This window comes from Neoarius graeffei, chromosome 15 (assembly GCF_027579695.1).
Source record: "Neoarius graeffei isolate fNeoGra1 chromosome 15, fNeoGra1.pri, whole genome shotgun sequence".
Classification (NCBI taxonomy): Eukaryota; Metazoa; Chordata; class Actinopteri; order Siluriformes; family Ariidae; genus Neoarius; species Neoarius graeffei.
This window is the reverse complement of record NC_083583.1, coordinates 44,042,428-44,114,516: the sequence shown is the minus strand read 5'-3', so window position 1 is coordinate 44,114,516 and position 72,089 is coordinate 44,042,428. Positions and strand designations below refer to the sequence as shown.

The window sequence follows — 72,089 nt, the reverse complement described above, 5'->3', positions numbered from 1 at the left end:
CGCGGATAAAGTGTGGGTGGAGCATAGAGGACGGCAGGACAACGTTTAGAGGCAGAGAAAGCTTATTTATTTTCCCAACTTTTCAGTCTACGCAGTGTAAGCCCAAATACACACACACACACACACACACACACACACACACACACACACACACACACTCTCTGCATCTGCTCCCGGGTTGCGCTCCCTCTGCTCTCTCTCTGCCTCCTTAAATAGGGAGCGGTTACTGGGAAAACACACACAAAACACAGGTTAACTACCGTCAGGTGTAGCGATTCTGCCACTCACCTTCCTTGGCTCCGCCCTCCTGTCACAGACCGGCGCTTGACCACGCCCCTGCTGCCACATACCCCCACCACCCGACTCAGGCCGGGCGCCCGTCCGGCCTGCAGCTGACTCCCCCCCCCCCTTGATGGGAGAGGAAGTCCGCCACGACCATCTGCGCCCCCGGCCTGTGGACCACCTTGAAGTTGAAGGGTTGGAGTGCCAGATACCAACGGGTGATCCGCGCATTGGCATCCTTCATGCGGTGGAGCCACTGGAGGGGCGCGTAGTCCGAACAGAGGGTGAAAGGGTGCCCCAGCAGGTAGTAACGGAGGGCGAGGACCGCCCACTTGATCGCCAGGCACTCTCTCAATCGTGCTGTAGCGTCCCTCACGCACTGACAGCTTCCGGCTGATGTATAGGACCGGGCGGTCCTCCCCCTCCACTTGCTGGGACAAAACGGCCCCCAGCCCTCTGTCCGATGCATCCGTCTGTAACATAAAAGGGAGAGTGAAGTCAGGGGAGTGTAAAAGTGGCCCCCCACACAGTGCAGCCTTTACCTCAGAGAAAGCCCGCTGGCACTGCTCCGTCCACTGGACCGGATCTGGCGCCCCCTTTTTAGTGAGGTCAGTCAGCGGGCTGGTGACGTCCGAATAATTAGGTATAAACCTACGATAGTAGCCAGCCAGCCCCAGGAACTGTCTCACCCCCTTTTTGGTCTTGGGCCTTGGGCAGGCCGCAATCGCTGCTGTCTTATTAATTTGGGGACGCACCTGCCCATTGCCCAAGTGGAAGCCCAGATACCGTACTTCCACCTGCCCAGTTGCACACTTCTTTGGGATGGCAGTGAGTCCCGCCCGCCTCAGCGACCTAAGGACGGCCCTCAGGTGTTGCAGGTGCTGCTGCCAGTCATTACTATAAATGATAATGTCGTCTAGGTAAGCGGCCGCATAGGTGGCATGGGGCCCGGAGGACCCTATCCATCAGCCGCTGAAACGTAGCGGGCACCCCAAACAGCCCAAACGGAAGTGTGACGAACTGGTGTAAGCCGAACGGTGTGGAAAAGGCCGTTTTCTCCCGGGATAATGGAGTCAAGGGGATCTGCCAATATCCCTTCGTCAAATCCAGTGTCGAGTAAAAGTGAGCTGTGCCTAGTCGATCGAGCAGCTCATCAATACGAGGCATTGGGTACGTGTCGAATTTAGACACCGCGTTGACTTTTCTATAGTCCACACAGAACCGGACCGAGCCGTCAGCCTTGGGAACCAAGACCACCGGGCTGCTCCAGTCACTGTGGGACTCCTCGACGATGCCCATTTCGAGCATGGCCTGAAGTTCTTCCCGAACCACCTTTTTTTTGTGTTCGGGTAATCTATAAGGATGGCTACGCACTACCACCCCGGGGGCGTCTCTATGTGGTGTTCTATGAGGTTAGTGCGACCGGGCAGGGGCGAGAACACATCCGAAAACTCGGCCTGCAACTGGGCGACCTCCGTGAGTTGGGTCAGGGAGAGGTGGTCTCCACAGGGGACCGGAGAGGTACGTGATGCCAATGTCCCTTTTTGAACCTCCGGCCCCAGCTCCGCCTTCTCCGGAACTACCGACACCAACGCCACGGGGACCTCCTCGTTCCAGAGTTTCAGCAGATTGAGGTGGTAGATCTGTAGTGCCCCCTCCCTGTCCATTCGCCTAACCTCATAGTCGATGTCCCCGACTCGCCATGTGACCTCAAAGGGTCCTTGCCACTTGGCGATTAATTTGGAGCTCGACGTAGGCAACAGGACGAGTACCTTATCTCCCGGAGTGAACTCTCTAAGGCGCATGCCCTTGTTGTACAGGCGGGCTTGCCGTTCCTGGGCCTGCCGCAAATTCTCCTGAGTTAGGTTTTGCGCGCAGATCCATAATGTACTGAATTTCGTTTTTGCTCTGTGAAGGTCCCTCCTCCCAATTTTCCCGCAGTACATCTAAGATGCCGCGTGGCTTACGCCCATATAATAATTAAAACGGGGAGAACCCCGTGGAGGCTTGGGGGACCTCTCGCACTGCAAACAACAAGGGTTCGAGCCACTTATCCCAGTTACGTGCGTCCTCACTTACGAATTTTTTGATAATATTCTTGAGGGTGCGATTGAACCGTTCAACTAAACCGTCTGTCTGTGGGTGATAAACGCTGGTTCGGATCGGCTTAATACCCAGTAGCCCATACAGTTCGCTCAGTGTTCGTGACATAAACGAGGTGCCTTGGTCAGTCAGAATCTCTTTCGGGATTCCAACCCGGGAGATGACATGGAAGAGGGCCTCTGCAATACTGCATGCTGAGATATTGTGAAGAGGCACCGCTTCCGGGTATCGCGTTGCATAGTCCACCAGAACCAATATAAAGCGGTACCCTCGTGTTGACCGATCTAATGGCCCAACGAGATCCATCCCAATTCTTTCGAACGGGGTCTCGATTAATGGTAGGGGGCGCAAGGGCGCTTTTGGAATGGCCGCTGGATTTACTAACTGGCATTCGCGGCACGCCGTACACCACTTACGGACGTCGCCACGAATCCCCGGCCAATAGAAACGGGCCATTATCTGGGCTAGTGTCTTATCCTGCCCGAGGTGTCCAGCCACGGGATTAAAGTGAGCCGCCTGGAATACCAATTCCCGGCGGCTCTTTGGAATTAACAACTGGGTGACTCGCTCTTTCGTCTGAGTGTCCTGCGTCACTCGGTATAACCTATCCTTCAAAATGGAAAAATAGGGGAAGGACGGGGTGGCGTTCGGCTGGAGTGTTTGACCATCAATTACTCTCACTTGGTCAAACGCGTGTCGCAGAGTCTCGTCTCGCGATTGTTCCAGTGGGAAATCCGCGAGGGATTCCCCAATAGAAAGAGGAGGGGCCGGCGGCTCCTCACTCTGTCGCGGAGATGACGTAGACGGCTCTGCTACCGCAGCTCCAGCCAAAGCGACACCGAGACCCTCCCCTGTCAACCGGCAGGACCCACTCTTTACTAGGCGTGCCATTAAACCCCGAAATCCCGGCCAATCAGTTCCCAAGATCAAAGAGTGGGTAAGGCGAGGATTAACCGCCACCTTCACTATAGATTTTTCCCCTCTGAAATATACAGTATGTGGACCGACACCAACGGGTAGCTGTGAACATCCCCGTGCACACACAACACCTTCACCCCCTGTGTTCCCCCCAATGCCTCGTCTTGCACCAGGCTTTGGCGGATCGAGGTCTGATTGCAACCCGAATCCACCAACGCCTGATATGTAGCCCCTTGTACACTTACCGGTATGTGATACGCTCCGGCCTGATCGAGGGCAGCTTCTGGCGTGTCGGGGATCCGCACCACCACCCCCACCTCCATCGCTGCGCACTGTTGCTGCAGGTGGCCCGGTTCCCCGCAGCGCCAGCAAACCGGCCCGGGCCTTCCCTCTGCAGCTGTGTTCTGGGGCTCACTCACCTGAGGGGGGGAGAGACAGACACAGAAGGGAGAAACGGGAGGGCACCACGGGTGCAGCGGGCCAGCTGGGGTGGAGCCGGCCCCCGCCTCCGTGGTGGGGGAATGGGGCGAGGACGGGACACGGAAGGGGGGGAGAAAGAGAGAGAGAAGAGGAGAGAGAAGACGACGTCGTCAGCCGTCCTGCCGCTGGAACAGCCGCCAAATGATCCTCCGCCAGTCCTACGGCCTGATCCAGCGACGCCGGGCGGTGGCACTGGACCCACCCTGCGGTTCCGGCTGGTAAGCGGGCGATGAATTGCTCCAGCGCCACCTGATCGATGATTCCCTCCGTGTCGCGATCGTCGGCCCTCAGCCACCACCAGCAGGCGTCCCGGAGCTGCTGGCCGAACGCGAACGGGCTGCCAACTTCCTCCATCCGCAGCGCGCGGAAGCGCTGGCGCTGCTGCTCGGGCGTGCGCCCCACGCGCTGGAGGACGGCCTGGCGAAGGTCGGCGTAGGCCAGCCGGCAGTCGGCGGGGAGCTGTAGTGCGGCCAGCTACGCCTCTCCCGTCAGGAGGGGGAGGAGGCGCGCCGCGCGCTGCTCCATCGGCCACCCCGAGGTTTCGGCGACCTGCTTGAACAAGGTGATAAAGGCCTCGGGGTCGTCCTGCGGGCCCATCTTGGTCAAGGTGAGGGGAGACGGGCCCGCGGCCGGGGCGCTGGTGGACCCCGCCGACGCGAGGAGACGCCGGAACGCCTCTCGATCTTCCTGCTGGGTCAGCACCAGGGCTTCGAAGCATCGCTCCTGCTCCTTTCGGAGCGTGACGAGTGCCTGGTGCTGGCTCTGCTGAGCCATGGCGAGGGCGTGGACCAAGTCCGCGAACGGGGAGGATTCCATGGGGCTGCAAAGCTGGTGCTCCACCTATCCCGGGTTTCGGCACCACTGTAGCGCGGATAAAGTGTGGGTGGAGCACAGAGGATGGCAGGACAACGTTTAGAGGCAGAGAAGGCTTATTTATTTTCCCAACTTTTCAGTCTACGCAGCGTAAGCCCAAATACACACACACACACACACACTTTCTGCATCTGCACCCGGGTTGCGCTCCCTCTGCTCTCTCTATGCCTCCTTAAATAGGGAGCGGTTACTGGGAAAACACACACAAAACACAGGTTAACTACCGTCAGGTGTAGCGATTCTGCCACTCACCTTCCCTGGCTTCGCCCTCCTGTCACAGACCGGCGCTTGACCACGCCCCCGCTGCCACACATGTCTTTCATGACTTTCCATGCAAAACACCATTATGTATGAAGTAGGAATACATGCTGTCACTACATCACATGCACACACATTTGGGGTAGCCATCACCTGAAAGTTAGAGAAGCAGCCTTGGGCCCAATGGGTTGCTGGTTTGATTCCTGGGACTGGCAGGAAAAATGTGAGGGGAGTTGAGTGAATGAGCATCACTTTCTCCTCCCTGTGTATCATGGCTGAAGTGCCATTGAGCAAGGCACCAAACCCCCAACTGCTCCCCGGGTGCTGTAGCATAGCTACCCACTGCTCTAGGTATGTGTGTGTGCTCATTGCTCACTTGTGTGTGTTCACTGCTTCAGATGGGTTAAATGCAGAGAGGAATTTCACTGTGCTTGTGTACATGTGACAAAATAAAGGCTTCTTCTTCTTCTGTTTCACACCAGGGTTGTAGTCGAGTCACTAAACCTCAAGTCCAAGTTCAGTCTCGAGTCTCCAGTGTTCAAGTCCGAGTCAAGTCCAAGTCATTAAAAAAAAAAATTCAAGTCGAGTCTGAGTCAAGTCCACTATTGATCCGAATTGAGTCTAACACTCCAACCGCACCGTTTGACGGTGGCTGTTTTAGCGCCATTAACATTAGTTTGTTCCTGAACATGACATATGAACAGGTGAATGTGTCTCTCTTTGTCAGGGAGTATGAAGTATTCTGTCAGAGATGGTTGGGAGATGGATGTAAGTGCAGAAGGTGTGTTAATTAATACAAGTGAAGGCGGGTGAACAATCCAGAATGGCAGGCAAACTCATAAAACAGTGAAACAGGCAATAGGTCGAGCGAGGCACAAACAGGTTATCGTAGACTCGGCAGAATCAAAGACAAGAAACAGGAAATTAGGGATCAGGAAACCAAACAAAGAAATCTCATCTTATTATCTCTAGCTGCTTTATCCTGTTCTACAGGGTCACAGGCAAGCTGGAGCCTATTCCAGCTGACTACAGGCGAAAGGCGAGGTACACCCTGGACAAGTCATCAGGTCATCACAGGGCTGACACATAGACACAGACAACCATTCACACTCACACCTACGGTCAATTTAGAGTCACCAGTTAACCTAACCTGCATGTCTTTGGACTGTGGAGGAAACCAGAGCACCCGGAGGAAACCCACGCGGACACGGGGAGAACATGCAAACTCCGCACAGAAAGGCCCTCGCCAGCCACGGGGCTCAAACCCGGACCTTCTTGCTGTGAGGCGATAGCACTAACCACTACACCACCGTGCCGCCCCTAAACAAAGAAATAAGGTTTGGTAAAGTATCAGCAACACAACTCAATACTTTGCAAAGTAAGTGTGTTTTCACAGTTTTTATATAAGCACGCTGATTGTGCCTTAATCCTGTGCAGGTGTGAGTCGTTTATGGCGCACGCGAGAGTCTGCTAGGTGCGCACGCTGTCCGGAGTGCACCCGAGAGTCTATCTGATGCACGAGCCAAGGTGCGCAGGTGTGACACTCTTACACGAAATTAGTACAAAAATTAATGTAGATATAAATAACTTATGGCAAATTATTATGGCATGTTCCAAAAGTAAAGAAAAAATAAGAGTCCTCGTCTCTATTTTCCGAGTCCGAATGCAGTTAATGCACGAGTCCGAGTCGAGTCATGAGTCCTTAAAATTAGGGCACGAGTCGGACTCGAGTCCGAGTCCTGGACTCGAGTACTACAATCCTGTTTCACACCCTCCTTCATTCATAGGGGCAATTTCGAGTAGCTAAATAATAATAATAATAATAATAAATAGACATGTGCCCTTTAATTATTTTGAGCATACAATTCATGCACATTTATTCATGAAATTTTTGTATGCCAGTCCTTCCTGTTGTTATTTTTAACTCTGTCAATGAATCTTCTCCTTAAATGCAGGCCACGTCATTACACAACAGGATGCAAGTAATGAGCCAAAGGTTGAAAGAAGAAAAAAATACACTTTATGAATATTTAAAGAAAGTAAAGGGCAGATGGGTCTTTAAAATTAACAGCACAGCTTGATGCAGATATTAACATTAAAGTGATCTGCAGGGGGAAAAAGGCACCATGCTGCAATACATGCAATTTTAACGATTCATTATAGAAGCTTCCTTCATGTTAAGGAATGATGAAAATTACAAATGATGGCAAAACATAAACTGAAGCTTGCACTGAAAATGTGGCAATGGAACAAGATTTAAAGGGGCTTCCTTTCTGGATACCTTATAGAAAGGTATGGGACACAAATGTTTTGAATTTCACTCTCTCTGGTTGAATAATATTACAAGCTACATGTGGATTAATCTCATGATTGTCTGCTAAGTCAATATACATTGAGAGAATTCAACACAAATGTATAGTGATCCTAAATAGTCCTGACAGCAATGATGTACTGACAAACTAATTAGTACATCTAGTGTGCAGTTTAGAACACAGCCCAAGTATTTGTACAGAGAGTATAATCTTTTTTTTTATTGTGATCATCAGTATAACTGTTATACAGTTGTTTTTAACTGTTAAGTGTCAACTAAAAGAGCACAATCTCTCAGTGGTGTAACATGGTGGCGCACTGCTATGAAAGCTATCATCTATCTGATCTAGAGAGGCACAAACTAGCCCACTAACTCTAGCTAGCTATCCAAAATACAGCATAGACAAAAAATAAAGACAAAACTTCCCATTTACCCCTTTTTGACCAACAAGGAATGAGTTCCATTCTCATTCGCCCACCGAGTTTTGAACCGTTCAGAGCATTCTGGCCAAAAAGAAATTGGTTCTGAACCTGAAAAGTTGGTCTCCCAGCTGGAACCAAAATATAGCTTTCCCCCCAAGCATAAACTGTGATGACATCAGTGGGCGTGGCATTAGTTTGGAGAGGAAGCAGAATGCAGCAATGGAGAATGCAACAGAAAAGGATAAATTTTCAGAAAAAATGGACCAAAAACAAATATCTGCAATAATACAATGAAAGCTTGCAGGTAATCAATGCACACCGCCATCTTCCTACTGTTTACTCCCATTGTGCATTGTGCAACGCCCTCCATTCATGACGTATCCTTGATTACAACAGTTACATTCAAAACTGGTGAAAACTTTGGCCAGTTTGCTAGCTGGCACCAAGTTTCAAAGAATCCTGAACAGAACCGGTTCAAGAACCCATTCCCTGTGGCTTGAAAAGGGGTATTTGTAAAGCTGTGAAACATCCTTGCTTTTGTCAAGAAAATGTCACAGCGTACATGCACAGGAAGTTTTTTGATGACCTTGGTTGCCTCCTGCTGTCTTCACACGTTCTCCAGTTTTATTGTGTTTTACTACAAAATTACATTATTTAACAGTACAATAGAGCAGATGGAAAAGTAAATGTAGTTGGCTTTGGACAGAAACACATTTGGTTCGCAAATTACTTCCCGTCATTCACTTCTCAGTCGGAGGTCATCATGCATGAAAGCAAAGAAAAAAAAGAAAAGGGGAAAAAAGAGCAGTTTTTCATCAAGCTGGGTCTTGACTTTAACGTGTGACTCATCTCCTTTAATGGGGAAGAAAGAAATAACCTTGTATCTGTTAGTGGTGATTTGGTACGCTCTACCTGTTCTCCTGTGATGCAGTATCTAAGTTAAATGATGCAAGAAAGTGGTAATGGGTCACCTTAAGTACTGGTGCTGTTTCACTGTGCATAATGAGATCTTTTTATTGTCTAAAAAAAAGAAAACGGCCACATATAAAGGGGGAGGCTTATCAAAATTCTTATATATTAGGCCTTTTTATTTAAAAAAAGACAATCTAAGAGAATGTTGTTCTCCTTAAAAGCAGAAATGCATCATGAATCCTAACGTTGATGCTTTATTTTACTCGATAAATCTAGAAAGAGCTGTGAGAGACATGCAACGTCAACTCTAACCGTGCTGGCTGGCTATTAGCCTTCTAAGCTTTGTAATCATCAGATGCTGATGTTGTGTAACAGTCTCGGGGTTTTTTTTTTTCTTTTTTTGAGTAACAGTCTAGACTTCACTTGTCACAAATCTTTTTATTTTGAAGGGATGAAGTTGGTGGAATATTCAGATTTACACCCACTCTGAGTACACAGCACACACAAGACATAAAACCCAGAACATACACTCGGAGAGAGTGGGAGAGAATAAAATTTCCATGATCATCCTAATCTTTTATTAGCAAAATTCAGCCTAAGAAATAATATCAAAGCTGTAGATGGATTTGTTGAACTCATTGGCTCTGGTTATGAAACCTGCAAGTGCTTTTATCCTGACCATTGAGAGGTTTCGACATCCAGAGGCAATGGATGAGGTTACATCAGTGTGTAGGCAGGTGCAGTTACTGTGCACCACTGAGTCACTCTGTGCAGGCAGGAATGATGAAATGAAAAGCACTTTCACTGCTTTGTAGTCCAAACTTTAATGCACTTCAGAAGTCTCCGGTCATAAGAATGACAAGTTTATATTAACCCTTTACCTCAATTAAACTTTCAAGCACAGCAGCATAGTACGAATCAGGAAGTCGTGGTCTTGCTTGATGATTCACTGGAAATTCATAAAAAGCAGCCACATAAAATAATTTGTAAAGTCAGCCTTGGCCTCATGCATGGATTGATATTATTCTTTAGTAAATCGAATCACAGTTATGCACAGCAAATTATTGCCAGTTCAATGATTAGTGTTAACAGAATGACAATTAGGCAAAAATTAATTTGGTGTTTGACAGCTCTCCACTCTCCATTTCCTCCTTTTAATGTTTTAATCAGCAGAACACAGCAGATGCCTGTTTTCTTTTTAATCATAATAGCTAGAGGTTCTGAAATGGTTTTTTTTACAGCCAGCAATTTATAGTGTAAATTAATATACTAGATAATTAGAAATATGTATGGTAGAATCCAAATATTCAAACATTAGGCACAACGTTTTATTCCTGCACTTCCTGAAGCAAAATCAGTTACACCAGTTTCATGCGTTAACAGAAATGATACATTTTGTGTCATATTAACAGCACTGTCCCTAGCTGCACTAAAATTAATGCATTATTTATGCAGTAAAACATAATGCATATTGTCTTTAAGCCACTGAGCTTGAGGTTAAAAATTGAACAGCTTGATATAAGACATACAAGCCCAATTCCAAAAAAGTTGGGACACTGTAGAACGTAAATAAAAACAAAATTTGATAATTTGCAAATCACAGAGACCCTATATTTCATTGAAAATAGTACAAAGACAACATATCAAATGTTGAAACTGTCCTTGTATTTTGAAAAATAAACGCTCATTTTGAATTTGATTTCAGCAACACATTTCAAAAAAGTTGGGACAGGTGCATGTTTACCACTGTGTTGCATCACCTCTACTTTTAACAACAGTCTGTAAACCTTTGGGAACTGAGGAGACCAATTGCTGTAGTTTTGAAAGTGAAATGTTGTCCCATTCTTGCCTGATATACAGTTTCAGTTGTTCAACAGTTCGGAGTCTCCTTTGTCATATTTTGCGCTTCATAATGCGCCAAATGTTTTCAGTGGGAAACAGGTCTAGACTGTAGGTAGGCCAGTTTAGCACCCAGACTCTTTTACTAGAGAGCCATGTAGTTGTAATACATGCAGAATTCTTTTTGCATTGTATTGCTGAAAGAAGGAAGGCCTTCCCTTAAAGAGATTTTGTCTGGATGGCAGCATATTGCTCTGAAATGTGTGTCTCATTCAGCGTTAATGATGCCTTCCCAGATGTACAAGCTGCCCATGTCTTGTGCACTAATGCACCCTTATACCATCACAGATACTGGCTTTTGAACTGTGCACTGATAACAAGCCGGATGGTTCCTCTCCTCTTTAGCCTGGAGGATGTAGTGTCCATGATTTCTAAAAAGAATTTCTACTTTTGATTTTCTCAGACCTCAGGACAAATTTCCACTTCGCCTCAGTCCATCGTAAAAGAGCTCAAGCCCAGAGAAGGCAGTGGTGTTTCTGGATATTGTTTATATCTGGTTTTAACTTGCATTTGTGGATGCAGTAATGAACTGTTTTCACAGACGATGGTTTTCTGAAGTGTTTCTGAGCCCATACAGTGAGTTCCACTACAGACACATGTCTGCTTTTAATGCAGTGTCACCTGAGGGCCTGAAGGTTGGTTTTTGGCCTTGTCCCTTGCATAAAAAGATTTCTCCAGAGTCTCTGAATCTTTTAATGATATTATGTACCATAGATGATGTGATCCCCAAATTATTAATTTTACATTGAGGAATGTTATTCTTAAATTGTTGCACTGTTTGCCCACGCAGTCTTTCATAGAGCAGTGAACCCCTCCCCATCTTTACTCCTGAGAGACTCCACCTGTCTGGGATGCTCTTTTTATACTCAGTCATGTTACTGACCTGTTGCCAATTAACCAAATTAGGTTTAATTTAAAAAAGATTTCTCAGTTTCAACATTATTTTCAATTAAATATAGGGTTTCCCATATTTGCAAATCATAGCATTCTGTTTTTATTTACAATTTACATAGAGTCTCAACTTTTTTTGAAAATGGGGTTGTATGAGTATATAAAATATCTTTATAAATGATACCTATAACAATTATAACAATATTAGCTTTTAGTATAAATACACAGGTGAGTATAGAAAATCGTGCGTGCTGATTGGTTGAGAAATTTGGATGATTTCTCAATAATCACCTTGAATGACTTGGCAAAATGGCGGCCAATCGCGTCACTGTAAGTGAGGAGGAATTACAAATTATGAAAGATGAAAGAAAATGCTGTTCCTAAAAGCACTAAAGATGCTATGAAGTTTGGTCTAAAACTATTCAAAGGTAAGGTGGAATTGCAATTTATTTTATCTGTTTCAAAACAAAGTATTTTATGTGAGTCCGCATAGATAAGTGACACAAGCCTGCATTATTACATTTGCATGCCACTTCTGAAGTTTGAAATAAATTATTTTTTAATGATTTTTTTTAAATAATCACCTGTGTATTTATACCAAAACAGTTATTTGCCGAAGGAGAAGTGAATATCAGTGTATAATCACCAAGACTTCTGAAAGCGAAGGGAATATTGGTGAATAATAACCAAGACTTCATCGTCTCGGTTATTAAGATAAGATAAGATAAGATAAGATAAGATAAGATAAGATAAGATAAGATAAGATAAGAAGACCTTTATTATCCTACAATGGGGAAATTTCCTGTTTGCAGCAGCATAGTGGATAGCAGCAGAAAAGGACATATCAAGCCACACAATACATTTTATTTATAAGCGCCTTTCATGACACTCAAGGACACTTTACAAGAATAAAACAGAAAATAAACAACAGATAAAAACTACACAATATAAAATGGAAAGAAGAGGAATATGTGTGTGTGTGTGTGTGTGTGTGTGTGTGTGTGTGTGTGTGTGTGTGTATATACACACACTTCCAAGGACAACACACTGTAAAAAAAAAATCTTGTCAAATTTACAGTGAAAAACTGGCAGCTGTGGTTGCCATTTTTTCACCGTAAAAAATACAGTGACAGTGTATATGGCTTTACGGTAAGGTATATCAACACTTGTAAAAACAACAGTTTGAAAATGTTCAATTTTACAGGTATTCAATGTACAATAATCAATACATAACTGTTAATTTTACGGATATTCATTGTACAATAAACAATGATTCAAAATGATGGTTACAAGCAATGATCTACTAGACAGATATATTTTTTTTTTAGAATTTTTTTACCTTTATTGGATAGGACAGTGCAGAGACAGGAAATGAGCTGGAGAGAGAGACGGGGAGGGATCTGGAAATGACCTCAGGTCAGAATCGAACCCGGGTCCCCGGATTCATGGTATGACGCCTTAGTCGACTGAGCCATGATGGTGGGCATGTTTTTATTTTTTTAACAGGGCAATGATGTAATTTTAACTATCACATTCTGTTTTAGTATTACAGTTTGTCTGTGTTTAAACTACAACAATTTGTAAATTCTACAAAAAAATGATCAATTCAACATATTCTTACTGTTAAATTAACAGTGGTATTTGGTGAGGAGTTTTACAGTATATTGATGTAAATTACACACTGCTTCATTGTTTTTGTATTTACAGTTTTTTTATGTCATGATTTTACATAAATTCACTGTTAATTCCACGGACATTTTTTACAGTGATTTTATTTATTTGTTGTGTGCACTAAGTAGCATAAGCTCATAATAAGCCGATAAAGAGCCATCTGCAGTGTATTGTTGCACTTCTCTGTTCACACACACTCTTTTCATGGAATCCACACTGAGCTATGTGGTGAATTTTTGCTTGCTTTTCTAAGCCAGCTCTGGTCTTTTAGGCTACATTATGCCCACGCAATCCACTAATGATATCCAGCATGTAGTGTGCTCTCTCTCTCTCTCTCTCCTCTAGCCTGTTCACATTGCTGATTATGGGCAACTGAGTGGTGCCGTTGCCACAGCAACTGTGAGTCATTCTGCGGCAGTTGGTTTAGTCACACTTCCACTGGAGAATTTGCTCCTCCACACATCTTTCACTCCATTCTCTCTTTCACTATTCTCTGCATTCCTGTCCATTTCCATGCAGTAAAGAATGAGACTTCTCGGGTTTAGTTGTGAATGCATGAATGAGCAGTATGAGCAACTGCACCTCACTGTTCACTCTGACCGTGCACTGCTTTTTGAGATGTTCAGAAGATTTAGATTTTAGCCAACACACATTTACAGTGATATGGTTTCACCACTAAGCTGCAGATTACTGTTGCTTTTCCCCTGTTAAGTGATGGATTTTGTAACCTACTGGTGATGTGATACAGACTGATAAAAAAATGTAGCTGCATCCACCAATATCAGTGCCTTATTGCTTATTGCCAGGAGGTTGCAGACCTGGACAAATGCAAACCAGATTGTCAGTTAGCCAGACTCTGAAGAGTGTACATAACATATAGCATAAAGAGACATGCAGACAGATATGTAGAATGTAATGCTATAATGCTATAATTTTTATATTTTCCTTTCAATTTACTGTTATAAATTTCTGTTTCAGTGCAATTACAACCCCTAATTAGCAAAAGTTGGGATGGAAAACTAAATGAAAAAGAAATCAGTGATTTCGAAATGTGCTTTGACTTGTATTTCATTGCAGACAGTATGAACCCAATATATTTTATGTTTTATCTGGTCAACTTCATTTAATTTGTTAAAATACATCCATTCCTGCATTTCAGGCCTGCAACATATTCCAAAAAAGTTGAGACAGGACAATTTAGGGCTAGTAATGAGGTAAAACAATTAAATAATGATGTGATTTGAAACAGGTGATATCAACAGGCGATTGTAATCATGATTTGGTACAAAATCAGTATACAGGAAAGGCCTAGTCTTTGAGAAACAAAAATGGGCAGACGATGTCCAGTTTATCAACAAATGCATGTTGAAATGTTTAAAATCAATGGGCCTCAACGAAAGCTAGGAAGGGATCTGGATATTTCACCCTCTAGAGTGCATAATATCATTAAACTAAGCAAAGAATCTGAAGGAATTTCAGTGAGTAAAGGGCAAGGGCACAAGCATAAGCTGAACACCCGTGATCTCTGATCCCTCAAACGGCATCAATAACCATCATTCATCTATAGCTGATAGAACCACATGGGCTCAGGATTACTTTGGCAACCACTACAATACAGAGTTACAGCTACAAATGTAAGTTAAAACTTTACTGTGCAAAAAGAAAGCCTTATGTTAACTGTGCCCAGAAGTGCTGTCAACTTATCTGGGCTTGGAGATATCTGGAATGGACCATCACACAGTAGAAATGTGTATTGTGGTCAGATGAATCAGTATTTCAGATCTTTTCTGGAAGCAAAGGACGCCATGTGCTCCAGACCAAAAATGAAAAGGACCATCCAGACTTTTACCAGCAACAAGTCTGAAAGTCAGGGTCTGTAATAGTATGGGGTTGTGTCAGTGCCCTTAGTAAAGGTAACTTATAATTCTGTGATGGAAGCATTAATGCAGAAAAGCACACTGAGATTTTGGAGCAACACATGCTGCTTTCAAGACGACATCTTTTCCAGAGATATTTCAACAAGACAATGCAAAACCACATTCTTCACATATTACAAAGGCATGACTGCAGAAGAAGAGGGTGCCTGTCCCCTCTGTCCCCAATAGAGTGCTTCGAGGTCAGCGCGCACCCGGCGGCGGCCATATTGGAAGTCAAAGCGCGCTGTGTCAGTGCATTGTTGTTGTCCAGCGAAGTAAAAAGGGGTAACAATGCTGAATACGTGTGTCATTGTTGGCTGTAGTAGCCGGGGGAAAAGGGTGGCAAAAGCTTCTACAGACTCCCTAAAGTCGTGACTAACCAGGGAATTGCAGCACAGGAGAAAAGCGAGCGGAGGAGACGACAGTGGCTGGCTGCCATTAACCGATCAAATTTAGGACAACTTGACTGTATCCGGATTTGTTCTGATCACTTTGTGACAGGTAGGTTAATATTGTCTTGAATTTCATAGTTACTAAAATAGTTACTAAAATAGTTATTTTAATTTCATAGTTACCGGTAGCATCCAGTATGCCGGCTGTTGTGTGACCGTCGTTCTTTCCCTCAGTCTCGTGGCCGCTTCAACATAAAACAACAGGGAAGCAACATGGGAGCAACATTCCCCAAGTCCAGCAATGCAGTTGCAATGTGCACACAAAATAGCATGTCTCTTGTCAACTATTATCCAGGGGTGTAGACTAGGCTGGGATAGACTCTGCGAGTGTAACACTTTCCCTCTGATCACTTTTGTCTCTCCGTCTTCAGCAGTAAACACCGACACATCGCGGACCCAACCGGACACAAATCTATCGTATGCTTCCATACTCTTGTAGTTCTGGAAATCCTTTAGTTCACAAAATGGACTTGGGTGAAACACTAGATAGTTCACAAGATCTATGTATGTTTAATGCGGCAACAAGCTGGGGTCAGCTTTCCATTCCTTCTCACTAACAGTGTATGGATCTACATTCCCAATGAAACGTACCTTCTCAGCATAACGCTCCCGTACCTGCTTATCCAAACTTTCACAGTAGTGCTCCATCACTTCAGATGTCTAAATTCTTTAAAAAATCCAAGCTTTTAAGCCCTCTAACGCGGAAACGAATCGGTGAATGTGTACTCTATGAGCGCTCTGGAGCGAGTGACTTCCAAGATGGCCGTGCACGCGCAGTGTTACTATTTTTAGCATCATCTCGGAGCCCTCTATAGAGAATGTGTGCAGGTCAAAGATTAAGTACAACTCATCTCATTATCTGTAGCCGCTTTATCCTTCTACAGGGTCACAGGCAAGCTGGAGCCTATCCCAGCTGACTACGGGCGAAAGGCGGGGTATACCCTGGACAAGTCGCCAGGTCTTGCAGGGCTGACACATAGGGCTGACACATAGACACAGACTCACATTCACACCTACGGTCAATTTAGAGTCACCAGTTAACCTAACCTGCATGTCTTTGGGGGAAACCGGAGCACCCGGAGGAAACCCACGCGGACACGGGGAGAACATGCAAACTCCACACAGAAAGGCCCTCGCCGGCCCCGGGGCTCGAACCCAGGACCTTCTTGCTGTGAGGCGACAGCGCTAACCACTACACCACCGTGCCGCCTAAGTACAACTCATTGTTTTCAATTTTATTTTCAACTTCAACATACTGTTCTAATTTTTTCTGATTTAGGGTTGTATAATTGATCAAGTGGTCTCACAAATTATCAGAATTTGCAATGCAGTCATTTGTGTTTTGGGAGTTTAGTACCTCTGTGTAATATTATGCATGTTAATGCTTGTGTGTTAGTAAAAGTGGAATATGAACACAGCTTTTACAGATTTGTTAGATAATTACAAACTCCTCTTTCAGTAGATGGCAAGGATATTTTAAAAGTGCAAAAATTCCCACTCTTCTTTCTTTCTTTCTTTCTTTCTTTCTTTAAAACACCTGATCATGACAATTCATTCCCCTGTCTGCTGAAAGAGAGCCCAAGGGCACTATGTTTCTAATCATGAATGGGGGAAGCTGCAGCAAAGTAGAAGGAGGGCTGAATGATACATGTGGTGAGAAGAGGAGCCCCACGCTCAGCCCGAGGAGAGGAGGACGAGGAGAGGAGTGGGGGAGGAGAACAAGAGTGGGAGGATATATGTGTGGAAGGATAATTCTCAATGCTAATCACCTTCCCTAGAATGTCCTCTCTCTCTCTCTCTCATACACACACACATACAGGCAGGGTGTCACTAGCTCTGAATGTGTGCTCATTCAAGAGGGCTACACTGTATGACTCATTCACGACAGCTGGCTTTGGTTTCTTAACAGTCTCCCACTCATCGTGCATTCAGTCCTCATGCACAAATGACAGAAAATCCAGAACTGAAAATAAAACCCTTCAACAGCTACATACCCTACAGTTACACTGAAATCTGAAATCTTACAGGAACACATAGGATTTTTGATCCTTTGTTTGTTAGTTAGTTAGTAAAAAATTACAAAATTTTCTGCTCCCCGTAATGTCAACCATCCATGATTTTATATATATATATATATATATATATATATATATATATATATATATATATATATAATCTCTAGCCGCTTTATCCTTCTACAGGGTCGCAGGCAAGCTGGAGCCTATCCCAGCTGACTACGGGCGAAAGGCAGGGTACACCCTGGACAAGTTGCCAGGTCATCACAGGGCTGACACATAGACACAGACAACCATTCACACTCTCATTCACACCTACGGTCAATTTAGGCCAAGTTTACATTAGACCGTATCTGTCTCGTTTTCTTCGCGGATGCACTGTCCGTTTACATTAAAACGCCTGGAAACGCCGGGAAACGGGAATCCGCCAGGGTCCACGTATTCAATCCAGATCGTGTCAGGTCCGGTGCTGTGTAAACATTGAGAATACACGGATACGCGGATACGCTGTGCTGAGCTCTAGCTGGCGTCGTCATTGGACAACGTCACTGTGACATCCACCTTCCTGATTCGCTGGCGTTGGTCATGTGACACGACTGCTGAAAAACGGCGCGGACTTGTATCACCTTTCATTAAAGAGTATAAAAGTATGAAAATACTGCAAATACTGATGCAAATACTGCCCATTGTGTAGTTATGATTGTCTTTAGGCTTGCCATCCTTCCACTTGCAAGTGGTAAGTGACGCGCATGCCCGATATGCACTGAGATCACACACACAGCGGCTCAGTCCCGAATCACTGCTCATGCGCTTCACTCGCGTGCTCTGTGAGCTGCGCAGGGCCGGAGTGCGCACCCTCCAGAGGGCACTCGCTGTTCAGGGCGGAGTGATTTGGAGCGCAGGATGCCTGCGGAGCCGAGCGTATCCATGTATTGGCGTTGCTGTGTGCATGCGAATCGTGTATTGGCGTTGCTGTGTGCACGCTAATCGTTTTAAAAACGTTAATCTGATGATCCGCTGATACGGTCTAATGTAAACCCGTGGCGTTGCACACAGCAACGCCAATACACGGATACGCTCAGCTCCGCAGGCATCCTGCGCTCCAAATCACTCCGCCCTGAACAGCGAGTGCCCTCTGGAGGGTGCGCACTCTGGCCCTGCGCAGCTCACAGAGCGCGTGAGTGAAGCGCACGAGCAGTGATTCGGGACTGAGCCGCTGTGTGTGTGATCCCAGTGCATATCACTTACCACTTGCAAGTGGAAGGATGGCAAGCCTAAAGACAATCATAACTACACAATGGGCAGTATTTGCATCAGTATTTGCAGTATTTTCATACTTTTATACTCTTTAATGAAAGGTGATACAAGGCGGAAGTCCGCGCCGTTTTTCAGCAGTCGCGTCACATGACCAACGCCAGCGAATCAGGAAGGTGGATGTCACAGTGACGTTGTCCAATGACGACGCCAGCTAGAGCTCTGCACAGCGTATCCGCGTATTCTCAATGTTTACACAGCACCGGACCAGACACGATCTGGATTGAATACGTGGACCCTGGCGGATTCCCGTTTCCCGGCGTTTCAATGTAAATGGACAGTGCATCCGCGAAGAAAACGAGACAGATACGGTCTAATGTAAACTTGGCCTTAGAGTCACCAGTTAAGCTAACCTGCATGTCTTTGGACTGTGGGGGAAACCGGAGCACCCGGAGGAAACCCACGTGGACAACATGCAAACTCCACACAGAAAGGCCCTCGCCGGCCACGGGGCTCGAACCCGGACCTTCTTGCTGTGAGGCGACAGCGCTAACCACTACACCACCGTTTTTTTTTTACTGTGCAAAAGTCTTAGGCACTTTATTTTTTTCATACAAGCTATATTATTGATTTCTATTTTATGACTTCTACATTATCAAGTCAGTGCAAAAACATTTTAGAGTCCAAATGTTCGTTTTCCTGCACAAAATTAAATGCTACAGGAAAAAAAAATTGTATCTGAGCAGCATATTACATAAGAGACCACTTTTCAGATTAAAAAAGAAAACATAATGAAGGCTACTGGTTTTGGTACAAAATTAAAGAAAGAAAGAAAGAAAGAAAGAAAGAAAGAAAGAAAGAAAGAAAGAAAGAAAGAAAGAACAACTTTATTCATCACACACTTGTGAAATTCATCTCTGCATTTAACCCATCTGAAGCAGTGAACATACACATGCACACACACGTGAGCAATGAGCACACACACATACCCAGAGCAGTGGGCAGCCATGCTAACAGCGCCCGGGGAGCAGTTGGGAGTTTGGTGCCTCGCTCAAGGGCACCTCAGCCCAAGGCCATCCCATATTAACCTAACCGCATGTCTTTGAACTGTGGGGGAAACCGGAGCACCTGGAGGAAACCCACGCAGACACGGGGAGAACACGCAAACTCCACACAGAAAGGCACCCGCTGGCTGCTGGGCTCAAACCCAGAACTTTCTTGCTGTGAGGTGACTGTGCTAATCACTTAAGAAGCGAGTGTGACAAAGTGTCCAGAAGGACTGTGGCTGGTTCTGTAAGATGCTCAGTAAAACCTACAGCTCATTTCCTCATAAAACTGCACTCATTGTACCTGAGACTACTATTTTTTTTTTAAAGCAAAGGGTCATCTCACACCAAATATTGACTTTGTTTCATTTATTATGGCTTACTGCTGTTTATAGTATTTTTTTTTATGTTGAAACATTTCATTTCATTATTTTAAGCCATTTTTGGTCTACAGCATTTCTTTATCTTTATCTTTACTTTATCTTCCAAATACATTTTGGGGGGAAACAAGATAGAGTAAATAATCCTCCTTGTTCACGTTCATTACACCTCTGACTGTATTTCACATGACTCAATTACTACTGATGATATGGATTTGTCAGCAAAGGTGGATGAGAAACATCAGCCCAAAAGGAGATCAAATTTCAGGAGTATTTTATTTTAAGCCATCACCTGCCACAACTGTCACTGATAGGATACATGATTCTATAGTCTGAGCTGAAAAGAAATCAGCTCTAGCCTTGCTTCTTCATACCATTCTGTGCATTTTTCTTATTACTGTTGGTTTTGCTGTTGGGGTTACTTCTAGAACAATCCAAAGTTTTCTGCCTTAAGATATTTACTTCCAGCAAGTAAACTGATGTTGGTGACAAAGGTGAAGCCTTATATGATGTCCTTTTATTTTTGATGGGCTTAGTCACTCCCAGAATATTTATTAAAGCTGCCCCTGGTAGCTATTATGAATTTCATATTAACTAAAATAAAACAAACTGACAAATGTGGACATGGATGAGTCAGATATTTAAGGATTTCTGAATAAGTCAGATGTGTTAGCTTCATTAGCCTCATAGCTTTAGTGTAAAGCATAAAAACACTCAACATATTTCTACTGAACCAATAAAAATGTCAGTTTTTCATGGGATTTTTCCTTCATGAAAAATATTTGCGAACTTTTCAAAAAGAACACATTGTTTCTTCTCGAATGAAGCTTTCCAGTCGAGTGATGAATGTGTTCGCATTTTTCAGCACAGCTTAATTGGAAAGGAGAAACTGAACAGTCTTCCAATAAAAGTGTGTGCAGAATCCTTCCTCTGAGTCACAGATGTCTCCCACACACTCTCTGTCTCTCTCTGATTCGTTAAATAGGGCTATCAGCAGAGAGATGGTGGTAGGGATGAAAACGAGGAGGAGCGAGATGCCTTTAGAGTAGATGAGATGTCAAGCAACATTGCTGCTGTTTAATATTTTAAGTGCTTTTGTGTGTTTCCAGTGACTCACTCATCACCTACATTTAATAGATGATACTGGGCATTGGGCTTCAAAAAGCACCTCTATTTCCACTATTAGATACCCGTGACTTAAAATATAGATTGGGAGCTAGCGGAGCCTCAGAGGAAGAGCAAGCATGCTGAAGTGAGGCTTGTAGAGTGCACCTGGCACAAGAAGAAATCCCCATGGAGAGCATATGTGCTGCCATTACGCTGCGGAAAAATAACGCATGGCACGAACGTCTGCTCCCAGCCAGCAGGCCTCACACAGCAATCATCTAAACGGGGGCCAAGCTGAGACAGAGCACATAAGGAAGGTTGTCTCAATATCTCTTTGTACCTTTTATCTTATTTCTCCTAAGACCTCTTAAGGCTTCTGTGCATTTGTCTTCCAGCTGTGAACTCTAGATATAATGTGAGGGTTCTTTCACACAATGCATGGAAAATTATGAAAAATTTTCAATATCATATCCATAAAAATATATACACTCATGTATCATATTATTAGGAACATCTGAACACCTGTTAATTCAAGCAATCAAGTGGGCAGTAGCAAACTGCATACAGTAATGCAGAGACAGATAAAGAGCATCAGTTAATGTTCTTATCAAAAACATCCAGCAGTTCTGCAGGAGAAAACACCTTGTTGGGTAACTCAAATAACCATTTTTACAGCAATGGTGGACAGGAAACTATCTCAGAATGCAGAACACTTCGAACCCTGAGGTGGATGGGCTCCAACAGAAGATGACCGCGTTGTATGTCATCATATCATGGTTATCAACAATTATAAGGACATCTAATATTGTAGCAAGAGTGAAAATATTGAATTAGTGACAACATTTCCATCAAGGTTTCATTACAACCCATTCCTGCATATTAAGTTCAGTTTTACTAAGCCATAAGCATATTAATTTTAATATTAATATGAATTTAAACAATTACTAGTGCTGTTGAATTCTTGATTCTGATGATTAGAAGGTTTACACAGTATAGCTCGCCATAAACAGATTGAAAAAGAAAAACGTGTAAGGGACTTTCACATGACATCGTCATAACTGTGGACTTGTTTATCTGGCCATATTGCCAGGCAAGCTTTGTGTTTGACAATAACTGGCGCAAGTGTATGTGAATGATTGCAAGCCCAATTCAGTAAACATCTACAGATAAACTTGTCGAAGTTATATGTAAACAAACAATGCCAGAGACCTTTAGTGCTTTTTGGATGTAATAACAGACGTGGAGATAAGTCTGGTTTAACTTTTCACTGTTTCCTGGCGAACCCAGAAAGGTGAGGAAAAATAGCTTTCTAAAATAAACCTAGCTTTCTAAAATAATGTTGTTCTACTAAGAAAACAGCTGATATTTTTAAGACGAAAAACAATTTTTGTTTCAAATGCAAGACATTATTTAGCAATGTATGTGAAGCAGGTTATGGCCCTGTCCTGGTAGTCATTATATTTGAACTCACAACCATCAGGTCTTGAGTACACTGAGCTGTAAATGGAAGCCATGCTGCCATATTCACTGAACTATTTTTCAAGTCTGTGGAGCAGATTTATCTGGCCTTGATCTTCTCTCTGGGTTTTCTGTTCAAGCACAAATACCATACAGCATTGATGTCAAGACTCTCGTATCTGCGAACCTACCACACAGACTTAATACTTGTGTCATTTTTAGGGCATACCTAACAACCTGTGTTTTCTCCCCCCCCCATCTGTCCCTCTGAGTTACATGTTGGTCCTGGGATTGAGATGCTGGCCTCTTCTGCCCCTCGGACCTGCTTGATCCATCCTGGTGCCCTGTGTCTGGTTGGAGTTTTATCGCATCACTCCTGTGGAGGACGGCCCCATGAGGACAGTTGAGGGTTACACCTGGAGGACGCTCTGGACTCTTACAGTAATGCTTTTATGGCTGAGGACTACAGTTGAGGCGGCACGGTGGTGTAGTGGTTAGCGCTGTCGCCTCACAGCAAGAAGGTCCTGGGTTCGAGCCCCAGGGCCGGCGAGGGCCTTTCTGTGTGGAGTTTGCATGTTCTCCCCGTGTCCGCGTGGGTTTCCTCCGGGTGCTCTGGTTTCCCCCACAGTCCAAAGGCATGCAGGTTAGGTTAACTGGTGACTCTAAATTGACCGTAGGTGTGAATGTGAGTGTGAATGGTTGTCTGTGTCTATGTGTCAGCCCTATGATGACCTGGCGACTTGTCCAGGGTGTACCCCGCCTTTCGCCCGTAGTCAGCTGGGATAGGCTCCAGCTTGCCTGCGACCCTGTAGAAGGATAAAGCGGCTAGAGATAATGAGATGAGATGAGACTACAGTTGACTTGCTAACTTTAGGACTGCAGTTGTCATGAACAGTTTTGCACTCAAGTTTCCATCAATGAAGAGTTACATCATCAACGAAACTGTCTTCATGTTAAAACTGTTAATGTTATAGTCAGGCTGTCTGTTGTTGCCCAAATGAGGATGGGTTCCCTTTTGAGTCTGGTTCCTCTCGAGGTTTCTTCCTCATGTCGTCTGAGGGAGTTTTTCCTTGCCACCGTTGCCACAGGCTTGCTCATTGGGGGTAGATTAAGGACAAAATTAGCTCATGTTTCAAGTCGTTCAAATTCTGTAAAGCTGCTTTGCGACAATGTTTATTGTTAAAAGCGCTATACAAATAAACTTGACTTGACTTGACATTGATTTATTATTCTGACTGGTGTTTCCAGCAGAGGTTGATCAAAAATGTTTCAAACATGCTTTATAGGGGTTGATCACTTCACTCAGATGCCACGTACAGTGGTGCTTGAAAGTTTGTGAACCCTTTAGAATTTTCTATATTTCTGCATAAATATGACCTAAAACATCATCAGATTTTCACACAAATCCTAAAAAGAGAACCCAGTTAAACAAATGAGACAAAAATATTATACTTGGTCATTTATTTATTGAGGAAAATGATCCAATATTATATATCTGTGAGTGGCAAAAGTATGTGAACCTTTGCTTTCAGTATCTGGTGTGACCCCCTTGTGCAGCAATAACTGCAACTAAACGTTTCTGGTAACTGTTGATCAGTCCTGCACACTGGCTTGGAGGAATTTTAGCCCATTCCTCCATACAGAACAGCTTCAACTCTGGGATGTTGGTGGGTTTCCTCACATGAACTGCTCACTTCAGGTCCTTCCACAACATTTCGATTGGATTAAGGTCAGGACTTTGGCTTGGCCATTCCAAAACATTAACTTTATTCTTCTTTAACCATTCTTTGGTAGAATAACTTGTGTGCTTAGGGTCATTGTCTTGCTGCATGACCCACCTTCTCTCAAGATTCAGTTCATGGACCAATGTCTGACATTTTCCTTTAGAATTTGCTGGTATAATTCAGAATTCATTGTTCCATCAATGATGGCAAGCCGTCCTTGCCCAGATGCAGCAAAACAGGCCCAAACCATGATACTACTACCACCATGTTTCACAGATGGGATAAGGTTCTTATGCTGGAATGCAGTGTTTTCCTTTCTCCAAACATAATGCTTCTCATTTAAACCAAAAATTCTATTTTGGTCTCATCTGTCCACAAAACATTTTTCCCATAGCCTTCTTGCTTGCCACATGACCTTTAGCAAACTGCAGAGGAGCAGCAATGTTCTTTTTGGAGAGCAGTGGCTTTCCTCTTGCAACCCTGCCATGCACCCCATTGTTGTTCAGTGTTCTCCTGATGGTGGACTCATGAACATTAACATTAGCCAATGTGAGTGAGGCCTTCAGTTGCTTAGAAGTTACCCTGGGGTTCTTTGTGAACTCGCCGACTATTACACGCCTTGCTCTTGGAGTGATCTTTGTTGGTTGACCACTCCTGGGGAGGGTAACAATGGTCTTGAATTTCCTCCATTTGTACACAATCTGTCTGACTGTGGATTGGTGGAGTCCAAACTCTTTAGGGATGGTTTTGTAACCTTTTCCAGCCTGATGAGCATCAACAACGCTTTTTCTGAGGTCCTCAGAAATCTCCTTTGTTTGTGCCATGATACACTTCCACAAACATGTGTTGTGAAGATCAGACTTTGATAGATCCCTGATCTTTAAATTAAACAGGGTGCCCACTCACACCTGATTGTCATCCCATTGATTGAAAGCACCTGCCTTTAATTTCACCTTCAAATTTACTGCTAATCCTAGAGGTTCACATACTTTTGCCACTCACAGATATGTAATATTGGATCATTTTCCTCAATAAATAAATGACCAAGTATAGTATTTTTGTCTCATTTGTTTAACTGGGTCCTCTTTATCTACTTTTAGGACTTGTGTGAAAATCTGATGATGTTTTAGGTCATATTTATGCAGAAATATAGAAAGGGTTCACAAACTTTCAAGCACCACTGTAGATCAGAGATTAAAGTATAAAATGAAAACTATAAACAGAAATATTACAACCCTCTCGGTGTGCAGTGACGTTATTATAAATCTAATTCTCCTATAATGCTCTCTGTATCCATGGCACTCTTTTAATACCACACTGCTTTAAGCATATCATGAATCATTTAGTGCAGGAGATGGCATCGGTTATTTGTGTTCTCAGGCTGTTGATTGATAATCATTCCCGTGGAAATGGAAGGCCCTCTCTGCCTGGTGACAACCAGGTTGCTATTGATTTAGCGTCATAATTACTGCATAGCCATTCTTAATTTATAAGCCAAGCTGATATGAATATTTGATGTTCCCATGGGGAGTTTTGGCACCTTCTGGAGGTGGAAGGAAGGGACGGCAGCTGTGCAATAGTTACACAGCATCATGCTGAAAAACTAACAGGAAAACCAGCATGAAGTGTGGATAGAGTTTATATTTAATGGTTAATTATCACTTGCAGCTTTTTTTAAACAAAATAACACATTATGCACAGGTATAATGCATTTTTCTTTATTTTTTTCTAGAGTTGGAAAACATCAACCCAAAGACAAACATTTCCATCAATTGGTCCCTTGGGGCTTAAGAGATTGAGGAAAACAAAACTTCTGAAAAATTGTATTCATTTTTCCCTCAGTTTTTTTAATCACTCCTTAAACTGAGCAATTTAAATATCAAGCAATTATACATAAATCTGTTTTTTTTCTTATGGAAATACAGCAAGCAAAAAAGTTCTCAAGTGGAAATATATTAGCAAAGTAAAAAAAAAAAATTCTGCAATGGACATATTCTTAGCAAAATCTCTTCCATACATCAAGGCATACTCCTAAAATAAACAGAATCCATAAAATACTTAAAAACTATCTCAGAACAAATATCATTCTGATTTCTGTTTATTTTAGGCTTCAAACAAATAAGCATCCATTAGGTATTTATCTAATTTGGTGCTGAATTTCAGATCTGAATAAAACAGTTACTAAAACTGATTCATCTCATGCAAAACTATGCACAGTAATGCATCAATGCATTAGACAGGTTACTTGAAAGTACACAAAACATCACCCAAGCATCCAGCATTTCAGTCTATACTTAAGTAAAGACTAATCTATAACCTGCAAATGGAAACTATTGTGCTTGTATACATCTCAAAATTGCCCTCTGTACAATTGTACTTGGTATTTATGACTGAAATTACACTGATGTTGTCTGGAACAGAGCAAGCAGCAAATATGTAGTGAATTAAGAAATACACTGTAATGTAAAGAGATACAGATGATGCCAAAGGCATCATATCAATGGTAGATGATGTCTGAAGCACAGTTTATTGAAGCTTTATCTGTCAATTAGCAATCCTGAGCAAGATTAAGCATGCAATGCCACTCTAAACCAATATATCTTTCTTTATTTTATGTACATACTGTATTTGTAGCTCATTTTAAAGAACCTCCCTAAAGTAAAAGCTAATAAATAAAACAAAATAAAAGCCAATAGTCTTTTTTTTCCTCCTCACAATCTCAGGTGACATTATGAAAAACAGGGAGGAAAAAGCTGAGCTGAATCCTGCTCTTAAAGTTCAATACATCATTTCGGTTCTGTAGTCATGGAAAGTCTGCTCTGCCACATAATCCACAAATGTCTTTTACCAGTAACACCTGCTAATCGCATCCACCCTTCCCTATGAATCCTTTAATTGAAATTTCTGCCTTTAATCCCCTTGATTGGATAATTGGTATTGACTAGAGCTGTGGCATTTGTAGCCAGATCTACTTGCATGGGGTTATTTTTCAATATAAAATTTACCACAAATTACCCTTTTGTAAAGCCCTGCAATGACCTGGCGACTTGTCCAGGGTGTACCCTGCCTCTCACCCATAGTCAGCTGGGATAGGCTCCAGCTTGCCTGCAACCCTGTAGGACAGGATAAGCGGCTACAGATGATGAATGGATGGACCCTTTTGTAATTTCTCTCTCAAGGCCGGATGAGCAGTTGGCCTTTAGGGATGCTTCTCTCCCGCTGTCTTCACATGAAAATGAAATGTTAATGAACACATAGTGGTTGGTCTGCGACAAGTATGCAGGAAGCAGCATGCCTCCCTCATCAAATCTAATAAAACACAAGTGACTCTGGAGACACACTGAAGCACAGACCTCATTTAAACCCTCTGTTTATCACAAAATACTCCCCCCCCCCCTTTTTTTTAATTGTCATGTGATAATTAGCTTACCTGACCTAAGGATTTGGCACCTAAAACCTCATACACAAAGTCTATTCTCTTTCTTCAGACACTTATAAAAGACATACATTAGCATTAAATACTAAAGCAATAATAATAAATAGTATGGTTAAGAACAAAAGCTCACAACATTACATGTATTGCACAAAAGGCAGTTTTTCTCCCATACCAGTAGTTCTAGTATGAACCACACACCACTATGACAAGGACACTTGATGAAAAACAAACACTGTGGTTGAAATCATGAAAAGTGCATACACAGATCATTATAGTGCAACATACATAAGCTCATTTTGTCATCATTCAGACATGATTAAAGCCAAGCAGAGAGAATGGGCTAGAAAGAGGAATAGAGAACAGAGGAACTGAATCTATAACACACATAAATTAAAAGAAGCTTATATCAGAGACAAAGGTTATATCATTGATTAGTGCTTTCTGTTTCTGAATTAGGAGTGTAGTGTCCACAAAGAAAAGAGGCTGAATCAAAATACTGTGTAGAAATACAGCAAATCAAAGCCAAAGGATATGAATTGCAAGTCTAGTAGCACCCAATTTCACAGTGGATTACCTAGTGCAGAGAAGATATTGGCTTTTGAACTCAACACATAACTAAATGGAGCCCGAATAAAGCAGTAAACCATACAAACACCATTCAAAAATGACTTAATGCCATGTTAGATGTCAGATGTGAGGTAAGGGTCTTGATCTCCACTTACTTAACCCTGGAAATGATGTAGAATGAAGTTCCCCTTAAAAGCTGACCAAGGATCCACCCTCTGTGTTCTGCTACTGTCATCCTAACCCTCCTAACCCTAAAATGACAACCAAACCTGGTCCCAGATCAGTGTCTAAGGGTAATTTCCACTGAACTTTTGATCACTGAAGCCCTACTGAGATATCAGCAAAGAGTTGGTTGGGATGAGTGGAGCCATGTGCTACACTGGGCTGTGGTCGGGTGAGGCATGCGTGGCTGTCAGCAAACACTCAGGTTGTTCCCTGGTCCTGCGTAAATCAGAATACAGATGCTCTTCAAGGGTTACAGACAGTTTATCACTCAGCTCTGTCGTGATTGTCTGAGGACCGTACCCAGTTTCAGTTAGCTGTGGAAGTGAATACACATTTGTTGACTCAAGAGGCTGGACTGTGTGCCCAGACTCTTCTGCAAGGGCTTCTGGTTGACCTAGAGTACTATCAGCCACCAGAGGGAGTTTGGAGGGTGCAAGTTCTACTGTTTCCTTCAAATCTCCACTGATGTCAGTACTGGAAGAGTGCTTTGTGTGGTCATACTTTGGAGATGCAAGACTCTTATTAGCAGCTCCCAATCTCTGATAGGAATCAGGCATCTCTGCAAGGTTGGCAGTCCTATCACTGTTTTCCTCATCTGGACCACTGACAATTCGAGGAAGTGTGCTGTGGTAGCTACTTTCCAGAGGGTAGTTAACGGTCTCTCCACGGCGAAGTGGGGTGCGATAACGGTCAAAGGAGGAGTGGAAGCGCTGGCCAGGATCACTGTACTGCTTGGAGCGCTGCCACTGCTTGCGTAGATGCACACGAGAACGGTGCTTCAAGCGGACTGGTGACTCCTGCTGGTCAAACTGGGGATCATGGCGCAGAAACTCATGGAAAAGTGCATCTGTTTTTTCATCTATGCTGTAGTCCCGGCAAGATAAGGCTGGGGCACGAGACTGAGCATCACTCTGTGTGAACATCTGCCCATAGGGTGACCACACCAAACTACCCTTGTCCAGTTCCATCACTGCATCACTACCTCCACTAGCTCCCCCAGGTTCATCTTCAAGTTCTTCATCCAAGATATCTGTCTCAAAGCTTTCACACACTGTTTCTCTGTACCCAGAGCTGGTGAAGAAGTGTCTGTATTCCAAGGCTGATCCCGACTCTTCATTGCTACCACTGCTGCTCCGGAACAGTCGTACCTCATCAGGAGCACGAGATGGGGCATCTATAGATGCATAGCCACTGTCCATTTGAAGAAGCTTCCGGGTGCCTGATTCATCACTACCTTTTTCAGAATCCACACTGTCCTGTTTTCTTCTTTTCTCTACACTTTCATCGCCAGGAATCTCTGCATCCACTTCCATCCCATCCCCAGTGTCCTGGGAGGGGTAACTGGGCAATCCACCCTTCTCCATCCTAAGCCTAAGTGAAGACACACTGTCTGCATCACTATGCACTGAGTCTTTGTCATTGTTGCTGCTTTGGTCAGAGATGTACTGTTCCAGAGAGGCGCGCAAGGTCCAAATGTCACGATAAAGGCTCTGGTGATCTGTGCTCTCCCGACGACAGCCCATGGCAGGAGCCTCATCTTGGGGCTCAGCACTCAGGCCAATCACCCCGGGCCCCATTGCTCTGCTGCAGCTTGGCTCCACCATCACCTCCACCTCTAACCTGCAAAGAGCAATGCATAAAGCCCGTCAGATACAATCACTCACTTGACACAAATGGTGTGATGGAAGCTTGCACAAATACAGGTGATATACAGTAGGTGGTCTGTAAATATTTTCCCTCAGACAGCCATAAAGGAGATTCAAGCAGATGTTACTGCCAAAGCACAGATGGTGTATTGTAGTATGGCACACAGTGTTTAATGTGAGAGAAATAGTGAACAGTCTAAGTGTAATTGTAAAAGCAGTGAAGCAACCTATGAAATCATCATGGACTAAGCAATGGCACACATCCCTGATATCTATGATTGTTTGAGATAACAGGTGGCACTTCCCAAGCAGCTCTATCTTCAAAAGTGTCCCAAGACTACTTGGTTCAACTTCTAAACACTATAGGTGCCAGCAAGGTGAAAGTGCCCGTCTAAGACTCAATACCATTGTTCCAGCATGGAATGGCTTGTTTTTGCGTGCAGGAGAGGTGGATGATTGCTGCAGCAGACAGATGGGGGAGGAAATTAAAGATACCTGCCGAGGGACGGTGGGGGTGTGGATGGGGGGGAAAGGAGACGTGGTGGGCAATAAGCCACGTCCTTGGTGTGAGCGATGTACTGGATGAGGTCAATGTGGTGGGCACCATTCTCCTCCTGGTCCATGCTTTCACTAGCTGCTCGCTGCCTCTGGAATGGCCTTCGTTTGGGGGAGCCTGCTAGACAGAGTGCATGTCATCAGCACATACCACAGGTCCTTTTAAGTGACCCCCATTTAGGCAAATTCTACTGTACTTCTTTTTAATCATTCTGTTTGTCCATAATGTTGATATTGCATCACAATGTTTTGGAGAAATACAGCATTAAATAGCTATTAGTGCTCCACTCATCACTACAATTAATTATTAATTTTGAGGGCTAGCTTGGCAATATTTGAAACAGAAATTAGTCAGCATGATAAAGTATGAAAGCTAAGTATAAAGTACATTTTAAAGGGGGGGGGGGGACTACAGTAACTAATGAAATTTGATGTCATGAAAGGGCAGGTTGAAGCAGGATGGAAGTACAGGTAAAGAGTGTTTATTAAAAACAGCACAAACAAATCCAAAAACCACATTCAGAAACTTGGTCAAAAACAGGCACAGTTCAGGTGATCCACAAACAGAATGTCAGAGGCTCAACAGGGTTAGAACCAGGAGGGTCAGAACCAGGCAGACAAGCTGTAGAGTAAGGCTTTGTATAACACTGGAGCTCTCGCAACTTAGCTGCAATACTTCACAAAATGAAAGTGCATGAAGAGCCCTTAAATAGAGACTGTGTAGTGAGTCAGCATATGAAACACCTGAGCTTAATTAATAGGTGCATGCATGGATCTGCAGTGCATCCTGGAAACTGCAGTTGGGCCATACAGTACAACAGTGCGAGCCTGGAAGGTGTGCAGTTCAGCACTCAGAACAAGAGAGTTCATGACATTTTACTTGAAATTATTAATTAAGACAATATTTTTTTCTTAGTATTTTAACATTATTTCATAAATGTATGGTACCACTAAGATGTTTAACACTAATTCATTTACGAATCCGTGCCACTGATTCCTATTATGTCACATGATGGGGCATAAAGGTAATAGGAAAATAATCTAGGTGGAGTGATGCAACCTGACACAAAGAGGATGTGTTTTATTCCTCTTGTACCACAGTGATGTGCCAACTATTAAAATTTTCATGTATTAATGAATCACACATTGTTGTTTTAATCAGTTTATAATTACATTTTAATGTTGTGGAATGCTCATGAGACAATTTATCACTTTCGTCCTTATTATCACTTGTTTAATAGCAGCTATAAACTGTGGTTCCTTCACCAGCCTCCCTTTTTCTTTCTCTCTCTTGAAGTTAATTAATAATTAATAAAAGATTGTTAGAAAGCACTGACACTATAGACTCCTTCCATAAATGTTTCATAAATGTCTCCTGATCAAAAGCTTCACCATATCAATGAGTACACATTTTTTATTTGTTAAATAACAGCACCTTTTTAAAATCCATTTTTATTAGGCTTATTTTATGTAGATTGTCGACCATACAAGTCCCCGTGAATGAGAAGCTGTTACTATGGAAACAATAATGTATTAGAGCAAGTACATAAACTTAAACTTGCCATTTGAATTACAGCCAGAATTACTGTTACTGTATATAACATTATATATTATAACACATTTGGATTTGAGAATTCGACAGGACAATGGTATAACAGAAACTAATATTGGTATTACAGTAATTATATAATGCATAAGAATTTGTATATGAGCCATTCCACCGAATCGGTGCCATTTCCGTCCCTAGAAAATTATATGTATCAATGGACATAAAAATGTAATTTGAAATACATTTTCTTATTACGCAGAATGTCCTGCACATTGATCTGATTTCAAATTTAAGATATATAATTGTAAGGATTAATAAAAACTACCTAAAACACTGAAAAATAGCATGTGTTACCTGTCCCCGCACTCTAACTTTATACTTAACTATGAAATATTATGATTAAAATCCTTCAGAAACAGTATTTCTTTTGCACTGTTGTGTGACTCCATATCCTATCCATGGTTGAAATATATTTTTTTCATAAGAAATCCACAATATCTTAGTTAAAATACACATTTTAGTTGTGTCCCTGGGTTTTCACCCAGTCCTGTTACCCAAACATATTACCCCATCTGACAAATTTGGAACATTCCATAAATCACATGCTCAACAGGAAGTTACATCAGTTGTGTCTTCTGAAGGCCATGGGAAGACCAAAAGTTAGTTCTCTCATTTACTTTTCTGTATATTTGATGATTTTTTAACTTTGACTGATAAGGTCAATGACAACATACTGTCCTGTTACTTAAATTATTTCTTAGATGATATTTGTTGGTGGCACGGTGGTGTAGTGGTTAGCGCTGTCGCCTCACAGCAAGAAGGTCCGGGTTCGAGCCCCGTGGCCGGCGAGGGCCTTTCTGTGCGGAGTTTGCATGTTCTCCCCGTGTCCGCGTGGGTTTCCTCCGGGTGCTCCAGTTTCCCCCACAGTCCAAAGACATGCAGGTTAGGTTAACTGGTGACTCTAAATTGACCGTAGGTGTGAGTGTGAATGGTTGTCTGTGTCTATGTGTCAGCCCTGTGATGACCTGGCGACTTGTCCAGGGTGTACCCCGCCTTTTGCCCGTAGTCAGCTGGGATAGGCTCCAGCTTGCCTGCGACCCTGTAGAACAGGATAAAGTGGCTAGAGATAATGAGATGAGATGATATTTGTTTATTTTAAAAATACAGATTTTTGGTAAATCACTAGAATGTGCTAAGTGTGGTCATGCTATTAGCGATGACGCCATGTGGCTTAATTCCATGTATTAGCTAATCCTAGGCTAAAAACTCAGTCCTGTTACTTTCAGAGTTTTGGTAACAGGACTGAAAAAAATGCAGCCATCTTTGACTTCCACACCTTGCAACGTAGCCTGAGGTTGACCAATACACATTTTGAATGGTTAAATATGTGTGTTATTATAATCAGTGTTGAAAAGATATAACAAATTAAGTTTAATTTGGGAGTGGTACAAGAAGCAAATGGCACCCATTCGGTGGAATGTCCCATATAAGCCTCGATGTGTGATTGTGAAGTCCACCCAAGGTTTATTATCTGCTGCACCAACACCATGAAAAATCGTAGAACAAAAATAATCAATGCTATCCTTTTTATTTCCTGTGTTCCAGTGCCTGAACACCCATTCTTTTGAGCCTACTGAATATTCATAACGCAAAATGGGTTTCAAAATAAAATCTAGGTTCCAGAGCAGTGCTTGAGCTGAGCTTTGTTTATCTCACCTCTGGTGTCCAGGCTGGAGGCTCTCTGGCTGCTGTCAAACTTCCATCTCCTGATTTTAAGGTAAGGACTGGCTCCTTCCAGACTGGCATGCCGCCGCAGCTTGGTAAAGAAATGCAATACTGGACCCTGAGGGGCACTGGTTGAAGAGGAGACGCCTGAGGCTGAAGCACGTGCCGCATCTCGCCCACTGCCTGGGCTGCCTCCATTCCTCAAGCTGGCACCTCTGACTTCCATCTGAGTGACAGAAATAACATTACTGCAAAATGTGAAACAAGAAAGTTAATTGTTAATACTTGATAACATATGAATTAGGAAAATGTAGCTGCTAATACTTGATAACTTATTTTGACTTTAGTCATTTAGAACATCTGTGACCAACTTGTTAGGTTCCCAGTTGTTCCCAGATTTTAGCATGTATGTCCTAAAAAAGCATACTTCTTGTTCTAGTCCAGCTTGTGTGGTTACAGTGGTGCTTGAAAGTTTGTGAACCCTTTAGAATTTTCTATACGTCTGCATAAATATGACCTAAAACAATATCAGATTTTCACACAAGTCCTAAAAGTAGATAAAGAGAACCCAGTTAAACAAATGAGACAAAAATACTATACTTGGTCATTTATTTATTGAGGAAAATGAGCCAATATTACATATCTGTGAGTGGCAAAAGTATGTGAACCTCTAGGATTAGCAGTTAATTTGAAGGTGAAATTAGAGCCGGGTGTTTTCAATCAATAGGATAACAATCAGGTGTGAGTGGGCACCCTGTTTTATTTAAAGAACAGGGATCTATCAAAGTCAGATCTTCACAACACATGTTTGTGGAAGTGTATCATGGCACAAACAAAGGAGATTTCTGAGGACCTCAAAAAAAGCGTTGTTGATGCTCATCAGGCTGGGAAAGGTTACAAAACAATCTGTAAAGAGTTTGGACTCCATCAATCCACAGTCAGACAGATTGTGTACAAATGGAGGAAATTCAAGACCATTGTTACCCTCCCCAGGAGTGGTCGACCAACAAAGATCACTCCAAGAGCAAGGTGTGTAATAGTCGGTGAGGTCACAAAGGACCTCAGGATAACTTCTAAGCAACTGAAGGCCTCTGTCCCATTGGCTAATGTTAATGTTCATGAGTCCACCATCAGGAGAACACTGAACAACAATGGTGTGCATGGCAGGGTTGCAAGGAGAAAGCCACTGCTCTCCAAAAAGAACAATGCCGCTCGTCTGCAGTTTGCTAAAGATCACGTAGACAAGCCAGAAGGCTATTGGAAAAATGTTTTGTGGACAGATGAGACCAAAATAGAACTTCTTGGTTTAAATGAGAAACGTTATTTAGGAGAAAGGAAAACACTGCATTCCAGCATAAGAACCTTATCCCATCTGTGAAACATGGTGGTGGTAGTATCATGGTTTGGGCCTGTTTTGCTGCATCTGGGCCAGGACGGCTTGCCATCATTGATGGAACAATGAATTCTGAATTATACCAGCGAATTCTAAAGGAAAATGTCAGGACATCTGTCCATGAACTGAATCTCAAGAGAAGGTGGGTCATGCAGCAAGACAAGGACCCTAAGCACACAAGTCATTCTACCAAAGAATGGTTAAAGAAGAATAAAGTTAATGTTTTGGAATGGCCAAGTCAAAGTCCTGACCTTAATCCAATCGAAATGTCGTGGAAGGACCTGAAGCTAGCAGTTCATGTGAGGAAACCCAGCAACATCCCAGAGTTGAAGCTGTTCTGTACGGAGGAATGGGCTAAAATTCCTCCAAGCTGGTTTGCAGGACTGATCAACAGTTACCGGAAACATTTAGTTGCAATTATTGCTGCACAAGATACTGAAAGCAAAGGTTCACATACTTTTGCCACTCACAGATATGTAATATTGGATCATTTTCCTCAATAAATAAATGACCAAGTATAATATTTTTGTCTCATTTGTTTAACTGGGTTCTCTTTATCTACTTTTAAGACTTGTGTGAAAATCTGATGATGTTTTAGGTCATATTTATGGAGAAATATAGAAAATTCTAAAGGGTTCACAAACTTTCAAGTATGTGTCTGTGACCTTGGGTTTATCTTACCAAGCTGGGTCTTGGAGGCTCTGGGCTGGGAGATGGTGGGCTTTCACAGAAGCTGGCATCCACAGTGGAGTTGAGAGAATCGCCTGGCAGGGCTGAACTGGGACTTAGGCTACTAAGAGCTGTCTGTGGCAATGGGCGCATTGGAGGCTGAATACAGACAAAGAACATCACAGCATTGCCTTTAACGTCAAATGTGCAGTTAAGGCATCAGTTTACTCAGTTACATTAGTTTTTAACCAATTTACATGAGCAGCATTTGACCTGGATATTAGCACTTATTTATATGCCAAGAAATGCAAGGACTACTCCAGTGTATCCCTATCTACTGCATCTCACCTTGCAAGTCTAAGATCAGTTGTTGAACCAGTTGATAATGTAAATGTGAACATGAATGCTTTCATAAATACATTTCTCATACATTAAAACAATAAGCCATGAGAAGATGTGCATTAGTGATTTTAGGATGTGTATGAGTGTTCTTAGGCATTACACAAAGTGATGATAAAATCACTATAATGCTGTCTCATAGCTTACTGCTTTAATAAAAACAGTGACAAAAACAATGCAATAAAATCCAGTGTTCAATAAATAATTTCATTTATTATTAATAATATTCTCTATAAACAATCCTTCCATCATCCTTCCACCCAATTAACAGTATTGTTTTCCCCCACGCAATATGAAGGTTAGTGTATTTTATGGATAGAACAATAGCTGTAGTATAATGGTTAATTGGTTTAAAACCTGCTCATTAACACAAAATTCAACTGTTATGATCCAGTCACAGATGTGTGTAGATCAAGGATTTTGAAGAAGAAGAAGAAGAAGAAGAAGAAGAAGTAGTCTTTATTTGTCACACGTAAACAAGTAAAGGAAAAGAAAACAAGAAAAGGAAAGAATTTATTTATTTATTTATTTTTAAACAAGGAAAGTAAGTTCAGTTGCACCAGTTCTCCCGGAGTGTGAGCCGAGGGTTGTTGCTAAAACCCAGGACGGAACAGGACGTGATATATTATCGCTCGGGCAGTGACCTCCCTGCAGTTGTTGCTAAAACTGGTGACGTCCCATTCCGTCCTGGGTTTTAGTAATTGCCTGAGCCAAGCAGTAATGGCGGAGTACTCAGTATGGAGAAAATGGAGAATGAGTGGACCAGCCGTCTGAATTCTCCGCTGGATATCGCTGCCATCTTGCCCTTACGTGGAAGAAGCAAATTAACAGAGAACTGAATGAACAACTGAAAGTCAGATTGTTTCAAAACAAATCGGCCACAAGATCGGCCTTCAAGAAGCGAGAGCACAGACTGGTAAGCTCTGACTCTCATTTGGATACAAAACAACAAAAAAAACATGTTGTTTACCTGCATTTAGATTAATCCATGTAACTTGTATTGTGTATCTAGGTTACCGGTATAAGATTATTTAATTTGCTTCAGAATGTAATTGTCTCAGTTCATCTGATTATTTAATTAGCCTTTTACGTTTTATCAGTGAAAATGCATGCATGTACATGTATGTTGCATAAGTTATAACACCTATCCTGTTTTAATGAGAGTCAACCCACAATCAATGAAGTCAAATCAGTCTTAGTTGAGCAAGTCGGTAATGGCATTTCTTACTTTCACCATAAATTTTTATTTATATGACTTTGGTCTATAGCTGTCAAAGGTCTCGGCCTTAAAACTGGTTCCCGCTGTGACGTCACACACTCAGGGCTGGCTGGATCAGCGGGGCAGCTCAAATGCCAACTTTGCGGTCGATTTTAACTCTCAAAAATATATTTTTTTATTCCCATTTATGCAGCATACAAGAGTCAAGGATGGAGATACTATCCACTCAGAAATGTATTTAAAAATAAAGGTTCTGCGTATCTGCTTTAAACATCCATTATAAATTAATTTCAAGTCAACAGCTTATATTTCATTCTCCAGTATAGGAATATGTGTTGAAATTTGTGTCCATTTTATTTGTACATATACTTTAAATATGGACGATATAGTAGTTTGAAGTACACTCCAGTATTCTTTTGACACCCAGAGTAATTCTATAATCAGAGCCTGAACAGTAAGTAGTCTTCTACCTAACACACACTAATTCACAAAGATAACTAAGCAGCAACCATTGACCTGCTGCTTTTAACTGACCTACGAGTATTGTCATTGCTGTGACATACATCATATTGAACCCTGCTTATGTGTCACCTGGAAGATGGAGAGGCTGGATTTAGCGACAGGCCGTGTTGTCATGGCAATGTTGTTCTCTGATGATTCACACTCGTGGATGGTGACGATCTTCAGGGCAGCTGGAGGGAGGTGGAGATGTGTGAGCCTGGCATTCTTTAGGTGATGGAAGTCACCCTCAGTGAGTGTGTACCTGAAGGCAGAAAGGCAGAGGGGGCTTACATGTCAGAAGGAATAAAATTACTGTTCCCTATATGGAGAAAAATGAAAGTTAAAATTAATGCTTGAGAGAAATGTGAATTGTAGTGTGTGTGTGTGTGTGTGTGTGTGTGTGTGTGTTTCATATAGATGTTCTATTTAAATGCAGGCTGTTTGGTGATTCATATATTATACATATGCTACTGTAATACAGACTGTCAGCTCTTACACACAGATGAGTTTTATATATCAGTGAAGTACATGCGCATTATCATACATTATTCATAATGAACAGATGTGATCTAAACAGATAATACAGATACTAATACAAGGTACACTATAGAGGGAGGCTTGCCAATTCCAGTTTAAGCCACGCCCACTTCAGGTTTAAATATGAATATAGATATTGATATTTAGCACAGCAAACGTATATGAATACAGACAATTGCAATGCTTTATACCCTTTGTGGTTTATATATATATATATATATATATATATATATATATATATATATATATATACACACACACACACACACACACAGTTATTCCACAAAATTGACTCGTACATGAGCTGATAGCCGAGTTGGCTATAAGCCGTGTACGATAAGATTGAGTGGAATAACTGTTTAATTCTCTCCACATTTACTGGATTTTGAGAAGCAGAGCATTTTTATTTTTTGCAAATTCAATAAATAAAAACTTTATACAAAACATCCGATAAAATAATTTCTGCTTAGAATATAAACAAACCGGCGAAATGACAGTAGCAATTTGCGAAAAATGCTATAATAATAATTCTTGAAAAATAAATAAAGATACGTTCTTACCATCAAATATGTATGTTCCATGTTTTGTTGGTTTTTTTTCTTTTTATATTTTTTGGGGTTTTGTTTTTGAGTAGAGGTTTTATTTCGTCCTTGATTGGTTCAGCAATATGCGCCGCCATTTTGTTTTTCTATACTCATGGTATATGAGCTGATAGCCTGGTAGTAGAGTAGCCAATCAGAGCATGTGATTGCTTATATCCAGTGAATGTGGATAGAATATACACTATATACAATATTTACACATTTACAAGCAGTGGCAAACTGTTACTATTAGAGCTGGGACTTGATCTCAGCCAAAACTGAGCCAGACACACCAAAAAAGCAACAGAGCAAAGGATTTTGCAAGGGATTAGTGGCAGGCTGCCAGGTAGCTCTGTTGTGTGTAGCTGTCAATGTTGATTTTAAAAGTAACTAAGTAAACTATACAGGGAAATGAATACTTTAGTATGAGTGAAAAATACTGTGGTAAGTGTGCGTGGAAGAAGAGTCTGGAGACAAATCTTAGTTTCTCAGTTGTTAGCCTATGCTACTTGCTCTTGATAGCATAGGCTTGACAGCTTTATTAGCATTCGCTAACACTACTGATGAACACTACACCAGCTGGAAGGTTACTTCATTGCTGCACTGACTGCACCGACTCGTGGTTAAACTAGCATTGGCCTTTGAGAATGCTGATATGCTGATATGAAGAGAGTGTGTATGTATAATAATAATAATAATAATAATAATAATAATAATAATAATTTTTTCATGATATATCAGGTATATTCCATTCAGCTAGCATGATATTGAACTCATCTTCAATTCATTCATGGTACCACAATGGAATATATCCAATATACCACTCAAAGCCAGCCAATATTATTTACAAATGTCACTCAGATCCACGAAGTATTTTGTATGAAAAATGTAAGTTTTTAAACACAAGAAGATAAACTTCATATCTTCAAGCCAACATGTGATTTTCTTTTTATTATATTAACACATTTCCAACCAAAAAGTACCCAAATTTATCAAAATAATTCATCGATTTCCTCACAAGTGACATATAGAGATTTATGTCACGGTTGCCATTCTCCATGTCCCGGATGTAGCTCGTATTAAAAATAGGAGTGGTGTATTTCCCAGTTACTGACCTTCGACCTTTCTCCTGTGGCTTCTTGCTGTGGTCGAAGAGGGCTGCCTCATTGAAGGAAACACGCCGACCGGTGCTTCCCGTGGACAGGAAGCGCTCAGTCTCCATGTCGTGGGAGCTGGCTGCTGACAAACACTCTGACTCATCCACACGGATCGTGATTTCTGCATGGGAAGAACAAATATACCCCCTGCTTCAGTTTATGCATGAAACCCTGTATGATACTGAATATCAAAATGTGCTTGACTGTTGCTTTAATATGAATCCTAGCCCAAGGGAAAGATCAATAAGATATTAAAAAATGTGTGTTGTATAACAGGAACATTGTGATGATTAATGCTTGTTTTTTTTAGTCTCTCATTTTGGTTCAGGAGTAGCAATGGATATTTGATAAATTCCTGTTATAACCTAACAATATGGGCTTTAGCTTCATGCAGGTGCAAACATATTGCAAGTTTGGTTTGGTGTGAAGCAATTTATTCCTGTCTGATAATGGTATTTATCTCACTTCAGGCGAAGCCTTAAAAGTCCTGTGTAATTTCTCACAATCTGGCTTTGTAGTGAGACACAATTTGTCATCCCTCTTGAAAAAATAGGCTAGGCTAAATAAATACAACAGACTTAAAAGAGATACACAGAACCATGGCCTCACGTTTTGTTTATAAATGCTTTGAGACCTCAAGAATGGCAGAGGAATAGCTTTAAGCATTAACAATAAATCTAATATAGTAATTTTTACGATTAACATGATTCATACAGGGGCGGCACGGTGGTGTAGTGGTTAGCGCTGTCACCTCACAGCAAGAAGGTCCGGGTTCGAGCCCCGTGGCCGACGAGGGCCTTTCTATGTGGAGTTTGCATGTTCTCCCCGTGTCCGTGTGGGTTTCCTCCGGGTGCTCCGGTTTTCCCCACAGTCCAAAGACATGCAGGTTAGGTTAACTGGTGACTCTAAATTGACCGTAGGTGTGAATGTGAGTGTGAATGGTTGTCTGTGTCTATGTGTCAGCCCTGTGATGACCTGGCGACTTGTCCAGGGTTTACCCCGCCTTTCGCCCGTAGTCAGCTGGGATAGGCTCCAGCTTGCCTGCGACCCCGTAGAACAGGATAAAGCGGCTAGAGATAATGAGATGAGATGAGATGATTCATACAGGTAGCAGTCTGAGTGAATGACCTTGAAGTCCGTAACATCACAGCAGGAAGTCTATCGGGCTCATCGCCATTTCTGCAATACTAAAACACAGAGCTGACTGCAACTTCGAGATTCCATTTTGAGCTAATTTATCACCATGCCATGTAGATGTGTTGCTGGCGAGTGCAGCAACACGACAGAAGGTGGATTTACAGTGGTGCTTGAAAGTTTGTGAACCTTTAAGAATTTTCTATATTTCTGCATAAATATGACCTAAAACATCATCAGATTTTCACACAAGTCCTAAAAGTAAAGAGAATCCAGTTAAACAAATGAGACAAAAATATTATACTTGATCATTTATTTATTGAGGAAAATGATCCAATATTGCATATCTGTGAGTGGCAAAAGTATGTGAACCTCTAGGATTAGCAGTTAATTTGAAGGTGAAATTAGAGTCAGATGTTTTCAATCAATGGGATGACAATCAGGTGTGAGTGGGCAACCTGTTTTATTTAAAGAACAGGGATCTATCAAAGTCTGATCTTCACAACACATGTTTGTGGAAGTGTATCATGGCATGAACAAAGGAGATTTCTAAGGACCTCAGAGAAAGCATTGTTGATGCTCATCAGGCTGGAAAAGGATACAAAACCATCTCTAAAGTGTTTGGACTCCACCAATCCACAGTCAGACAGATTGTGTACAAATGGAGGAAATTCAAGACCATTGTTACCCTCCCTAGGAGTGGTCGACCAACAAAGATCACTCCAAGAGCAAGGCGTGTAATAGTCGGCGAGGTCACAAAGAACCCCAGGGTAACTTCTAAGCAACTGAAGGCCTCGCTCACATTGGCTAATGTTAATGTTCATGAGTCCACCATCAGGAGAACACTGAACAACAATCGTGTGCATGGCAGGGTTGCAAAGAGAAAGCCACTGCTCTCCAAAAAGAACATTGCTGCTTATCTGCAGTTTGCTATAGATCACACGGACAGGCCAGAAGGCTATTGGAAAAATGTTTTGTGGATGGATGAGACCAAAATAGAACTTTTTGGTTTAAATGAAAAGTGGTATGTTTGGAGAAAGGAAAACACTGCATTCCACCATAAGAATCTTATCCCATCTGTGAAACATGGTGGTGGTAGTATCATGGTTTGGGCCTGTTTTGCTGCATCTGGACCAGGATGGCTTGCCATCATTGATGGAACAATGAATTCTGAATTATACCAGCGAATTCTAAAGGAAAATGTCAGGACATCTGTCCATGAACTGAATTTCAAGAGAAGGTGGGTCATGCAGCAAGACAACAACCCAAAGCACACAAGTCGTTCTACCAAAGAATGGTTAAAGAAGAATAAAGTTAATGTTTTGGAATGGCCAAGTCAAAGTCCTGAACTTAATCCAATTGAAATGTTGTGGAAGGACCTGAAGTGAGCAGTTTATGTGAGGAAACCCACCAACATCCCAGAGTGGAAGCTGTTCTGTACGGAGGAATGGGCTAAAATTCCTCCAAGACGGTGTGCAGGACTGATCAACAGTTACCGGCAACGTTTAGTTGCAGTTATTGTTGCACAAGGGGGTCACACCAGATACTGAAAGCAAAGGTTCACATACTTTTGCCACTCACAGATATGTAATATTGGATCATTTTCCTCAATAAATAAATGACCAAGTATAATATTTTTGTCTCATTTGTTTAACTGGGTTCTCTTTATGTACTTTTAGGACTTGTGTGAAAATCTGATGATGTTTTAGGTCATAATTATACAGAAATATAGAAAATTCTAAAGGGTTCACAAACTTTCAAGCACCACTGTACGTTGCATTCATGGCCCAAGAATGTTCAAACTGCAAAGATTTGGACGCATTTTGCGAGAAGTTCACAGGCACATTGGGCGGCTACAACGTGGTCTCTCCTCTGCTCTGCATATTCTACTGAAGACTCGTATGAGACCTCTGATCTGTTGAGGAGCGTTGGCTATAAATCCGTATTGAAAGAGGGTGCAGTACCAACAATTAAAGGAAAAGAAAAACTACAAGAAAAGGAAAGTAAGTTCAGTTGCACTAGTTCTCCCGGAGTGTGAGCCGAGGGTTGTTGCTAAAACCCGGGATGGAACAGGACGTGACATATCACTCAGGCAGTGACCTCCCCACGGTTGTTGCTAAAACTGGTGGCGTCCCGTTCCGTCCCGGGTTTTAGTAATTGCCTGAGCCGAGCAGCAATGGTGAAGTACTCAGTATGGACAAAATGGAGAATGAGTGGACCAGCTGTCTGATTTCTCCGTTGGATATGCTTGCAGCAATATCTCAACCTTACGTGGAAGAAGCGAATGAACGGAGAACTGAAAGTCAGATTGTTTCAAAACAATTAGCCACAAGCTCGGCCTTCAAGAAGCGAGAACACAGATGGGCAAGATGCAACTCTCATTTGGATACAAAACAACAAAAATAACAACACTCGTTGTTTACCTGCATTTAGATTAATACATGTAACTTGTATTATGTATTTAAGTTACCGGTATAAGATTATTTAATTTGCTTCAGAATGTGATTGTCTCAGTTCATCTGATTATTTAATTAGCCTTTTACATTTTATCAGTGAAAATGCATGCATGTACATGTATGTTGCATAAGTTATAACACTTTTATCCTATTTTAAAAAGCGTCAACCCAAAATCAATTAAGTCAAATCAATCTTAGTTGAGCAAGTCGGTAACGGTATTGCTTACTTTCACCATAAATTTTTATTTATATGACTTTGGTCTATAGCTGTCAAAGGCCTCGGCCTTAAAACCAGTTATCGCCGTGACGTCACGCACTCAGGGCTGGCTGACTCAGCGGGGCAGCTCGAATGCCAACTTTGCGGTCGATTTTAACTCTCAAAAATATAAATATTTTTATTCCCATTTATGCAGCATAAAGAGTCAAGGATGGAGATACTATCCACTCAGAAATTTATTTCAAAATAAAGGTTCTGCGTATCTGCTTTAAGGTGTTGATTCATTTTCAGTAACAGCAGCTCTCACATTAGTTCTGGCTGCAAGGTTTATATTAATGTGCTTGTTCTAATACTTCATTTTCATCATGACAACATCCACAGGTACTTGTTTGGTTGTTGCGCCACATAAATGGATTAAAATCATGTGTAATTGTTTACTGAACAGTCCTCAGTATCAGCACTTTGTAACAGTCAGGGGTAAAGCTGGAGCTTTACATTTCCTGACATGGGAAAGTCTTCAGGAGAGAGACAAAGAGAAACTGCTGAGGGATGTACAACCCCGATTCCAAAAAAGTTGGGACAAAGTACAAGTTGTAAATAAAAACGGAATGCAATGATGTGGAAGTTTCAAAATTCCATATTTTATTCAGAATAGAACATAGATGACATCTCATCTCATTATCTCTAGCTGCTTTATCCTTCTACAGGGTCGCAGGCAAGCTGGAGCCTATCCCAGCTGACTACGGGCGAAAGGCGGGGTACACCCTGGACAAGTCGCCAGGTCATCACAGGGCTGACACATAGACACAGACAACCATTCACATTCACACCTACGGTCAATTTAGAGTCACCAGTTAACCTAACCTGCATGTCTTTGGACTGTGGGGGAAACCGGAGCACCCGGAGGAAACCCACGCGGACACGGGGAGAACATGCAAACTCCACACAGAAAGGCCCTCGCCGGCCCCGGGGCTCGAACCCAGGACCTTCTTGCTGTGAGGCGACAGCGCTAACCACTACACCACCGTGCCGCCCACATAGATGACATATCAAATGTTTAAGCTGAGAAAATGTATCATTTAAAGAGAAAAATTAGGTGATTTTAAATTTCATGACAACAACACATCTCAAAAAAGTTGGGACAAGGCCATGTTTACCACTGTGAGACATCCCCTTTTCTCTTTACAACAGTCTGTAAACATCTGGGGACTGAGGAGACAAGTTGCTCAAGTTTAGGGATAGGAATGTTAACCCATTCTTGTCTAATGTAGGATTCTAGTTGCTCAACTGTCTTAGGTCTTTTTTGTCGTATCTTCTGTTTTATGATGCGCCAAATGTTTTCTATGGGTGAAAGATCTGGACTGCAGGCTGGCCAGTTCAGTACCCGGACCCTTCTTCTATGCAGCCATGATGCTGTAATTGATGCAGTATGTGGTTTGGCATTGTCATGTTGGAAAATGCAAGGTCTTCCCTGAAAGAGACGTCGTCTGGATGGGAGCATATGTTGCTCTAGAACCTGGATATACCTTTCAGCATTGATGGTGTCTTTCCAGATGTGTAAGCTGCCCATGCCACACGCACTAATGCAACCCCATACCATCAGAGGTGCAGGCTTCTGAACTGAGCGCTGATAACAACTTGGGTCATCCTTCTCCTCTTTAGTCCGAATGACACGGCGTCCCTGATTTCCATAAAGAACTTCAAATTTTGATTTGTCTGACCACAGAACAGTTTTCCACTTTGCCACAGTCCATTTTAAATGAGCCTTGGCCCAGATAAGACGTCTGCGCTTCTGGATTGTGTTTAGATACGGCTTCTTCTTTGAACTATAGAGTTTTAGCTGGCAACGGCGGATGGCACGGTGAATTGTGTTCACAGATAATGTTCTCTGGAAATATTACTGAGCCCATTTTGTGATTTTCAATACAGAAGAATGCCTGTATGTGATGCAGTGCCGTCTAAGGGTCCGAAGATCACGGGCACCCAGTATGATTTTCCGGCCTTGACCCTTACGCACAGAGATTCTTCCAGATTCTCTGAATCTTTTGATATTATGCACTGTAGATGATGATATGTTCAAACTCTTTGCAATTTTACACTGTCAAACTCCTTTCTGATATTGCTCCACTATTTGTTGGTGCAGAATTAGGGGGATTGGTGATCCTCTTCCCATCTTTACTTCTGAGAGCCGCTGCCTCTCCAAGATGCTCTTTTTATACCTAGTCATGTTAATGACCTATTGCCAATTGACCTAATGAGTTGCAATTTGGTCCTCCAGCTGTTCCTTTTTTGTACCTTTAACTTTTCCAGCCTCTTATTGCCCCTGTCCCAACTTTTTTGAGATGTGTTGCTGTCATGAAATTTCAAATGAGCCAATATTTGGCATGACATTTCAAAATGTCTCACTTTCAACATTTGACATGTTGTCTATGTTCTATTGTGAATACAATATCAGTTTTTGAGATTTGTAAATTATTGCATTCCGTTTTTATTTACAATTTGTACTTTGTCCCAACTTTTTTGGAATCGGGGTTGTAAGTGATAATAGAAAATTTTGGATATTTCACAACATTAAAATAACTATAGATGTTTAAAATATACGACACATCATTCAATAATAAATTGAAAGAAGGGGTACTACAGTACTGTGCAAAAGTCTTAGGCACCCTGTTTTTTTCATACAAACTCTATTATAGATTTCTATTTTATGACTTCTACTGTATATGAGTCAGTACAAAAACACTTGAGTCCAAACACTCATTTTCCAGCACAAAATTAAATGCTACAGGAAAAAAAAAAAAAGAGTTTGGATCTGAGCAGTATATTACATAAGAGAGCACTTTTCAGATTAAAAAAGAAAACATAATGAAGGCTACTGGGTTTTGGTGCAAAATGAAGAAGCAAGTGTGACAGTTAAAGTGTCCTAAGAACTGTGGCTGGTTCTGTAAGATGCTCAGTAAAACCTACAGCTCAGTTCCTTATAAAACTGCACTTATTGTACTGGAGACTACTATTATTTTTTTTAAAGCAAAGGGTTGGCTCACACCAAATGTTGACTTTTTTTCATTTATTATGGCTTACTGCTGTTTATAGGGGTTTTTTTTGGTTTGTTTTTTTTTAAATGTTGAAACTGTCAGAAATGGCGAGCTGAGGACCCAAAAGCAGACTCAAAACAGGCAGTGTTCAGAGAAAAACTTCTTTAATGAAGTAGAGGGCAGAGGTACAATAGGGCTCAGGCAAAAATCAGTGGTCAAAGAACGAGCCAAGAGGTCAAAAACACAGTGGAGCAGGCAGGCACAGTCTGGGACAAAAACAGGACAGAAAAATCTTCACAAAAAAAACGAACAACACAGGGACAAGGGAAATCCAGGCAGAGGAAGCGAAAACACAATCCAAAAGAACAGGCAGGAACAAAAAACTGGACAGAAAACTAGACGAGAAAAAACAAGGAACAATTCAGGCAGGGGGAATCAAGAAGGCACAATATCAAAAGGCTGTAGTGAAGCGAGGAAAGTCCACAGGAGACAGTCTGGCAACCAGAGTGGCTCCAAACAGTTCTTAAAAAGGCCCTGGCTGATGGGAGAGGAGTGGTAACAGGTGTGGGAGTGCCGCTTCAGGGAAAATGGCCTTCAGCAAGGCAGGACTGAATTCCTGGCCCGGATCCGGCCTGGGAGTCCCACAAACTCAGGCATGGATGGACCGGACTGTGACAGTACCCCCCTTTCAACGGGTGCCTCAGGATGTGCCTCAGGGTGTTGTTGGTGGAAGTCCGTGATGAGGGTGGGATCCATGATGAACCTGGCTGGAACCCAGCTTCTCTCCTCAGGACCATACCCCTCCCAATTAACCAGGTACTGGAGTCCTCTGCCTCGGCGTCGTACCTTCAACAACCTCCTGACCGTGAAGTCCTCACCACCATCTATGAACCTGGGAGGAGGATGGGGTTTGGAGGGTGGGGACAGGGAACTGGAGACAAGCGGTTTGACTTGGGAGACATGGAAAGTTGGATGAATACGGCACACGGTTATGGGCAGAGACAGTCTTACAGATCAGGGATTAGTTACCTTGGAAACGGTCCTATGAACTGGGGAGCCAATTTGTAGGAGACTGTCTTGTCTTGTGGGGCAGGTGGCGAGTGGAGAGCATTACCCGCTGCCCCACCTGATAGATGGGAGCTGCCGAGGGGTGTTTGTCAGCTTGCTCTTTAAACATCTTGACAGAACGTAGGAGCTTCTTCCTGGTCAGTGTCCACGTTCTTCTGTAGCAGCGCACAAACACCTGGGCAGAGGGCATGGTGATGACTTCTTGGATGGGAAGAGTGGTGGCTGGTAACCCAGAGAGCACTGGAAGGGGGAAAGACCTATAGCAGAGGTGGGTAAGGAGTTGTGAGCGTACTCTGTCCAAGGAAGGGTCTTGCTCCAGGAGGCAGCATCCTTGGACACCATGCACCTGAGAGCTACTTCCAGCTCCTGGTTGGCCTGTTCCATCTGTCCATTGGTCTGAGGGTGAAAACCTGAAGACAGACTGTGAGAAGCACCAATGAGTTAACAGAAAGCCTTCCAGAATTGGGCAGAGAACTGGGGTCCATGGTCTGATACAATGTCTGAGGGGAGTCCATGTAGACGGAAAACATGGAGTATCAGCAATTCGGCAGTCTCCTTGGCGGTGGGAAGCTTGGGCAGAGGGATAAAATGAAGGGCTTTAGAAAAACAGTCGACAACAGTGAGGATACAAGTATTGCCACCTGAATTAGGGAGTCCTGTGACGAAATCCAGGGCTGTGTAACCAGGGCCAGTGGGGAACAGGAAGGGGTCTCAGCAGGCCGGCAGGGGGTCTGTTGCCAGTCTTGTTCCTGGTGCAGATGTTGCAAGCTGCCACAAACTTCTGGATGTCCTCCTTGATGGATGGCCACCAAAAACATTGTCAGATGAGTGCCAGAGTCTGGGCTGCTCCTGGGTGGCATGCCACTCTGGAACCATGACCCCACTGCAACACCTGTGCCTGCACAGAAACAAAAAAGATGGTTAGGAGGTGCATTACTGGGCCCTGGGTCCTGCTCATGGGCCTTCTGGACCAAGGTTTCCACCTCTAACAGAGCAGCCCCCACCAGGCACCATGGAGGAAGGATGGTCTCAGGGGAGGTCCATTCCTCCTGGAGGGGAGAAAACATTCTGGACAAGGCATCAGGCTTACCATTCTTAGAGCCTGCATGGAAGGAAAGCGTGAACTTGAAGTGCGAAAAGGAGACCATCGGGCCTGACGAGAATTGAGGTGCTTGGTAGTCCTGAGGTATTCAAGGTTCTTGTGATATGTCCATACGATGAAGGGAAGGTCTGATCCCTCCAACCAATGTCTCCATTCTTCTAAGGCCAGTTTAACAGCCAACAGTTCCCCATTGCCATTGTCATAGTTTCTCTCAGAGGGGGAAAGCCAACAAGAGAAGAAGGAGCAAGGACGAAGCTTGTTGTCACTAGCCAATCTTTGGGACAACATGGCCCCGACCCCTGACTCTGAAGCATCAACCTCAACCACAAACTGCCGGGACGGCTCTGGAATGGTGAGTATGGGTGTTGACGTGAACCTTCATTTGAGCTTGACGAATACCTTCTTGGCCCCTTCCCCCCAGCTAAAGGGGACCTTGGTGGAAGTTAGAGCTGTGAGGGGCCCAGCCACCATACTAAAGTTCTTGATGAATTGCCTGTAGAAATTCGCAAACTCAAGAAACCGCTGAAGTTCTTGCCGAGAGGACAAGGTGGGCCAGTCAGCAACTGCCTTGAGTTTCAGGGGGTCCATCTGAATCTGTACGGGGGAGAAAATGAAACCCAGAAAGGAGACAGAACTCCTATGGAACTCATATTTCTCAGCCTTAACAAAGTTTATTTTCCAGGAGTCATTGAAGGACCTGCCTGACGTGGTGTTCATCAAGGGAGCGGGAAAAAAAATCAATATATCATCCAGATAAACAAAAAGGTTAAGGTAGTCCCTCAGAATATCATTAACGAGGGCCTGGAAAACCACGGGAGTGTTAGTCAGGCCGAACAGAACCACGAGATATTTGTAGTGGCCCATGGGGGTGTTGAACGCTGTCTTCCATTCATCCCCTTCCCTGATCCTCATGAGGTGGTAAGCATTACGCAGGTCTAGCTTGCTGAAAATCTGGGCTCCCTGGAGTAACTCAAACGCCATAAACATGAGAGGTAGGGGGTAACGGTTCTTGATTTTGAGGTCATTTAGCCCACGGTAATCAATGCAAGGGCGCAAGGATTTGTCCTTCTCCACAAAAAAGAATCCTGCCCCTGTAGGAGAAGAGGAGGGATGAATAATTCCAGCTGCTAAGGACTCGGTGATGTATTTATCCATGGCTTGCCTTTCAGAAGGGGAGAGAGAGAGAGTAAAGTCGCCCCTTAGGTGGTGCAGTCCCAGGGAAATGGTCAATTCCACAGTCATAGGGCCTATGGGGAGGAAGGGAAACAGCTTGAGACTTGTTGAACACAGGTTAAGTCATTATACTCAGGAGGCACATTAGAGAGGTCAGGATATTCACCAATGGTGGGCTGGAGCAGCTCAGCATGAGGGAGGGCAGATCTCAGGCATGACAAACAGAATTGACTACATCCTAAAATGGTATTGTTAGTCCAGTTGACATGGGGGTTATGTAGAGTTAGCCAGGGCAGACCAAGAACTATGGGCACATGGGGGTTGCTCATGACGAAAAACTGGATGGATTCAGAGTGGTTGCCAGAAATTCTTAAGGTGATCGGGGCTGTTTTATGGGTGATAGTGGTCAGACCAGTACCGTTAAGGGTCAGGACAGTGAGGGACAGGTTCAGAGCCAGTAGTGGAATCCCCAGGTGCTTGGCAGTGGTTGAGCAGATCAGGTTTCTGTCAGCCTCTGAATCAATGAGTGCCTGGAGGTTGTGGGGCTGATTGCCATGGATAATCACCACTGGGAGTAGCGGTTGACCAGTAGGAGGCTGATTCTGGACATTGCCCACCAGGTCCCCTAAACTCACTGGTGGGCTCTTCCTTTTAGAGGGCAAGATTGGCAGAAGTGCCCCAGCTGTCCGCAATAAAAACACACCCTCATAACCTGATGGCGCTGTCGTTCCTCAGGTGAGATGCAGGCTTGGTCTATCTGCATTGGCTCAGCGGAAGGAATGGGAGGCTGAGGGGGAGCAAGGCTAGTCTGAGTTCTCTTCTTCACCCACTGTCTGATCCGGGAGTCAATATGACTGGCAAGGTCCATGGGACCAGGGAGATCAGGTGGCAGTTCTCATGAGACCAGCTCATCCTCGATGGAGTCTGACAGCCCGTTCAAAAATGCATTGAACAAGGCACCCATTCCAGCCACAAGATGCCGCCAAGGTGCAAAACTCAATCACATAGTCGAAAGCGGACTGGGCACCCTGCCGCAGCCCCATGATTTCTCTAGTTGCCTCTCTGCCAGACAGAGAGCGATCAAAGGCTCACCTCATCTCCTCTATGAAATTCTTGAAGCTGGCGCAGCATGGTGCATTGGTGTCCCACATAGCTGTTCCCCACTCCCTAGCTTTGCCAGTGAGGAGAGTGATGGTGTAGGCCACTCAGGAATGCTCTGTAGGGAAGGCCAGCAGTTGAAGCTCAAGGGTTAGTGAGCATTGAGATAAGTGATCGGCAGGTACCTGGTTCTCCATCGTATGGCTGTGGGGCGGGAAGTCTCGGCTCCCTGAAGAGGGCTGGAGCAGGAGCTGGGGGAGCGGTAGGCAGAGGGGGTTGTGCAGGAGCAGATGTTACTTGAAGCTGTTGTAGCTGAGTGGCAAGAAGATTGAGAGAGTTAGAGATGGTGACAATGTTTTGGTTCACCTGTTGGATGTCCTGTTGGTGGGTCCCAAGGAGAGCTCCCTGTTTTTGTACCACTGCTCTTAGCTGGGCAAAATCTGCTGGGTCCATGTTGGCCAGACTGTGCTGTCAGAAATGGCGAGCTGAGGTGAAGTGAGGACCCAAGAGCAGACTCAAAACAGGCAGTGTTCAGAGAAAAACTTCTTTAATGAAGTAGAGGGCAGAGGTACAATAGGGCTCAGGCAAAAATCAGTGGTCAAAGAATGAGCCAAGAGGTCAAAAACACAGTGGAGCAGGCAGGCATGGTCAGGGACAAAAAACAGGACAGAAAAATCTTCACAAAAAAACAAAGAACACAGAGACAAGGGAAATCCAGGCAGAGGAAGCGAAAACACAACCCAAAAGAACAGGCAGGTACAACAGGAGCAAAAAAACTGGACAGAAAACTAGACAAGAAAAAACAAGGAACAATTCAGGCAGGGGGACTCAAGAAGGCACAATATCAAAAGGCTGTAGAAAGGAAAGTCCACAGGAGACAGTCTGGCAACTGGAGTATTCTTCTTCTTCTTTGGTTTATTGGTGGATCACATCTCTTTGGTGCATACTGCCACCTACTGTACAGGAGTGTGTAAAGGGACTTAGCAGACTATCATGGCTATCTGAAGTTTAAGAAAAGAAGAAAAAAAGGATCTTAGATACTTTTAATTAAACCTGTATCATTAAGAAAAATAAATAGGGATTTGAGCCTATCTCTCTGCATTCCTTCTTCCTTAAGGATGTTTTCTATTCCATTATCAGCCTTTCTTTCCATTGCTGTCTGTGTTCTGTGTATTTATTGCAATTAAATAAAACATGAACTACATCTTCTAGAACTTGACATTCACTACATAAACTATTACTCTTCCCTGTTAACCGTAGAGTGCCATTAAGACCTGTGTGACCCAATCTTAGTCTACTATATACCACCTCTTCCCTTCTGTTGAGACTTGATATTATCCTTTTCCCCCAAACATTTTCCTGGATCTCATGATAATGCCTTGCATTGAATTCTACCTTCCATTCATTTTGCCATTCAAGTAGAACTTCTGTTTTTATTTTAGATTTAGCTTCTCCCTTCCCCATTGAAATATTAATTTCTATATGTTCTTTTTCCAGCATTTTCTTAGCAATTTTGTCAGCCACTTCATTTCCTTTAATCCCAACATGGGCTGGAACCCAACAAAACTGAACTAATAATCCAAGGTTCTTAAGATTCAATAAAACACGTCTTGCCTCTATTATCAAATCCTCTCTTATTGAGTTTCCTGTTTCAAAGCTGAGGAACACTGCCAATGAATCAGTACATATGACAGATCTTGGTGGTTTGACTTCTTCAATCCATCTCAGAGCAGTTATTATTCCCGCTAATTCTATAGAATATATTGACAAAAAGTTGCTAAGCCTATATCCATACTTTTTTTGAATTTAGGAATATATATCCCAATTCCACAATGCCCATCTTGTGGATCTTTTGACCCATCTGTAAATATTTTAATAAAACCATAATATTTAGATATAAGATGTCTTTGGCTGCATTCTGCAAGTCTTTGTTCATTCGGCTGCTCTGCTTTTTCATTCAGCAGTTCTAAATCAATGGATGGAACAGGCAGCACCCATGGAGGAACTGTACTCAACACAAGTGCAGGGCTTAAGTTAAAATCTTTAATTCCATATTCTACCCCTGTGTTGTTAATATGCCATCCAAAACCAGAACTCTTTGAATGGTATTCCCAACACTCAGTTAGAACTGATACAGCAAGATTATTTATGCTCCCTTTAAGTCTCACCCAGTATGTTAAGGACAATTTATCAAATCTTAGCCCATGTTTACATTAGACCGTATCAGCGGATCATCAGCTTAACGTTTTTAAAACGATTAGTGTGCACACAGCAACACCAATGCACGGATACGCTCGGCTCCGCAAGCATCCTGCGCTCCAAATCACTCCGCCCTGAACAGCGAGTGCCCTCTGGAGGGTGCGCACTCCGGCCTTGCGCAGCTCACAGAGCGCGCGAGTGAAGTGCACAAGCTGTGATTCGGGACTGAGCCGCTGTGTGTGTGATCCCAGCGCATATCACTTACCACTTGCAAGAAGGATGGCAAGCCTAAAGACAATCATAACTACACAATGGGCAGTATTTGCATCAGTATTTGCAGTATTTTCATACTTTTATACTCTTTAATGAAAGGTGATACAAGGCGGAAGTCTGCGCCGTTTTTCAGCAGTCGCGTCACATGACCAACGCCAGCGAATCAGGAAGGTGGATGTCACAGTGACGTTGTCCAATGACGACGCCAGCTAGAGCTCAGCACAGTGTATCCGTGTATCTCAATGTTTACACAGCACCGGAGCTGACACGATCTGGATTGAATACGTGGACGCTGGCGGATTCCCGTTTCCCGGCGTTTCCAGGCGGTTTAATGTAAACGGACAGTGCATCCGCGAAGAAAAAGAGACAGATACGGTCTAATGTAAACTTGGCCTTAGTTTAAGTGGGGTTTCTTCAGCTTCTACTAACAGTGCACAGGTAGGAGTTGTTTTGATAGCTCCTATAGCAATCCTTAAACCTTTAACCTGAACTCTATCAAGTTTCCTGAGAGATGTTGCACATGCAGAACTATACACTATGCAACCATAATCTATGGTTGATCTGATTAAGGCTTTATAAATATTCATCAGTGATTGTTTGTCTGCACGCCAGTACTGCCCAGAAATCATCCTCATAAGATTCAATACTTTTTTACACTTAGTTTCTACATGTGCTATAGACCCTTTTCAGTCACGTGACCTTCGTAAACATGACTGCCATTTTGGACATGTAGTGGACTTCGGCTCGAATCATCAGTTTGAATGCGAGGAAGGCGACAAACGAAAAACATAAAAGAAAAAGGAGCGAGATACAGAAAACACCTTCACTATCCAGCGACGTAGGGCATTTACAGGGCGAGCAGAGGGAGAGGTATTTGCAAAAATTGAGGTTAGCAGGCTTAGAGAACGACGTTTACCTGCTTCCACCAGGATTGTTCACTGACATACGGAAGTACACGAAGCCCTCGTCTTTACCTGACTTCGGCCCACATGATCTGTATACCTATGTCGTTAAAAACCCATCGCCATACACATACACGCCAACGTCCGAGGTTCCGGAGCGCGCTCCGGCTTGCTCCAGGAGTGCTCTGTCCGAGGTTCCGGAGCGCCCTCCGGCTTGCTCTAGGAGTGCTCCAGCCGAGGTTCCGGAGCGTGCTCCGGCTTTACTGGATTTACTAGTTTACTGTAATTATGATCCGGCAGCTATTTACACCGGATCCAGTGTAAACAGCTGCTGGAGCCAACGTCCGAGAATTAAGCAGCGCGCTCTGGCTTGCTCGCCCTCAAATTAAGCAGCGCGCTCCGGCTTGCTCCCGGAGTGCTCCGGCCGAGGTTCCGGAGCTTGCTCCGGCTTGCTTGCCCTCAAATTAAGCAGCGCAGTCTGGCTTGCTCGCCCTCAAATTAAGCAGCGCGCTCCGGCTTGCTCCGGAGCAAGCCGCTTAATTTGAGGGCGAGCAAGCCGGAGCGAGCTCCGGAACCTCGGCCGGAGCACTCCGGGAGCAAGCCGGAGCGCGCTGCTTAATTCTCGGACGTTGGCTCCGGCAGCTATTTACACTGGATCCGGTGTAAATAGCTGCCAGATCATAATTACAGTAAACTAGTAAATCCAGTAAAGGAAAAACTTGAGACTGAAAGGTTTTAACAGTCATCCAAATGACTGAACGTAAACATTGCTACAATAACATACCAGCTATGATGATGTTGACATTAGCTAGTCAACAATAGCTACTACAGAAGAACAAAGAGGTTACAATGGGTTATTTTAGCCTATTTGGTTACACACTCGCCGCCACAGAATGTTAACAGCAATGTAATGCCTTTTCTGGCTAATTTTATTCGTCTTACCTCCAACAAAGTGGTCACTACACAAGCGCTGGTATGCCGAGGGCTGCCAATCTGTTAATGGCCGCTATCCATCTTCTCCGTCGGGATCTGATAAAATGATAAACCTTGCCTTGTTTGTTGATGGTTACTACATCCAGGTGCACAACAATATAGTGGCATGATGGAAGTCTTGCTGAAAATAAACACTTTCTTTGCTGCCGTTCCTCAATGCTGGCTGTGGTAAACTACTGGTAGTACACGTCCAAAATGGCGGCCGCGTTTGTCGTGACGTCACGTGAAAAGGGTCCATATGATGTTTCCATGCCATTCTTTCATCCATGAAGATTCCAAGATATTTAAACTTATTTACTCTTTCAAGTGGTTGGTTGTACAACATTATTTTGAAGTTCCCTGGGATCTTTCTGGTAAAAAACATTACCTTAGATTTTGGTAAAGAGAATTTAAATCCCCAATCTATTCCCCATTGTTCTAATATTTGCATTTCTTTTTGTAAGCTATCTATTATATATGGGACATTACGTCCCCTTTTCCATACAACAGTATCATCTGCATACAATAGTCCTTCACCTCCTTTCTCAAATATGTCATTAATCATTATATTAAATAGAACAGGGCTTATAACGCTCCCCTGGGGAATTCCACTTTCTACCATATATTCTTCTGACAATCCATTGCCTACTCTTACCCTCAAAGTACGATGTGTCAAAAAATCTAAAATGAAATTGAACATTCTCCCATTTATCCCAATTTTCTCCAACTTAATTAATAGGCCCGCTCTCCACATGGTGTCATAAGCTTTTTCAATATCCAGAAAAACAGATGCCATCACCTCCTTCATAACTAAAGACTTTTCAACCTCATTACAAAGTTTAACAAAAGCATCAGTGGTTGATTTAATCCTTCTAAATCATATTTGATAGCTTTTAAGCAAGCATTTCTTTTCTAAGAAATAATTCAGATGACCCACTACCAATTTTTCCATAAGCTTTCCTAGGTGTGAAGTTAAAGCTATGGGCCTGTAATTACCTGGGTTACTAGGGTCTTTCCCTGGCTTAGGAAATGGAAGAATTGTTGCCTTTTTCGATGTTTTAGGTAATTTTCCTTCTTTCCAAATTTGATTAAATAACTCAAGTATCTTTTCCAGTACTTCCACAGGAAGTTTTCTAAACACAGCATAATACAAATTATCACTTCCTGGTGAGGAGTATGCTGTATTAGCTACTGCCATTTTCAATTCTGACATACCGGTATTAAATTCATTATCAAGTATAGACCCTGTTTCAGGTTTAGCATTTAGGATACCTTCATTCGCCTTTAATATATCCTCTTTCCTTTTTTTAAAACAATCGTCTAAATGATCACCTTTATGAATATCTCATCTCATCTCATTATCTCTAGCCGCTTTATCCTGTTCTACAGGGTTGCAGGCAAGCTGGAGCCTATCCCAGCTGACTACGGGCGAAAGGCGGGGTACACCCTGGACAAGTCACCAGGTCATCACAGGGCTCCTTTATGAATATCTGCAAATATTTTACCCAACATATTAGCCTTTTCTGATACAGCTTTGAAATTCTTGTCATCAATTAGTACAGGAATACTTGCAGGCTTATATCTACCTGACATCTTTTTGACCATCATCCACATCTTATCTAAGATTGTTTCCCTTCCAATTATAGAGCAAAACTGTGTCCAAGATTCCCTTTTTACCTCTTTAATTACTTTCCTTGCTAGAGCCTTTTTCCTTTGGTATTCCACAAGGTTATCTGTAGTTAAAGTTTTACACAGTTTTTTAAAAGCTTTATTTCGGTCTATAATGACTTCTTTACATTTATCATTCCACCATGGAACATTCACTCTCTTCTTCTGCCTCTTACTAATAGGAATGTTCTGACTAGCTGCAGTAAGAATGAGGATGCTTAAGTTATTATTCATCTGCTCTATAGTTCGATCAATTTTTGGAATATTTTTTCATTTCTTCATTGCAACTTTTGAAAATTTTCTCCCAGTCTGCTTTCATAAAATGCCATTTATGATGAATGTAACTTTCTTCAGTCTTCATTTCAACTTCAATTTTACAAAAGATAGGAAAATGATCACTACCAATGCTTGTTTTCTGGTCTACCTCCCATTCACATTTACTGGCTAATTTCCTATCAACTAAAGTCAGGTCAATACATGAGGTTTCATTCTTTTATATATATATATATATATATATATATATATATATATATATATATATATTCATCTGTGTACCACTGCCATTATTTAGACATACTAGCATTCTTTCATTTATCATTTCTTCAACAGTCTCCCCATTTAGATCTGTGTGTTTACTTCCCCGTAAGCTATTATGGGCATTAAAATCCCCACACCATATCTCTCTATGAGATCTTTTGATAATGTTTCTCAACAGTTAATTTGTTAAAGCTTTACATGGGTGGCAACTGGAGTGGTTCCAAACATCTCATCTCATCTCATTATCTGTAGCCGCTTTATCCTGTCCTACAGGGTCGCAGGCAAGCTGGAGCCTATCCCAGCTGACTACGGGCGAAAGGCAGGGTACACCCTGGACAAGTCGCCAGGTCATCACAGGGCTGACACATAGACACAGACAACCATTCACACTCACATTCACACCTACGGTCAATTTAGAGTCACCAGTTAACCTAACCTGCATGTCTTTGGACTGTGGGGGAAACCGGAGCACCCGGAGGAAACCCAGGTGGACACGGGAAGAACATGCAAACTCTGCACAGAAAGGCCCTCGCCGGCCACGGGGCTCGAACCCGGACCTTCTTGCTGTGAGCTGACAGCACTAACCACTACACCACCATGCCGCCCTGGTTCCAAACAATTCTTAAAAAAGCCCTGGTTGATGGGAGAGGAGTGGTAACAGGTGTGGAAGTGCCGCTTCAGGGAAAATGGCCTTCAGCAAGGCAGAACTGAATTCCTGACCCGGATCCAGCCTGGAGCTGGCATGGGAGTCCCACAAACTCAGGCATAGATGGACCGGACCGGACTATGACAGAAACATTTAATTTCATTATTTTTAAGCCATTTTTGGTCTACAGCAATTTTTTCCATGTGCCTAAGATTTTGCACAGTACTGTAAATAAATAGTATTGGCAAATGGCTGTGGTATAAGAGGAATAAAACACTTGCTGTTATTGGAAAAGTACTGTTTTTGGTTGTTGATTTATTTACTGTAAGGACACTCCCCATGAGTTTTATTCCTTACATAACAACTATAAATAAGCAACTCGTGCCGAGGCTACAGCATAGGAATCAGACAGTTGATGCTTTACTATGCACAGAATATCTAATTCATCATCATCTAACTAATAGATTAGAAAATGTTTAAGAAGATTAATAAAATACCAAATTCATGAATAGTTTTAATGCTACCACAGAGATGAGGATTTCGCTAGTCCTCAAATATTCATATATGGAGCATATCACCACAAAATGAGCCCATGTGGTCAAAAAATTAAAAGTCCAGAGAAATTATCAAAAATTATTAAGGTATCATCATCATCTTAACAGAAAATCAAGTTTGGAGAAAATCAGCTATAAACTTTGTAATGTTTAAATTGAAATCAATGAACTGCACACATTTATTTGGCCTAGAAAGTCATATTCATAGATTGTTATACAGTATACTATTTTGGTGATGGATACATTATAGATTAAAGAATGTTTTTATTGCAAAATTAGAAAAACTTTATGTGGGTCATTTTTAGACGCAGTCTCGTTCCAAATGGCTATATCTCGGAATGACCTCTTGCTACATTGGACTCATTTTGTGGTGACACGCCCCATATGTGAGCCACTTAAGTACACAAGAATGCAACTGGTTACTTCTATCACTAAAATATCACAGTGAAATCTAACTGTTTGTCAATATAAAACATGGCTGTTGAGCATATAGTACAAACTCAGTGAAGTAGAATGAAAGGTTCTCGTATCATCTAATCACATCCCACCCCCACAAATTTTACATTTAAAGGACTTTCTGTGAGGTTATTGTTTACGCCAGTAGTCACAAAAATAGTACTGCAATATTATGCCATTTGATGGGTTATGAGCACAAAACCAGCTTTTTAAATATGATAGACTAAAGAAACCAATGTTTTACCATGCACAGGCTGCGTTTCCTCAATATAGGAGGTGCTCGTCTTCTCGGGATCATCACTACGCCTGAAGCAGGGAATGAACCTTAATACAGACAAGTAGTAAGAAAAGGGCCAAATTTAGAGCTTTATATTTTTTATCACCTTCAACACATGTCTGCATGATAAGTCAAATGAGCTCAGTCTGATGCATTCAGCCCACTGATTATAGGAGACAGTTTGTCTGTCCATATGGGACCATGGAGCAGTGAGAATAAACTGGGGCTGCTTTTCCAGCCTGACGTTGTGACTCCTCAATGTGTGTGTGTGTGTGTGTGTGTGTGTGTGTGTGTGTGTGTGTGTGTGTGTGTGTGTGTGAGAGAGAGAGAGAGAGAGAGAGAGAGAGTTGGAGCATTTTTGTCATGCCTGGACAGATTAATCATGGCTGATAGCTGCTGCTATGAGATCTCATTAGTCTCATCGTTTGTGGGAGACTGCAGTGTAGGCACAGTTAGAACCTCTCTGATATCACACACTGACATACACACATCCAAACATACAAGGATAAAGAGAAAATGTTTAGGGTGATAACACTCTTGCCTTCAACAAAACAAGAGCAGTGGAGCTGTAAGTTATCAGATATGGAACAGTGTCATACCATTTATAAAACTGACATGCCACATAAAGAACTGTGAAGTACCACATATGAAACTCCAGTACTATATGTGTACATTTGAGATATCGTATATCACAGCTGTGTCAAAAAAAAAGAAAAAGAGGACAACATCTAATATCTGTCCATGATCGGTTAGTGTTTCACCGACAGAAAAAGAAGAGAAAGTGTCACTCTATTGTTCAGTATAACCTTCTGCTCCGCCATTGTGCTCTTTCACGCCTTCTTTGCCGCTATTGTTTTCGCACAGCCATTCATTTCCACTCCATGCTTTGCAAGACTCTCATATGCAGGGGGATGGTTATATGCATGGCCTAATGGTTAGAGAAGCAGCTTTAGGACCAAAAGGTCACTGGTTTGATTCCCTGGGCCAGCAGGAATGCTGGAAGTGCCCTTGAGCAAGGCACCTAACCCCCAACTGCTCTGGGTACATTGGACGTCGCTCGTGTTTGCTAAATGCATTAGTCGAGCCATCATGTGAACAGTGGTGTACATAGAAAACTGTGTGCTCAATGGATATTATATACACTGTTAGTGGATTTAGATAAGAATTACTAGCCAACTCAGTCTTCTGAATTCATTGATGGATTGCTGGTTCATATCTTCACCAAGCATACAGATGTCGCAAGCAAATCCTGCATGAGTGAGTCAGTCAGTCAATCAAACGGTGAATCATTCAGTTGGCCAGTCACTCATCCTGTCATTCAGTGATGAAGTAAGTCAGTTAATTAATGAGGCAATGAGCCAGTGAATTCGTCAGTGAGACAGTCAGTGAGCCAATCTCTCAGTCAGTCTGTGAGTCACTTGTCAGAGCCAGGCAGCCTCTTCTAGAAAAAATGTCATTATCATTTGTAATTATTTTAAAGTAAAATAGAAGTTCATTACTGGCTGAGAAGTTTCTTTTGCATTGGTCAATAAAATGTATTATCCTACTATTTATCCATCAATAACATGTTTGCATTTGTACATATGAAAGGCTTTTGTCTCACCGAGCATAGCTCCAGTCCCCCTCACAACAGCAGCGACAGGCAATCAACAGGACAGACACAAGGATAAGCGTCACCGCGAGGAAGATGGACAAAAGAACAAGCTGGAGGACGTAGCCATCCTGCACCCCATGCTCCAAATGGAACTCCTGAGTGAACACCACAGAGAAAAATTGCTTTACCAGGCTTATGAAGTTTTGAAGTTTCTCTAAACTCCCACATACAGATATTTTGATGTGCTGCACTATCATCCAACAGTCATTTTTAAGCACAGGAAATGGACCCGGAATGGACTAATTTGCTAACTTCAAAAATAGATTTTGTTTGATCTTGAAATGTTCCTGTCTAGTGAAAACAAAGAGACACACAAGTCTCTGAGAGTTTGCACGAAAGGCTTCACTTCTGCACCATGGCAAGCTCTCATCTCCCTGCGTATGATTGGTAGAGAGGGTGAGAAGGACACAGGTGCATGTTGAGTTAAGTGCTGTGTTTGCTGCTCCAGAGGGTGAGAGTGTGTTCGTGAAAGTTCACTGGTGCAGACCTGAACACAATAGACACAAGGTTCTTTTCTCAAAGGGATCAAAGAAAAGAAGCTGTCACCTGTACAGTGGTGCTTGAAAGTTTGTGAACCCTTTAGAATTTTCTATATTTCTGCATAAATATGACCTAAAACATCATCAGATTTTCACACAAGTCCTAAAAGTAGATAAAGAGAACCCAGTTAAACAAATGAGACAAAAATATTATACTTGATCATTTATTTATTGAGGAAAATGATCCAATATTACATATGTGTGAGTGGCAAAAGTATGTGAACCTCTAGGATTAGCAGTTAATTTGAAGGTGAAATTAGAGTCAGGTTTTTCAATCAATTGGATGACAATCAGGTGTGAGTGGGCACCCTGTTTTAATTAAAGAATAGGAATCTATCAAAGTCTGATCTTCATAACACATGTTTGTGGAAGTGTATCATGGCATGAACAAAGGAGATTTCTGAGAACCTCAGAAAAAGCATTGTTGATGCTCATCAGGCTGGAAAAGGTTACCAAACCATCTCTAAAGAGTTTGGACTCCACCAATCCACAGTCAGACAGATTGTGTACAAATGGAGGAAATTCAAGACCATTGTTACCCTCCCCAGGAGTGGTCGACCAACAAAGATCACTCCAAGAGCAAGGCGTGTAATAGTCAGTGAGGTCACAAAGGACCCCAGGGTAACTTCTAAGCAACTGAAGGCCTCTCTCACATTGGCTAATGTTAATGTTCATGAGTCCACCATCAGGAGAACACTGAACAACAATGGTTGTATGGCAGGATTTCAAGGAGAAAGCCACTGCTCTCCAAAGAGAACATTGCTGCTCATCTGCAGTTTGCCAAAGATAACATGGACAAGCCAGAAGGCTATTGGAAAAATGTTTTGTGGACAGATGAGACCAAAATAGAACTTTTTGCTTTAAATGAGAAGCATTACATTTGGAGAAAGGAAAACACTGCATCCCAGCATAAGAACCTTATCCCATCTATGAAACATGGTGGTGGTATCATCATGGTTTGGGTCTGTTTTGCTGCATCTGGGCCAGGATGGCTTGCCATCATTGATGGAACAATGAATTCTGAATTATACCAGGGAATTCTAAAGGAAAATGTCAGGACATCTGTCCATGAACTGAAGCTCAAGAGAAGGTGGGTCATGCAGCAAGATAACGACCCTAAGCACACAAGTCGTTCTACCAAAGAATGATTAAAGAAGAATAAAGTTAATGTTCTGGAATAGTCAAGTCAAAGTCCTGACCTTAATCCAATCAAAATGTTGTGGAAGGACCTGAAACGAGCAGTTCATGTGAGGAAACCCACCAACATCCCAGAGTTGAAGCTGTTCTGTACAGAGAATGGGCTAAAATTCCTCCAAGCCGGTGTGCAGGACTGACCAACAGTTACCAGAAACGTTTAGTTGCAGTTATTGCTGCACAAGGGGGTCACACCAGATACTGAAAGCAAAGGTTCACATACTTTTGCCATTCATAGATATGTAATATTGGATCATTTTCCTCAATAAATAAATGACCGAGGATAATATTTTTGTTTCATTTATTTAACTGGGTTTTCTTTTATCTACTTTTAGGACTTGTGTGAAAATCTGATGATGTTTTAGGTCATATTTATGCAGAAATATAGAAAATTTGAAAGGGTTCACAAACTTTCAAGCACCACTGTACCTGTGTAACCAGAATAGAAATCAGCCAATGCAAGGCAGAAAAAACTAGAAAATGAATAATTATTTGGGTTGAACATACAGTATTACACCTTTCAATTCCCCTCCTACTTCTCTTTTCAATTTCATAGCACAATATGTCCTTGATAACTTAGCAACTGAATGTGTTGCATAATTATCATGCAGGAAAAGCCATGAAAATCAGTATTATACCTGAGGTGCTCAACTCCACCATAGTTTAATTGGTTTCCCTGATCTAATACACCTATTAAACTTGGCCTCATGTCTCTGAGAAGAAAAATCATGAAACTGCACTGGACTCAAGCCCTTTGGGGAAAGGAGTTGGGCTCTATTGAGCAATGCAATGCAGTGGAAAAAAAACCTCATGGATTGAGTATTGCTTGGTCCAGGATGGATCTAGAAAGATCAACGGAAAATGATCTCTTTGCACCAGATTAATTGATGCATTTTGACAGTCAGGATTTTTTCCTTTTGTATTACTTTATCCTGGGATTATCCAAATGAAAATGCAGGTGTAAAGGCACCAAAGAAACATTTAAAATATATGCATGTCAGTCTGGAAAAAACAACAATTGTTGCTCTGGCTGAATTCTGGCAAAAATTCAATTTCTTTCAACCAATAATATACTTTGACACTTTAAGAAACCATAAATATATTTCCTTCATTTTTTTTTAAATGTAGCCCAGGCTACCATCCTGCAAACATAGTGTTGATAAAGAAGCTAGTTTAAAAGGTACTGCGCACTGAGATGCATTTTTTTGAGCTGCAAAATAAATTATATAACTGTACTGTGATGAAACACTTCAGTACTGGTCTTACTACTAACAAATTTACCATTTGTTATAAAAATTGGCATTAAATGGGTTGAAAAAGACTCAAATCACCATTTACTGGTTAAAATCATCCTGAACCTTACAGGGCTGAAGCTGATGTACAGTTGGCCATTTGGTACTTCTCCATGTCATGCAATTTTTTTTTTATGTAAGATTGTTGCCCTCTTCTAATCAGAAGTGTGTGTGGTCCACCTCCCCCAGCACTCACCCTTGAGCAGGAGTGTGTGAAACTGCCCTCAATTTCAGTTATATATTGATCGAGACTCATCATTCACAGGAGTTTATGCCTCCCCTCCCTGTTTAGACAAATGGGACTGAAGTAACAGTTTATATTTGTGCTGTACTTGAGCAGTAGGCATCAAATCCTCTGTAACAAAACAAATTCCAGCTTAAACACAGACACTGATTTCTTCTTTAATAAAATAATGCAGATGATGCCGGTAATTGACAATACAGCCTGCAGTTGGTGTATATTACTTTGGCTATCTAAGCCAACTTGAATCAGACCAAACGTTGTCTTGCAGGGCTAATCTGTTTACATCAGACCGTGAATTCAATTACAGAGGACACAGAACAGGATGTTTTCTATTTGCATGTCTGAAGATGCTTCTAGAGAGAGAATGGAAACAATGAAGGAAAACAGTACAGGATGAAGGACAGAGACAGAGATTAACCCAACGACACCTCCGTGAAAGAGAGAGAGAGAGAGAGAGAGAGAGAGAGAGAGAGAGAAAGCGGAAGAGAGAGATGTACTTACTGTGGGGTTCTCAGTTAGGTTTTTCCAGATGGCAGACTCATTGCTCATGGTCCAGGTCAGCAGGTATGTCCTCCTGAGAAAGACATGCAGCCACTTTAAAGCTTGCTTTTAAATCTTAAACACTAAATACATTTGGATTCAGTGTTCCTTCCAAAACTACACCAACAAAATAGACATAGAACATCTAAATGCTCATGCCAAACAGAGAGCTTTCTGAATTGACAGTCAACATGATTGACATGCACATGTAGACGTCTCTTTGTCCTGATTGGCTACCTGCTGGTAGTCCATGGTGCTTGTTTTTTTCCCCCATTTACAGATCCAGATACACCACAGTGACTGGAGATTTGTCTCTAAACTGATATAGTAGAACTTTGCAAAATATTACCAAAAGTGCCTTGATTAAAAATCTTTGATCCGACCTTGAAGGCAGAATTTCCAAGTCTACAGTATGATTCAAAGAAATTATCAGAGATAATTATGATGTTCATATAATCCATCCATCCATTATCGAGACCACTTATCCGTCAGGGTCGTGGGGGGAAGCTTGAGCCAATCCTAGCTGACTTCGGTTTAGAGGCGGGGTACACCCTGGGCAGGTCATCAGTCTATCGCAGGGCTAACACAGAGACGAACAACCATTCACACTCACATTCACACCTACAAGCAATGTAGAGTAGACAGTTGACCTATTCCATGCGTTTGGATGGTGGGAGGAAACCAACGCACCCAGAGGAAACCCACATAGGCATGAGGAGAACATGCAAACTCCACACAGAAAGGACCCAGTTGGCCACGAGGTTTGCTGTGAGGCAACAGTGCACCACTGTGCCACTCAAGGTTCATAGAATATATAAGATATTACACACAGTATTGCTAAAGCACACATGATCTCATTATACACCTAACTCAATACACATTCCTAAAGAACACATGACTTATTATGAGTCTAACATGTAGTAGTGGGCAAAAAAAAAGCTTTAATTTAAAGAATTTAGCTTGAAACCTACTGCTATGCATGATTATATATAAGTCCTATTCTAACCCTTCCCCCATCTCTGATTCCCATATTACAAGCCATATTATGATCGCAGGTTTTTCTGCTGCTGAGGCCCTGCAGCATGCGTTCCATATCAGATAATGCCATTAATGCTGTAGTTTCTGCCCAAAACACATAAACCTTCTCGCTCTCTTTGCTTTGCACTCTCCTTCTGCCTATATATTTGCCTCACACATATAGATGTACATATGTACACATGTACATATAGATATAAGCACAACCATACATATATAAACTCACCTTCCAAGTGCTTCCTCTTTCTCATATAGCAGGGAAAAGACAACATGCAGAGCGATGTGTGTACAGTTCCTGTTCGTTCAGTGCTGAGATGCTGTCTGAAGTCAGTGTGTGTGTGTGTGTAAATGTGTAAGTAAGCAGTGTTCAGTGTGTGTTTCGTTGCAAAGCTCTCAGTTCCTGCTGCATACTCAGCCCTTCTCTGCCCACCCACAGCCTCATAACAACTCCACATTATCTCTCTCTCTCTCTCTCTCTCTCTCTCTCTCCATCACACACACACACACACACACACACATGAAATGACTGTAGCTTTATTGCCTCAGTGATACCTGATACTCCAGATCTAATCAAACAATATTATGTAACTGTTATATTAAAAAAAAAGAAATGGCTTCCTGCACATTTTCCAATGGTAATTAAAACCATGGCTATTAATAAATCCAAATGTATTTTGATGCAGGGAAGAAATTATTTATTCAAGAATTCCTGTGCTTGTATGAATGAAATGAGCTGAATGCATGAAACTCCACAGGTTCTGTAATTTGAAAGGTAAAATCAGAGCATAACTACTGTGTTATATCACATCAAAAACACCTCATCAATCAGATGGTAGAGGAGAGCGGGAGACTTGGGACAGTTTGTATTCCCATAAATTAATTTCAACCAATCAGGTCTTAGATTACATCAGAAGTTCGATGTTGCCCCTGAGTGTAACCTACTTCCTTTGGAAGCTGGACACTGCAGTAAGATCTGTGCAGTTCAATATTTCTCTCAACCAAAACTTGTATTTTCTACTTCGCAGTCCACCTCCATTCTATGGTGTAATGTAGGCTGGTGAATTCGAGATTTGTTAGGAATTAAAGTATGTAGCCTAGAGTTACTATACATAGTAATATTTATTAAACTCACATTCTGTGGAAAAACATTGTAAGGATTTTTTTTCAAAATGGCCAGATGGTGGGAGAGTTGGGACAGTTCATGTTACAGGTTTTTTTCTTGTGGTTTACAAATATAAAATTGTTTTTAAAAAATTTCGTTAAAAATGTGGAGTGTACCTGCATGAGGATTAAGCTTATTTCATTCCTTCTTGAGAATGGAACTCTTTTGTCTCGTCAGGTTTTGGGTAAACTGACATTTTTCTATCGCTGTACCAGCATTGTGTGTTCATACAGTTAATATGTTACAAGTTTTGATAATAAATAAAAATTAAACATGTAGGTGTTTTGTTTTTGTTCCATGTGTCCCCACTTTGTCCCAAGTCTCCCAACATAATGTCCCATGTGTCCCTGCAAAAAATAATGACAGAAAAAAATGAAGCCTGAAGGCCAGTATATGTGACAAGCTGAGAAACTAATGTTGTGGTAAGAGGATATAGTAAATACTCTCTAATGCAATATGAATGTGACGCGACCTGCAAAGAATTTCACACAATCTACAAAAGCTGAACACTTGTACCAAATCTCCCTGCTCTCCCCTATACTTGCCAAATTCCATCCATCCATTATCTGTAGCTGCTTATCCTGTGCAGGGTTGCAGGCAAGCTGGAGCCTATCCCAGCTGACTATGGGCGAGAGGCGGGGTACACCCTGGACAAGTCGCCAGATCATCACAGGGCTGACACAGAGACCAACAACCATTCACATTCACACCTATGGTCAATTTAGAGCCACCAGTTAACCTAACCTACATGTCTTTGGACTGTGGGGGAAATTGGAGCACCTGGAGGAAACCCACGCGGACACGGGGAGAACATGCAAACTCCACACAGAAAGGCCCCCATCAGCCACTGGGCTCAAACCCAGAACCTTCTTGCTGTGAAGTGGCAGTGCTAACCACTACACCACCATGCTGCCTTGCCAACTTACTAAACTTTTTTTTCCCCCCTGCAGTGCTTTGCATTCTTTGGAGCCATGTAATCAACTCCAGAGTATATTTCTCTAAGACATCTATTTTAACCAGTTTGGATGCATTAAAGCATGTCTGTAATATCAATAAAATGTGTATAAAATCACTAAAATACGTGGTGCATTGTAGTGCAGGGGGACTCTAAGACCAAAACCAGACATACTGTTAAGGCATATGCTGTAACATGGAGGTTGCATAATATGGAAATCACACAGATCCCCCCAAACGACTAGGCATTGAGGTGGCATTATTTTAGAGGTTAATACCATTCAACATCAATGGTGAGGAGCTTTCAGATTTCTTACATTCTTGACATACACATTATCACATATAAAGTGAATAATTGTTTTTAGGAAAACTCCCATCCTTCCCATTGCATAACCTAAACAGATTTCATAACAATGCTATTCAGATGCAGAGCAAATACACAGACAATAAATCACAACAGTTCAAAATGCAGTAACACTAATAGGATAGGACTGTGCAAGCTTACCTAGTTGTAATGTACGGGATCCATGTTAAAAAAAAAAAAAAAAAGGTTTCAGCCAAAGCAGCCGAGCTTCTCTCAGAGCGTTTATTTCAATGTAAAGGCGTTAAATGGATTTATGAATGAAATATGCTCGCTGTGGCCACGCCCACTGTGGAAAGCACCGCGTGACGTAAAGCAGAGATGAAAAGGAATGCGTAATTACATATGCAGAAAATTGTCATTGTTACGGAAAAGAAATAACCCCCTGCGAGTGCCCTATACACTAAACGTAAGGAGTTGTATCTTATCTTAAAGATTTGCTATTTTATAAATAGTCACACGCAATTATATTACACCCTAATAATGACGCCAATCAAAGATGATGTCATTCTGTTTCGTTTTAGTGCAATTAGATTAGTCTGTGCAGTGCATCTGATTGGTGGTCAACGTAACAAGCAAACTGGCACAGTTTATTGACCTATGGCTGTTTAATGAAGGATAGATGAGGATGATGAGTGTAAACAGCAGTCACCATTTTAATATTTTAGCACCATTCTGTCAGCCCGAATTGTCTGTTAGTCTTTGACAGTGACTAGGCGCCACCTTCTGGTGGAATTAGACGCACTACAGTGCAATACAATTGTGTGAGTTGTCTTCAGTCTCTGGAAGCGCATGTCACTCCAGCATTCTCTTGAAGGGGTTTCTTGTCCCCACAGACAGAAATGGACTCACCATTACCACCACCACTACCACTACCACCACTCGAATGCAATGATTAATGTGCTTGAACCACAAGTATGGCCTGACCGTCTGTCTGCCCTCGACAACACCATGAAGCCTCTTCTTCGACACAGAGATAGTGAAATGAACTCTTGCTGCCTGTCTTTCCAAACATCTGGATCTTTTTTCTGTCTTCAAATAAAAAAAGTGCCTGAATGAAGTTTTTGTAAATAATTTGATATTGTAGGCGGCACAGTGGTGTAGTGGTTAGCACTGTCGTCTCACAGCAAGAAGGTCCTGGGTTCAAGTCCAGTGGCTGGCGAGGGCCTTTCTGTACGGAGTTTGCATGTTCTCCCCGTGTCTGCGTGAGTTTCTTCCGGGTGCTCCGGTTTCCCCCACAGTCCAAAGACATGCAGGTTAGGTTAACTGGTGACTCTAAATTGACCGTAGGTGTGAATGTGAGTGTGAATGGTTGTCTGTGTCTATGTGTCAGCCCTGTGATGACCTGGCGACTTGGGGTGTACCCCCCCTTTCGCCCGTAGTCAGCTGGGATAGGCTCCAGCTTGCCTGCGACCCTGTAGAACAGGATAAAGCGGCTACAGATAATGAGATGAGATGAGATGAGACTTGTTTTCAGTCTCTGGAAGCGCATGTCACTCCAGCATTCTCTTGAAGGGGTTTCTTGTCCCCACAGTCAGAAATGGACTCACCATTACCACTACCACTACTCCAATGCAATGATTAATGTGCTTGAACCACAAGTATGGCCTGACCGTCTGTCTGCCCTCGACAACACCATGAAGCCTCTTCTTCGACACAGAGATAGTGAAATGAACTCTTGCTGCCTGTCTTTCCAAACATCTGGATCTTTTTTCTGTCTTCAAATAAAAAAAGTGCCTGAATGAAGTTTTTGTAAATAATTTGATATTGTAGGTGGCACAGTGGTGTAGTGGTTAGCACTGTCGTCTCACAGCAAGAAGGTCCTGGGTTCAAGCCCAGTGGCTGGTGAGGGCCTTTCTGTGCGGAGTTTGCATGTTCTCCCCGTGTCTGCGTGAGTTTCTTCCGGGTGCTCCGGTTTCCCCCACAGTCCAAAGACATGCAGGTTAGGTTAATTGGTAGCTCTAAATTGACCTTAGGTGTGAATGTGAGTGTGAATTAGCCTGGCTAACGCGACTTCAAAGCTCTCCGAGCATTTGGTCTGGCCAAGCTATTAAGCCAAACCATTTCCCAGAGCCCGTGGTTGACCCGCCTCCCTGAAATGCCTCAGTTTGCTACTGGTCGAAGCCAGAAAAGGCTGTGACGAAGCTTAAACCAATCACATCACTCTTTCCTCTGACGTATGTGACACGACGGAAACTGCTTGAGTAACAGGAAGAAGATAAATACCTCCAGGGCTGCTCTTTGCTCCGTTTTCAATGAGAACTTCCCGTTGAATGCTTTCAATACAGCATCTACCGCTGTGTTAAAGGCTTGCCGCTGCTCCATGTTCGTGATGTGAATGAAGCGCTTCCGGCATAGATTCTGTAAACAATCTATGGCTTCCGGTCGCAGTTCTACTACGTCACTGCCTTGAACACGCCTCTACCCAGGGCCGTTGGAGATGCTCAAAGTTGATTGGTTCCCGATTTTTCGGGAGCTTGGAAATGCTGTAGATAGCCTGCCTGGCCAGACTAAGCTTGGAACAGGCCCTCGTGTTGCGTCACGCTTAGGATGGGTGGGCCCAGGCTAAGTGTGAATGGTTGTGTGTCTCTATGTGTCAGCCTGATGACCTGGCGACTTGTCCAGGGTGTACCCCGCCTCTCGCCCATAGTCAGCTGGGATAGGCTCCAGCTTGCCTGCGACCCTGTAGAACAGGATAAGCGGCTACAGATAATGGATGGATGGAATATGATATTGTTGAACACTTATTCGATCCTGAGTTTGGCTTACTGTCTGTGTTGAGACACACTGTCAGCATGGGTTTCCTCTTAGAAAAT

At 42.5% G+C, this 72,089-nt stretch overlaps 1 protein-coding gene across 3 annotated transcripts; it reads right to left on the bottom strand.

Moving 5' to 3' along the window:
• Positions 1-27,802: 27,802 nt before the first annotated feature.
• Positions 27,803-71,791, bottom strand: cbarpb (CACN subunit beta associated regulatory protein b). Of its 3 annotated transcripts, none has more exons than XM_060940540.1 (10): positions 71,500-71,791; positions 65,723-65,795; positions 61,902-62,047; positions 60,266-60,345; positions 40,490-40,652; positions 38,347-38,518; positions 36,150-36,296; positions 34,067-34,301; positions 30,742-30,922; positions 27,803-30,220 (listed from the first exon to the last, which is right to left on the bottom strand). In XM_060940540.1, the coding sequence occupies exons 2-10, from the start codon at positions 65,768-65,770 to the stop codon at positions 28,750-28,752; spliced, it is 2,643 nt and encodes an 880-aa protein (XP_060796523.1). In that variant the 5' UTR covers positions 65,771-65,795; positions 71,500-71,791; the 3' UTR covers positions 27,803-28,749. The 3 variants fall into 3 exon arrangements, with proteins under 3 accessions (XP_060796523.1, XP_060796522.1, XP_060796521.1); XM_060940539.1 differs by lacking the exon at positions 71,500-71,791 and adding an exon at positions 69,418-69,485; XM_060940538.1 differs by lacking the exon at positions 71,500-71,791 and adding an exon at positions 67,023-67,116.
• Between the last annotated feature and the right edge of the window lie 298 nt (positions 71,792-72,089).

Bases quoted from the DNA above. Each gene is read 5' to 3' on its own strand.
- cbarpb (XM_060940540.1), bottom strand. From the start codon at position 65,770: ATGAGCAATGAGTCTGCCATCTGGAAAAACCTAACTGAGAACCCCACA. The intron at 60,346-61,901 runs GTGAGACAAAAG...GTCTGTATTAAG, and splicing joins GGGGACTGGAGCTATGCTCG to GTTCATTCCCTGCTTCAGGC. The intron at 30,923-34,066 runs GTGAGATAAACA...CACTCTGTCTAG, and splicing joins CTCCAGCCTGGACACCAGAG to CAGGCTCCCCCAAACGAAGG.